Source organism: Triticum urartu, chromosome 1A (assembly GCF_056163025.1).
Source record: "Triticum urartu cultivar PI428250 chromosome 1A, HENAU_Tu73, whole genome shotgun sequence".
NCBI classification, from domain to species: domain Eukaryota; kingdom Viridiplantae; phylum Streptophyta; class Magnoliopsida; order Poales; family Poaceae; genus Triticum; species Triticum urartu.
In genome coordinates, this window is record NC_141873.1 from 333412929 (window position 1) to 333485017 (window position 72089).

Sequence of the window (72089 nt, forward strand, 5' to 3'; positions counted from 1 at the left end):
AGGGGGTCCCGAACTGTGCGTCTAGGATCGGTGGTAACAGGAGGCAGGGGACACGATGTTTTACCCAGGTTCGGGCCCTCTTGATGGAGGTAAAACCCTACGTCCTGCTTGATTAATATTGATGATATGAGTAATACAAGAGTAGATCTACCACGAGATCAGAGAGGCTAAACCCTAGAAGCTAGCCTATGGTATGATTGTTTGTATATATGATCTATCGACTAGCCGGGCCCTGGTTTATATAATGCACCAGAGGCCCTAGGTTAACAAGAGTCCTAGCCGAATACGCCGGTGGGGAGAAGTCCTTGTCTTGATCGCCAAGTCTTGTGGAATCTTCCTTGTATGCGGTAGCTGTCCGAACTGGCCCATGAGTATATGGCCACGGGGGTCCTCGGCCCAATCTATCAGATCGGGAGATGACGTGTTGAGTACCCCCTAGTCCAGGACACCGTCAGTAGGGTACGAAACCACCTCAAAGTTATTCTTTCCAATCAATCCGTTGGGCTATTACTATAAGTGTCACAAACAGCCCTAGAGTTCGTACTAGAATAACACCTTAAGACAATCAAGCAAAACCCTAATGTCACCTAGATACTCCAATGTCACCTCAAGTATCCGTGGGTATGATTATACGATATGCATCACACAATCTCAGATTCATCTATTCAACCTACACATAGAACCTCAAAGAGTGCCCCAAAGTTTCTACCGGAGAATCACGACGAAAACGTGCGCCAACCCCTATGCATAGGTTCATGGGCGGAACCCGCAAGTTGATCACCAAAACATACGTCAAGTGAATCACGTGATATCCCATTGTCACCACAGGTACGCATGGCAAGACATACATCAAGTGTTCTCAAATCTTTAAAGACTCAATCCGATAAGATAACTTCAAAGGGGAAAATCAATCCATTACAAGAGAGTAGAGGGGGAGAAGCAACATAAGATCCAACTATAATAGAAAAGCTCGCGATACATCAAGATCGTGCCAAATCAAGAACACGAGAGAGAGAGATCAAACACATAGCTACTGGTGCATACCCTTAGCCCCGAGGGAGAACTACTCCCTCCTCGTCATGGAGAGCAACGGGATGATGAAGATGGCCACCAGAGAGGGATTGCCCCCTCTGGCAGGGTGCCGGAACGGGTCTAGATTGGCTTTAGGTGGCTATGGAGGCTTCTGGCGGCGGAACTCCCGATCTATTGTGCTCCCTGATCGTTTTAGGGTATATGGGTATATATAGGAGGAAGAGGTACGTGAGGGGAGCCATGAGGGGCCCACGAGGGTGGAGGGCGCGCCGAGGGGGGTGGGCGTGCCCCCCTGCCTCGTGGCTTCCTCGTTGCTTCCCTTACGTGGAATCCAAGTCTCCCGGGTTGCTTTCCTTCCAAAAATAAGTTCCGTGAAGTTTCAGGTCAATTGGACTCTGTTTGATTTTCCTTTTCTGCGATACTCTAAAACAAGGAAAAAACAGAAACAGAAACTGGCACTGGGCTCTAGGTTAATAGGTTACTCCCAAAAATAATATAAAAGTGTATAATAAAGCCCATAAACATCCAAAACACATAATATAATAGCATGGAACAATCAAAAATTATAGATACGTTGGAGACGTATCAGCATCCCCATGCTTAAGTCCTGCTCGTCCTCGAGTAGGTAAATGATAAAAATAGAATTTTTGATGTGGAATACTACTTGGCATAATTTCAATGTAATTATTCTTAATTGTGGTATGAATATTCAGATCCAAAAGATTCAAGACAAAAGTTTAATATTGACATAAAAATAATAATACTTCAAGCATACTAACTAAGCAATCATGTCTTCTCAAAATAACATGGCCAAAGAAAGTTCATCCCTACAAAATCATATAGTTTAGTCATGCTCCATTTTCATCACACAAGAATGCCCTCATCATGCACAACCCCGATGACAAGCCAATCATGAAAGTGCGTTATATCGACTAGAGGGGGGTGAATAGGTGATTTTTATGAAAGTCTTCAAAACGTGGAAGTTTTGAAGACAAACAATAGAAATAAACCTATTACCATGCAGCGGACGGTAGACTACACTAGGCAAACCATAGTCAAGTATTCAATGAAGTGAAAGCACAATGACTAATAGCAGCTAGGTAGTAAGGATCAGGTAGGAAGATATTATGAAGCCAAACAGAACACGCGGTCACTCAGTGAAGACAAAAGATAATGCAATCATACAATGACTTCACAAGGACCAACAGTAAGTAAAGGGAAGGGAAGGATGAAACCAGTGACTCGTTGAAGACAATGATTTGTTGGACCAGTTCCAGTTGCTGTGACAACTGTACGTCTGGTTAGGGCGGCTAGGTATTTAAACCTGAGGACACACAGTCCCGGACACCTAGTCCTGAACACGCAGCTCAGGACACCCAGTCCTCACCGTATTCCCCTTGAGCTAAGGTCACACAGACCTTGCCCAATCACTCTGGTAAGTCTTCAAGGTAGACTCCCAAACCTTCACAGACTTCGTTCACCAGCGATCCACAATGTCTCTTGGATGCTCAGAACGCGACGCCTAACCGGCTGGAGGATTCACAGTCCTCAAGTGTAATAAGTCTTCAGATCACACAGACAAGAAGACTTAAGTGATGCCTAACACTCTTTGGCTCTGGGTGGTTAGGAATTTATCCTTGCAAGGAATTCTCTCTCAAAGGCTTCGAGGTGGGTTGCTCTCAAACGACAAAAGCCGTACTCTAACTCTGAGCAGCCAACTGTTTATGGTTGTAGGGGGTGGGCTATTTATAGCCACTAGGCAACCCGACCTGATTTGTCCGAAATCACCCTCGGTCACTAAGGAACTGACACGTGTTCCAACGGTCAGATTTCAAACTCACACGGCAACTTTACTTGGGCTACAAGCAAAGCTGACTTGTCCGACTCTGGACAAGATTCGCTCTCATAGTCTTCACTCGAAGACATAGGTTTTGGTTAAGCATCACTTCAGTCATTCTGACTGGTTCTCTTGGACCCCACTTAACAGTATGGTGGTTCCTGTGACTCAACAAAGAAGAAAAAGAACCACGAAAGATCTAAGTCTTCGAGCTCCATAGGCTTCATGCGATGTCTTCTCTTGTCATAGTCTTCAATGTGAATATCTTCTTATACCACCTTTGACATCAATGTCTTCATACATTTTTAGGGGTCATCTCTGGTAGGAAAACCGAATCAATGAAGGACTTCTACCTGTGTTATCCTGCAATTCTCACAAACACATTAGTCCCTCAACTAGGTTTGTCATCAATACTCCAAAACCAACTAGGGGTGGCACTAGATGCACTTACAATCTCCCCCTTTTTGGTGATTGATGACAAACTAGTTGAAGTTTTCAAAGGGGAATATAATATGTGAAATTGTAAAGGAATTGTCTTCATTAGTTGCAAGGGCTCCCCCTGAAAATGTGCATATAAGTAATTTGGTTTTGGAATGCAAATGCACATGGCAGGTTGTACTCGTGGAGATCCTCTTCAACTTATGATGACAATTCATTATGCATGAGAAGGTATGTGAAGATAATGACATGCATAATGGAAAATGGACGTCTGCAAAATGATCTAAGTGCGGAATTTATCGTCGCACATGCGGAATTTATCGTCGCATCACGAAGTAGCAAATAAGTAGCAGACGACCATCGAGTTTAGGTGTTACAACTCAAAGAACCAAATGTATCAAAACGAGAGTTGTAAACACGAGGCAAAATATAAAGCAACCGCCCATGTGGACCCGCTTGAAGACTATCAAACTCATACGCTTCTCCCCCTTTTGTCAATAAGGACCAAAAAGGTTTGAAGACATAGAGCATCTACTCGTTCCCATGAAGAGTAGGTGAAGCAGCAGGGTCGTCGGTGGTGTTCGGCGGTGTAGAAGAACTTGGAGCAATGTCGAAGCGTGCTGAAGGAGGTGGCGGTGAAGTAGCATCGTCTTCATCCTCGATCACTCTGGCATTCACAGTTGCAGCAGAGGAAGAGAACTCAGAGTCTTCAAGAGATGGAGTTCGTCGCAGCACTGCCCTTCGAGGAGGTGTGGAGTCAAACTTGAAGCGTTTAGAGAAGCAATCCTCTTGAAGATCATCTTCAGAGCACATAAGCGTCAGCCCTTTCCATGTGCGTCGAGAGGTTTCATGTGCAACAAAGGCATTCTTGGTGGCAAGATTGCGAATACGGTTGACATCCACCAAGAGGCTTTGCATTTGGCGCTTCAGCCAGTCATGATGCCTATCCTGTTTCTGATGAAGAGCCACCAGAAGCTCTCGTTCATTGAGAACACGAGTGTGCTTCTTAGGTCGTTGGGCAATGGTGCTATCAGTGGCTTCAGTAAGGGCAGGATGTGGTGCACATGTAGTTCCAGCCAAAGGATACACACGAGTGACTGCTTCAACTCCTTCAATGTTCTGAGAAAAACTTTGATGCTCCGCATTCTGAAGACTTAGAGGTTCCTTGGAAGGCTCAGGATAAATGGCTTCAACAGACATATCTACATCAGGCAGAAAGATCCGATGATTGCGAGCAGATGGCTGATATGAGATAGCAAAGTGGAGTTTAATCAGCCGCATTATCCATGGAGCGTAGAACTTCAAGCCAAAAAGATCAGAGCCTAATACAGCAAGTTGGCGGATGAAGAAGTCCTGTGCATTCAAGCATTTGCCATGAAGAATATAGAAGACCAAAGTCTTCATTGCACCTTCCAGCTTGGCATTTGGTGAATGTCCTTTGATGGGCCAGAGAGTTCGCCTTATGATGTGATAAATAGTCCTTGGCAGATACTCAAGGTCTTCAACGAAGAACTCCTTGGGATATGCAGCATCTTGGGGCAATGGCTTCATCATACTGAGCATCTGACTCATTTTAGGTTCAGGCTTCTGAAAGATGCTCTCCACAACTTCACTGTGAAGCTGACAGCCATGTTCGTAGAGATCGCCAGGAGTGGGCAGACCAGTGAGCTCAATGATATCAAAGGCTTTGGCTTCATGATGAACATTTCCTGTCATCCACTCTAGGACCCAAGTCTTCGAATCTCTGTTGTACCCACGGATGTGAAGTGTGGCATAGAATTGGAGCAGCAACTCTTCATTCCAGTGCTCTTGGTCGGTGACAAACGGCAGCAATCCAACCTCTTTGAAGCAATCCAGAGCTTCTTCCAGACAGGGCAGACCAGCTATTGCTTCAATGTCAAGACGCTTATGTGGGAAGATGCGACCTTGATTGTACAGAATGCAGGAGTAATAGCTTCGCTGCGGATAGCTCCAGAACCGATCAGATGATATTCTTTCCCTTGAGTAGGGGTTCCTGGAGCTATTGAACAAAGTGTTGTCTGCTTTGAAGCCATTGACATTGAAGGATCCAGGTGCTGATGCAGGACCTGGAAACCTGGGCAATCTTGGGATTGGCTTCTGTACCTGAGGCCTGTGCTCAACATGATAGTCAAACTGAGGACCAGCAGCAGGCGCAGGAATAGAAGCGGTAGCATCATTGGCTTCACTGATTTCTGGTGCTTTTGTTGGTGTAGGCTCCACATTGGCTTCAGCCATGACAGCGTCAGTGGCGTCGGTGGCAGCCTCAAGATTCTCAACCTCCACTTGATGAGCTAGAGGGTCGGTCACTGTCACGTTCTCCTCAAGAACAGCTTCTGGGTGAGACGGGGGTGTAGCAACTCTTGGGGTTTCTTCTTCATCGGCTGATGCAGCCGGAATGTCTTCAGCAGCTTTAGCTTCAGACTCGGAGACTGGAGGCCTTGGTCCTTTGCGAAGCCTGCGTAATGCTGGCGACGCCTGTGGAGTTGGAGTTGGCTGGGCCTCAAAGTCATCTTCCTCTTGTGCTTGTGGGTGATCAGCCCATGAGGCATCCTGAGCAATTGGCGTCAAAGGACGACCAATGCTGATGAGTTCGTTGTGCGTGAGCACAGGCGATGATGCCTATTGGTGCTCGAGCTGAGGAAGAACTGCATCATCTTCAACATGGTCATGGTGACCAATGTCTTCAGCAGCGGTAGGATCAGCTGCTGGAAAGTCTTCAGCTTCATGAGCCTCTGTGAAAGCAGGCTCATGGACAGTCAGTTGGCGCTCTTGAGGTTCAGTGGCTGGGCGAACCATGGAGATGGGTTCAACAATCAAGGGCTCTGTGGGAGCAGCCCGTTCCTTCTTGGTCTTCCACTTCTTCTTGGAGGGAGCAGTAGCAGAGGCTTCAGGATGTTTCCTCTTTCTGGCTTCAGCCTCAGCAGTCCTCGTCTTTTTCAGTTCTGAAGCGGTTGACCTAGCCTTTGGCTTCGAGCCAGTCATGCTAGTTGGGAAGACAATGGGATCTGCTTCCTTCCTTGGTGCGTTGGGTTCGGCCACAGTGGGCTTCTTCTTCTGCTTGGTAGCCATCCTGGGATCAATGCCCGGACGCCCAAGGGCCTTGCGCTTCTTAGCCTCATTGTAGCCTTGCACACACTTGTCAGCCAGGCTCTTCATGCGCTCACGAGAACCCTGAGCTTCGGCGCGTTTCTTGAGAAAGGCTTCTTTGAGCTTGTGCAGCATAATCTTGAAGTTTTTCACCTCTTGCACGCTGAGCTTGGCCATATTCTTCTTGAACTGAGCTTTCTCAAAGTCAATCTTTTGCTTCAGTTCAACAATGCGCTGGGCGATAGCTAATTCTGAAGCAATGGCGCCATGGAAGGTGACACTGAGGCTAATGGGAAGTTGCAGATCTTCGAAGCTGAGGTTGGGCGTGTCAAACCACTCATCAATGAAGTTGTGGATGATTGCCACGTCAAAGAGAGGCAGATCATTGAAGATTTCTGCTTCTTCTTTGCTCTTGATGAGTTGCTCAAGAGCGTCATCTGCAAGATCTTCATCACTGGACAGATCAATGGCATCGTTTCACAGAATGGCAGCAGCAGTTAGTTCTTGGCCGGTGTGTGGCAGAGGCACCTTGACCTTCTGGGGCTTGGAGATGCGTGACAAATCTTCAGACTGCACACTGTCTTTAGGAGGTGCAGTGGCCAGTGGCTTCACCCGTGAGATTTTTGGTGCAGAGACAGGCTTTGAAGCTTTAGGCTGCTTCAACTTCTTTGGCTTCGGCGCTGCAGGCGCTTCATCTGATTCAGCGTCATCTGCAGGCTCATTCACGACTGTCCCTTGAACCACGATATGAGTGATGAGACCTTCCAAGTTGTAGAAGGGCCCAAGAAGATTGGGTTCAGCTTCACAAGTTCCATCAGCACGGGGAGCAGAGGGACCAGGGTTGAATTCTAATCCCAAAGACTTCTTGTTCTGCTTCGCTGAGTTCTTGGCAAACTGGAAGTTGCGCTTGAACAGATTGTCGTCACGACACCATAGTAGTGACGATGGGTGTGCATCTACAGGCTGTGGCCCACAGACCATGCAGGGATAGAAGCCTTGTTCAATGGCTTCTTCTCTGGACCTGGGTTGAAGATTCTTGTATAGGATGTCTCCCCACGGTCGCTTGATGGCATTTTTCTAAGCATATTCCTGGGTCACAAACCGGTATTTGAACCATTGTTCCGTCCAATATCTTCGAATCCATTGGATTCGGGTCTTGCACTGATTGTAATCCTCTTCAGGATCTGTCTTGTAAAGCTCTGAGAGGTCATCAGGCAAATCTCTTGATGTTCCCCCACGACGCTGTCTGCCTCCCTTCCTTGCAGATTTCTCTGAAGCCATGAACTTTAAACTGAAAGGCTTCAATACGTTCAAAGGCTTCAAAGGCTTTCGCTTGCTGGACAAACAGGAACTGGCTTCGGGAGAATTTATATGATGCTGTAAGAATTCTGCAAATGAATGCAGACTATGAGAACCAAGGGATTCTCCCACGGACATGTACCTGTGACAGCATTAAGGTGCGAAGGAAGGGGAAGAGGTCATATGCATTCTCAGAAGATTTTGAAGATAAATCAGTTTAGAAGACATTGACCTCATCGTGCGAAGACATTCACTCATAAATAAGGAGTTGGTTCCAGATTTGTACGAATCCATGGATCAGTACAAGTGAGGAATCTAACTACTTTGTGAAGCATAAGTGAATATACTAGGCATATTATGAGATGTAGTATGAAAGGGATCCAACTGGTGTGAATAGAAACTGCTTGTGGTAGAAAATGACGAAGCTATAGGATCAAAGGGGCCGTAAAAAGGAAGTTTTATTTACCACACGAAGAACTGCTAGATGGAGTGGAAGAGGAGGCCGAGCAGTTCGATTGTCCGTGCCCTAACTTGGCGACGGAGGACACCTACGGCGACGGCGGAGAAGACGATGTCCGCGGTCGGCGTGAAGACGGCGTCGGAGAGGTTGCGGCAGCTAAGCGCTTCGTCACCGGCGTCGTCGAGGGCTAGCGGTGGTGCTAGGGTTCGTGCGAGAGTGGAAGAAGAGATAATGACTGCGGTGAGGCGTGTATTTATAGGGACAGGGGTGGCTCAGTGTTATTACACAGGTGCCCCTGGCGATTCACATATGAGGAACAGGTGGCCATCAAGCAGCATGTTGGAGGTTGTTCCACGTCCCACGCGCGCCTGGATTGTCGGGTGGTCATTCCCACTTCTCTGGGTTTCAGGTGAAGGAATGAGCATTGAAAACGGACTTAATATTTGTCTCTGTATCTTCTGCTGACAAGGATGCAGAGAAGACATTTGACAGTTTCAAAAGAATGCATATGATTTGGAGAGATAGAGTTTGAGATAGAAAGCATAGAGAGGTTAGGGTCCGATCACATTCACTTAGTTCAACAAATTCAACAAGAAGACATAGCTATAAGTGAATGCTCTAGAGGACATAACACTAGTATATATATAATCAACATAGCGAAGATAATCATGAAGACATGTTGAGATTGAAGCCAAACCAAATGTGAAGACATAGCAAATGTAACGCCATGAGTGAAACACTTCAAACAGAACCTTTGGTGGTGGCGTTACCCACCGTATAGGAAGTATTAGACCCAGACACGGCGCACAATTATCGTGGCGCTCCGAAGTCAAATTCCACATTAATGTATTCACACTTAAAATGTATGTCTTCATTGATTGAAGATATACTTTACTTCGTGTGTTGCACATCTAAGTCATCAATATGCATAAGTGTTAGGATGTGTGCCTGATCACAGGACATTTGAGGATTCCAAGATATTTAGCTCACACCGTAACTTGCAAAATCTCTTCTCATCCAAGGGCTTGGCGAAGATATCTGCCAATTGCTCTTCAGTGTTGACGTGTATGATATCAATATTTTCCTTCACAACATGATCTCTGAGAAAGTGATGACGAATTTCAATGTGCTTTGTCTTCGAGTGCTGAACTGGGTTGTTGGCAATCTTGATGGCGCTTTCGTTGTCGCAGTAGAGTGGCACTTGCTTCAGATGAATGACATAGTCCTTGAGTGTTTGCTTCATCCACAGAAGCTGAGCGTAGCAAGATCCAGCAGCAATGTATTCAGATTCAGCAGTGGGGAGGGATACACAGTTCTGCTTCTTTGAAGACCAACATACAAGTGATCATCCCAGAAAATGACATGTGCCTGATGTAGACTTGGGATCCACCTTGTCACCAGCATAATCAGCATCCGAGAATCCAACCAGATCAAACTCTGAGCCCTTTGGATACCATAATCCTAGAGTTGGGGTGTGAGCCAAATATCGAAGAATTCGCTTCACAGCTAAGTGATGCGACTCCTTTGGTGCCACTTGGAATCGAGCACACATGCAAACACTAAGCATAATATCTGGCCTAGATGCACATAGATAAAGTAAAGAACCAATCATGGAGTGGTATACCTTTTGATCGAACTCTTTACCATTGTCGTCGGGACCCAGATGATGTTTGGCTGGCATTGGCATCATGAAGCCTTTGCAGTCTTGCATACCGAACTTCTTCAGGCAATCTTTGAGATACTTCTCTTGAGATATGAAGATGCCGTTGCATTGCTGTCGTATTTGAAGACCGAGGAAGAACTTCATCTCTCCCATCATGGACATCTGATATTGTTCTTGCATCATATATCCAAACTCTTCACTGTACTTCTGATTGGTGCAGCCGAAGATAATGTCATCCACATATATTTGGCATACAAACAGTTCACCATCATATGTTTTCGTGAAGAGAGTGGGGTCGAGGGAACCAGGTATGAAGCCTTTGCTCTTCAGGAAGTATTTGAGTGTGTCATACCATGCCCGAGGGGCTTGTTTGAGGCCATACAGTGCCTTGTTGAGCTTGTATACCATGTCAGGATGTTTTGGATCTTCAAAGCCAGGCGGTTGTGCAACATACACTTCTTCAATCTTGCCATTGAGAAAAGCGCTCTTCACATCCATTTGATATAGAAGTATGTTATGATGATTTGCATAGGCCAGCAGTATGCGTATGGCTTCAAGTCGAGCCACGGGAGCAAATGTTTCATCGAAGTCAATCCCTTCCAATTGAGTATATCCTTGTGCAACGAGACGAGCTTTGTTTCTTACAACTTGACCATCCTCATCTTGCTTGTTGCGGTATATCCATTTGGTGCCTATTATATTGTGCTTCCGTGGATCAGGACGCTTAACCAGTTCCCATACATTGTTCAGCTCAAACTGTTGAAGCTCTTCTTGCATAGATTGAATCCATTCAGGTTCCATGAAGGCTTCTTCAACTTTCTTGGGTTCTGTTATTGAGAGGAATGCGAAGTGCCCATAGAAATTTGCTAGCTGAGTTGCCCTTGAACGAGTGAGCGGACCGGGTGCATTGATGCTATCAATTATTCTCTCAATCTGCACTTCATTGGCAACACGAGGATGTATAGGGCGAAGATTTTGCTCTTGCTGATCATTGTCATTGTTAGAAGGATTGTCTTCAGGCTGAGCATTGTTTTCAGGTTGATCAGGTGAGGATATGATAAGTTCCTCTTCAGGTTGAGCTTCAGAGGGTATGATTTCTCCAGTTCCCATTAGTTTGATTGATTCACTGGATGGAACTTCATCTAGCACATTTGGCAAGTGCTCTCTTTGTGAACCGTTAGTCTCATCGAACCACACATCCACTGTTTCAACCACTTTATAATGAAAGAGATTGAAGACTCTGTAGGAGTGCGAATCCTTTCCATATCCAAGCATAAAACCCTCATGTGCTTTTGGTGCAAATTTTGAAGTGTGATGTGGATCCTTGATCCAGCACCTTGCACCAAATACTCTGAAGTAACTGACATTTGGCTTCTTGCTAGTAAGGAGCTCATAAGATGTCTTGTTCAGAAGCTTGTGAAGATAAACACGATTGATTGTATGGCATGCAGTATCAATGGCTTCAGGCCAGAATTTTCTTGGAGTCTTGTATTCATCAAGCATCGTTCGGGCCATCTCAATGAGTGTTCTGTTCTTGCGTTCGACGACGCCATTCTGCTGTGGCGTGTACGGGGCTGAGAATTCATGTGTGATGCCCAAAGTATCAAGATATGTATCAAGGCCAGTGTTCTTGAATTCAGTGCCATTGTCACTTCTGATGTACTTTATCTTGGCACCATAGTTGTTCATTGCTCGATTGGCGAAGCGTCTGAAGACATCCTGCACTTCAGTCTTGTAGAGGATTATGTGCACCCAAGTATATCTAGAATAATCATCAAAAATGACAAAGCCATAGAGACAAGCAGTGGTAGTAAGAGTTGAGTAATGAGTGGGACCGAAAAGATCCATGTGGAGCAGTTCGAAGGGTCGAGTAGTTGTCATGATTGTCTTCGAGGGATGTTTGGCCCTCGTCATCTTTCCTGCTTCACAGGCACCGCATAAGTGATCTTTCTTGAACTTGACGCCCTCGATGCCTATGACATGCTTCTTCTTTGCAAGGGTGTGGAGGTTCCTCATGCCAGCATGCCCTAGCCTCCGATGCCAGAGCCAGCATTCTGAAGCTTTTGCTAGAAGACATACGGCAAGCTGTGGTCCTGCTGAGAAATCTACCACGTACAAATCATCTTTCCGATACCCTTCAAACACTAGAGACTTGTCAGATTCCATTAGAACAAGGAAACGATATTTTCCAAACATTACGATCATGTTCAAATCGCAAAGCATTGAGACAGACATTAAGTTGAAGCTAAGGGATTCAACAAGCATGACTTTATCCATGTGTTGATCTTTTGAGATTGCAACTCTACCTAGACCCAATACCTTACTTTTACCAGTGTCAGCAAATGTGATGTGACTCTTGTCGGATGGACGTAAGGTTGAGTCCATAAGAAGGCTTCTTTTGCCAGTCATGTGATTGGTACACCCACTATCAATAATCCATTCTGAAGACGCTGGTGTCATACCCTACAGTGTAGTTAGGGGGATAGGCTTCACGAAGAGAATTGTGAAGCAAAAACATTTGACGAACCAGTGGGTTATGAAAGCTTAGATCCAGATTAGGACTGATAGGGAGAGTAGCAAGCGATTCAGGAACGAAGTACATAGTAAGACCATTCGGGCATTTGATCTTGCGCCCTACAAGATGTTTAAGGTCCCCAGCAATAGCGTCAGACGATTTTGGTTTTCTGCTGGAGACCTTTTCCTGCAAAAAAGAGTTTAAGCTTTCTTAGCCACCCACATCTTCAAGGGTGGCTTAGAAGCAATAAGTCTAAGTGCAGCGTCTGAGAACTTTGGCTTTGGAGCCCTAGCAAAAAGTCTTGCAGGCGGATAATAGTACTCATAAGAACACGCAGAATAGTTCTTGGTCTTATGAACATGGCGGTTCGATGAACCGTGCTCATATTCATAGGCCTAAGTATGGTTTCCCTGCAAAACATTTGCGTTAGTGCGACTCGGGTGAGTCCTCTGTCTGTATGAAGCCTTTGGACCGTATGAAGCCTGTGGTCTGGGGTTTGTCTTCTTCACCTGTGGTGTCATGATGACATTCACAGGAAGATTTTCCAAACACTTTTTCGGCACCCAGATCTTCTTCATAGGCGGCCCATTCCTGCAGTTAGTATCAATATACCTGGCAAACACTTCACCATTCTGATTCTTAAACAGTTTATAGTTTCCATCAAAGGATTCATCAATGACAATGGGGTTAGCACAAGTGAAGCCAGGTAGATTGGATGGATCTGCTGAAGGTTCCTTTGCAGCAACCCATGTGGTTTTGGGGTACTGCTCAGGTTTCCAATAAGAGCCATCAGCATTCACTTTCCTTACGAACCCAACACCCTCTTTCCTCGGGTTTCGGTTCAGAATCTGCCTTTTGAGGACATCACATAGTGTCTGATGCCCTTTAAGACTTTTGTACATCCCTGTTTCAAGCAATGTCTTCAACCTAGCATTCTCATCAGCAATAGCAGAGGGGTTAGTTCCCACATCAACAGTTGAAGATATTGCAACAGTAGCAGCAGTAGAACATTCAGCAACAGAAGTAGCATTATCACGCTCAATGCATTTAAGACATGGTGGTTCAAATCCTTCCTGAGCGGAACTGATCTGTTTGGCGCGAAGTGACTCATTTTCCTTTTGAAGATCTTCATGAGCCGCTCTCAATTTCTCAAGATCTTGCTTCCTTTGAAGATAATCATAGGAAAGCTTTTCATGAGTTGTTGAGAGCGTTTCATGACGACTTTGAAGTTCCTCATACTTAACGTGAAGATTTTTTATGTCTTCAATTAAGGACTCGGATCGAGTCATTTCAGTGTATAACAGATCATCGCTTTTGTCTAACAGTTTTTGAATATGTTCCATAGCTTTCTGTTGTTCAGTTGCAATTTTAGCAAGTGTTTTGTAGCTTGGTTTTGAACCACAATCAGAGTCATCTTCACTAGATGTTTGATAGTGAGTAGTGCGTGTGTTTACCTTGGCACCGCGTGCCATGAAGCAGTAGGTAGGAGCGGAGTAGTCCTTGTCATTTGCATCGGTGTCGGTGATGAAGTCATTGTCTTCAGTGTTGAAGATGGACTTGGCAACGTATGCTGTAGCCAGACTTGCAACGCCAGAGTCGGACTCCTCCTCAGACTCCACCTCCGCCTCCTCAGAAGCGGACTCCTCCTTTGAATCCATTTCCTTGCCAACAAACGCACGTGCCTTGCCAGATGAGCTCTTCTTGTGTGATGAAGACTTTGAGGAAGACTTGGAAGAAGAATTTGAATATTTCTTCTTCTTCTTGTCGTCAGAGTCATATTCCTTGCTCTTCTTCTTCCTTTTGTTCTCATTGTCCCACTGCGGACACTCAGAGATGAAGTGGCCAAGTTTCTTGCACTTGTGGCATGTTTTCTTCTTGTAGTCATGAGCAGAAGCTTCATCATTCCTTGAGCTTGATCGTGAAGACTTTCTGAAGCCTTTCTTCTTGGTGAATTTTTGGAACTTCTTAACAAGCATAGCAAGTTCCTTTCCAATGTCTTCAGGGTCATCAGAACTGCTGTCAGATTCTTCTTCAGATGAGGAGACAGCTTTTGCCTTCAACGCACGAGTTCGCCCATAGTTGGGACCGTAGATATCTCTTTTCTCAGAAAGCTGAAACTCATGTGTGTTGAGACTCTCAAGTATGTCAGATGGATCGAGTGTCTTGAAATCAGGACGTTCTTGAATCATCAGGGCTAGGGTGTCAAACGAACTGTCAAGTGATCTCAGGAGTGTTTTGATGACTTCATGCTTGGTGATCTCAGTAGCGCCGAGGGCTTGAAGCTCATTTGTGATGTCAGTGAGTCGATCAAACGTGAGCTGGACATTCTCATTGTCATTTCTCTTGAAGCGGTTGAAGAGGTTGCGAAGGACACTGATTCTCTGATCTCTCTGGTTGAGACGCCTTCGTTGACCTTGGAGAGCCAGTCCCAGACTAGCTTAGATGTTTCCAAAGCACTCATGCGGCCATACTGTCCTTTGGTCAGATGACCACAGATGATATTCTTGGCAGTAGAGTCCAGTTGAATGAACTTCTTGACGTCAGCAGCAGTGACACCTTCTCCAGCCTTGGGAACGCCGTTCTTGACGACATACCATAGGTCGACGTCAATGGCTTCAAGATGCATGCGCATCTTATTCTTCCAGTAGGGATATTCAGTTCCATCGAAGACGGGGCATGCGGCGGAGACTTTAATTATCCCTGCAGTGGACATAGCTAAAACTCTAGGTGGTTAAACCGAATCACACAGAACAAGGGAGTACCAAGCTCTGATACCAACTAAAAGTGCGTTATATCGACTAGAGGGGGGGGTGAATAGGCGATTTTTATGAAAGTCTTCAAAACGTGGAAGTTTCGAAGACAAACAATAGAAATAAACCTATTACCATGCAGGGGAAGGTAGACTACACTAGGCAAACCATAGTCAAGTATTCAATGAAGTGAAAGCAAAATGACTAATAGCAGCTAGGTAGTAAGGATCAGGTAGGAAGATATTATGAAGCCAAACAGAACACGCAGTCACTCAGTGAAGACAAAAGATAGTGCAATCATACAATGACTTCACAAGGACCAACAGTAAGTAAAGGGAAGGGAAGGATGAAACCAGTGACTCGTTGAAGACAATGATTTGTTGGACCAGTTCCAGTTGCTGTGACAACTGTACGTCTGGTTAGGGCGGCTAGGTATTTAAACCTGAGGACACACAGTCCCGGACACCCAGTCCTGAACACGCAGCTCAGGACACCCAGTCCTCACCGTATTCCCCTTGAGCTAAGGTCACACAGACCTCGCCCAATCACTCTGGTAAGTCTTCAAGGTAGACTCCCAAACCTTCACAGACTTCGTTCACCGGCGATCCACAATGTCTCTTGCATGCTCAGAACGCGACGCCTAACCGGCTGGAGGATTCACAGTCCTCAAGTGTAATAAGTCTTCAGATCACACAGACAAGAAGACTTAAGTGATGCCTAACACTCTTTGGCTCTGGGTGGTTAGGGCTTTATCCTCGCAAGGAATTCTCTCTCAAAGGCTTCGAGGTGGGTTGCTCTCAAACGACAAAAGCCGTACTCTAACTCTGAGCAGCCAACCGTTTATGGTTGTAGGGGGTGGGCTATTTATAGCCACTAGGCAACCCGACCTGATTTGTCCGAAATGACCCTGGGTCACTAAGGAACTAACACGTGTTCCAACGGTCAGATTTCAAACTCACATGGCAACTTTACTTGGGCTACAAGCAAAGCTGACTTGTCCGACTCTGGACAAGATTCGCTCTCATAGTCTTCACTCGAAGACATAGGTTTTGGTTAAGCATCACTTCAGTCATTCTGACTGGTTCTCTTGGACCCCACTTAACAGTACGGTGGTTCCTATGACTCAACAAAGAAGAAAAAGAACTACGAAATATCTAAGTCTTCGAGCTCCATAGGCTTCATGCGATGTCTTCTCTTGTCATAGTCTTCAATGTGAATATCTTCTTATACCACCTTGACATCAATGTCTTCATACATTTCTAGGGGTCATCTCTGGTAGGAAAACTGAATCAATGAGGGACTTCTACCTGTGTTATCCTGCAATTCTCACAAACACATTAGTCCCTCAACTAGGTTTGTCGTCAATACTCCAAAACCAACTAGGGGTGGCACTAGATGCACTTACAAATCAATTGTTTCATACTTTAGTAATCTCAAACTTTATAAACCTTCACGCAATACATGAGTGCGAGCCACGGACATAGCACTATGGGTGGAATAGAATATGATGATGGGGTTTATATGGAGAAGACAAAAAGGGAGAAAGTCTCACATCAACGAGGCTAATCAATGAGCTATGGAGATGCCCATCGATTGATGTTAATGCAAGGAGTAGGGATTGCCATGCAACGGATGCACTAGAGCTATAAATGTATGAAAGCTCAACAAAAGAAACTAAGTGGGTGTGCATCAAATTTGCTTGCTCACGAAGACCTAGGGCACTTGAGGAGGCCCATTGTTGGAATATACAAGCCAAGTTCTGTAATGAAAAATTCCCACTAGTATATGAAAGTGACAAAACAAAAGACTCTCTATCATGAAGATTATGGTGCTACTTTGAAGCACAAGTGTGGTAAAAGGATAGTAGCATTGCCCCTTTTTTATTTTTTATTTGGCCTTTCTTTTTTTTAATTCTTTTTTGGGACAATGCTCTATTAATGATGATCATCACACTTCTGTTTATTTACAACTCAAAGATTACAACTCGATACTAGAACAAGGTATGACTCTATATAGGTTTTTGTAATCTGAAAATATAAAAATAGCAAGGTAACTAATGATAAAAGTGAGCATAAACAGTATTGCAATGCGTTGAAACAAGGCCTAGGGTTCATACTTTCACTAGTGCAAGTTCTCTCAACAATAATAACATAATTGGATCATATAACTATCCCTCAACATGCAACAAAGAGTCACTCCAAAGTCACTAATAGCGGAGAAAAAACGAAGAGATTATTGTAGGGTACGAAACCACCTCAAAGTTATCCTTTCTGATCGATCTATTCAAGAGTCCATAGTAAAATAACACGAAGCTATTCTTTCAGTTCAATCTATTCTAGAGTTCGTACTAGAATAACACCTTAAGACACAAATCAACCAAAACCCTAATGTCACCTAGATACTCCAATGTCACCTCGAGTATCCGTGGGTATGATTATACGATATGCATCACACAATCTCAGATTCATATATTCAACCAACACAAAGAACTTCAAAGAGTGCCCCAAAGTTTCTACCGGAGAGTCAAGACGAAAACATGTGCCAACCCCTATGCATAAGTTCACGAGGTCACTGAACTCGCAAGTTGATCACCAAAGCATACATCAAGTGGATCACAGGACATCCCATTGTCACCACAGATAAGCACATGCAAGACATACATCAAGTGTTCTCAAATCCTTAAAGACTCAATCCGATAAGATAAATTCAAAGGGAAAACTCAATTCATCACAAGGAGAAAGAGGGGGAGAAACATCATAAGATCCAACTATAATATCAAAGCTCGCGATACATCAAGATCATGCCAAATCAAGAACACGAGAGAGAGAGAGAGATCAAACACATAGCTACTGGTACATACCCTCAGCCCCAAGGGTGAACTACTCCCTCCTCGTCACGGAGAGCGCCGGGATGATGAAGATGTCCACCGGAGAGGGATTCCCCCCCTCCAGCAGGGTGCCGGAATGGGTGTAGATTGGTTTTTGGTGGCTACAGAGGCTTGCGACGGTGGAACTCCCGATCTAGGTTTCTTTCTGGAAGTTTGGGTATATATAGGAGGTGTTGGAGTCGGGAACAAGTCAGGGGGGGTCCTCGAGGCGGCCACGAGGTAGGGGGTAGGGCACGCCCCCCACCCTCATGGTGGCCTCAGGACTCTTCTGGCCCATCTCCGGTACTCCGTGGGCTTCTTCTAGTCCAAAAATGATCTCCGTGAAATTTCAGGTCAATTGGACTCCGTTTGGTTTTCCTTTTCTGCGATACTCAAAAACAAGGAAAAAACAAAAACTAGCACTGGGCTCTAGGTTAATAGGTTAGTCCCAAAAATCATATAAAATAACATATAAATGCATATAAAACATCCAAGGTTGATAATATAATAGCATGGAACAATAAAAAATTATAGATACGTTGGAGACGTATCAGTCTATCCCACCATGGCCATCGCCCACGAAGGACTTGCCTCACTCAGGTAGATCTTCACAAAGTAGGCGATCTCGTCTCCCTTACAAACTCCTTTGTTCAACTCTACAATCTTGTCAGAGGCTCCCAAGTGACACCTAACCAATCTAGGAGACACCACTCTCCAAAAGGTAATAGATGGTGTGATGATGATGAACTCCTTGCTCTTTTGCTTCAAATGATAGTCTCCCCAACACTCAACTCTCTCTCACAGATTTGGCTATGGTGGAAAGATGATTTGAGTGGAAAGCAACTTGGGGAAGGCTAGAGATCAGGATTTGTGTGGTTGGATTGAAATTTCTTGGGTCTCAACACATGAGTAGGTGGTTCTCTCTCAGAAAATGAGTAGTGGAAGTGTAGGCACGTTCTGATGGCTCTCTCTCAAATGGAGAAGGGGGTGGAGGGGTATATATAGCCTCCACACAAAATACAACCGTTACACACATTTGACCCAACTCGGTCAGACTGAATAGAAGAACTCGGTGAGACCGATTCAGTTCAAAATGTGAACGTTAGAAATCTCGGTGGGACCGACATGATCAACTCGGTGGGACCGATGTGCTAGTGTTGGGGCAAAACCTCATCTTGGTGAGACCGATTGCATAAACTCGGTGATACCGATTTCAACAATGACCAAACAGAGAGTTGGTCAAGCAAACTCGGTAGGACCGATTTTACATTTCGGTGAGACCAAAATAGTTACAATAGGCAACAGAGAGTTTGCAAGGCCATCTCGGTGAGACCGAGATCCCGATCGATGAGACCGAATTGTCTAGGGTTTCTGGCACTGGCTAGGTCAAATGAACTCGGTGGGGCCGGACAGATCAAATTGGTGGGGCTGAGTTTGACTTATAGGTTTTGGACATATATGGAAATGAGAAAGTGGCTGAGGGGTTTGGAGCAATATCACTAAGCACTTTGAGCAAGTAGACCATTAAGCAACACATCATCCCCTTTTAATAGTATTGGCTTTCCTATGGACTCAATGTGATCTTGGATCACTAAAATGGAAATGAAGAGTCTTGAGCCTTTGCCAATCTTTGCCCTTAGCATTTTAAGGGGTCCACATCTCTAGTCCATGCCATGCCAATCATTGAACTTTATGAAATATTGAACTTCAATGGATATTAGTTCAATGTGCTATATATTGTTATGAATTACCAAAACCACCCGGGGATTAGTTGCACTTTCAGTCTCCCCCTTTTTGGTAATTGATGACAACATATAGATCAAAGCTTCGACAAATGATAATATGAATGAAATACATCATTGCTTTGAGAAGTATGTGATAAGCAAGAGCTCCCCCTAAATTTGTGCATTATTTAAAATTTGCTTTTGAATGCAAATGCACAATTGATTAGAATCACGGGTCACTCTTCCATGTCACATACATCTTGGTGGAGCACTCAAAATGATAAGATATAATGAACATGCAGTCATCACCAAGGGAAAATATGATTGATCATGCACAAATATCATAGGTATCATCATGCAATCACACATTAAAGTATAGTATTATCAAACACATGATCACAAGAGTATCTCACAAACAAGCATAAATATTGTAGCATGAATCAGACGAGCAAACGATCAAAGTAGCAAGATAGGAAACAAAAAGCAAAACACGCTCTCTCTCTCTCTCTCGAAACCTAATGATCTATACACTTTCACCCCCTTTGGCAACAAGTTACCAAAAAGCTTGAAAATGCATAGTGCTATGCGACACTCTAGGCACGATCTCCGGGAGTTCCTAAAGTGGTCTTCTGGCCGGTTGCTCCGGTGTGCGTAGAAGGCGTGGAGAGGACAACATCTGCAAATGCTTCTGAAGATGTCTGAGGACCTGGAGGAGTTGAAACTGGAGGAATGACTGAGGCGGTTGCTGTAGGTCGGACTGGGCGTTCGGTTCCCCCAAACCGATCGGTTCGGTTCCTCAGTGTATTAACATTTCGGTTCTGTCAAAATACTGACTGACCGGTGAATTGAAAATTAGCTGACCAAAGATTCTTTGCACCGAAATGTCGGTTCGGTTGTTGGTTCTACCGAAACAGCACCGAGATATACGTATTTAATGACAACCGCAGCCTACGTCTATTCGAATGTACAGTGCTTGTACCTCTGCCTACTAGCTAGTTATAAAGGCTAGCCTCCTTGGTTGTTTCCTCCTATTGATTCTCCCGAGCAAAACTTTACCCTGTAAAACTTAGCGGTGGCGGCTCACTAGGTAAAGTACCTACTACCTACATGACAGAAGTAGTAGTATTCTATTTTACACAAAATTTAAAGTGACGCCAAGCCCCGTGAGTCAAGGTCACCTCTTCCCGATACAACCATGGAAGTACATTATATCGACTAGAGGGGGGGTGAATAGGCGATTTTTACAAATTCGTCACTCAGGAATTTCAGGGTGAGTAAATTCCTAAGCAACGAACTACTTAGCAACGGAATAAGTACTCAGATGCAAGCATAATAGAGTAGTTGCACAGTCATCATGATGAAATGAAAACAAGCATAGAGTATAAGTAGCGTAAACACATGATAAGCAGGCTGAAGACAAAGTGATTGAAGAATTAAGATTGAGGAAATTGAGAAAGTCTTCAGTCAAAGTCTTCAAACAGTAACAATCAAGTACTTCTACACAGAAATGAGGAAATGAAAGGGTCGAGGAAATAGAACCAGTAGCTTGGTGAAGACAGTGATTTGGTAGACCAGTTCCAACTGTTGTGACAGTCGTATGTCTGGTTGGAGCGGCTAGGTATTTAAACCCGAGGACACACAGTCCCAGACACACAGTCCTCACTATATTCTCCTTGAGCTAAGGTCACACAGACCTCGCCCAATCACTCATGGTAAGTCTTCAGGTGACTTCCAAACCTTCACAGACTCGGTCACTCGGCGATCCACAATTTCCTCTTGGCTGCTCTAGACCATGACGCCTAACCGTCTGGAGGATGTACAGTCCACAAAGGTAACAAGCATCGGTTCCACACAGGAACAATCTCTTAAGTGATGCTCAATCACTTTGGGTTTGTAGGTGTTTGGGTTTGGGTTTTCCTCAATTGATGATTTTCGCTCAAAGTCCTCGGAGGACGGGATGCTCTCAATGACAAGTGTCAGTTTCTCGCAGAGCAGCCAACCAGCTAGTGGTTGTAGGGGGGGGGCTATTTATAGCCCAGGGAGCAGCCCGACATGATAAGACATAAATGCCCTTCAATGATATGCCCGTTAGGTGGGTAGATATTTTGGGACAGCTGGCGCGTAGCACAACAACAGTCGGAAATTTGGCTATCAAATTCCTCAGGGCTATCATGTTCCTCACTTGTAGGCAATCCACACTGGCAAATTCCTAACTCCTTAGTCAGAACAAATTCTTCAGGGACCAGACGATCTTCGTCTCTGTCACTGAAGAAATTGACTGAACTGTATGAGATTTCCAATGGCTTCACTCGAAAGGATTGGTAGGTACTACTGTAGGATGCTGCTAATGCGACACTACGATCAGAGACCCTTCGACTAAACTGTGTGCAATGTCATAATCGCAAATGATGGTGTAAAAAACCATCAAAAAAGGTGCAAAACGTTTGCGATGGAGGATGCATCAAACACGGTTCAAATTTTAGTTGCGTGTGCGATTGAGGGCATACGGTTCAGTTCAGCTAACCATTTGCGATTAGGAGGAACAAAAGAAACGGGTAGCCATATGAAGGTGTGTGTGATGTACATCATATGGTTCACTCGGATGAACTGTTTGTGATTAGGCAACTCAAAAGAAACGGTCAGTCAGATCAAAGGTGTGTGTGATATACGGCATGCAGTTCACTCGAATGAACTATTTGCGTTGAGACATGAGAACGGGAACGGTACAAATGAACAAGATGTGTGTGATACGAGGTAAACAGGTCTGTAATCAGAAACATGTGCGAAGACCGATAACAACATAGACGATTACTGCTAACAAGCCGTGTGTGTTGTGAGCAAATGATTGCTGGTATACAATTGTGAGTGATTGATGAAAACATCACCGACGGGTTCCATTGTTTAGTCCGTGTGCGATGTGATTTTGTTTATCCACACAACATCTATGCTCTGTCTACAGAGCATCAATGTATATACTTAAAATGACAGCATTGCATAACCAAATCAAGCATACAATTACACAAGTCACTACACACATAACATTTCCACACACCAAAGAAAGCAATTACATGCATACTAAAGTAGGAGAAATGAGCATCTAATCATCTACTTATTGTTGCGACGACGCTTGCCATTACTCTGCTTCTGGCTGGATCCCTGGCCATTTTGGGGAAGGAGACACTTCCTCATGTCAACGATCCGCCTGTACATGTCGTAGCTCGTGTACGCCTCCTTGGCCGCGTACACGACGTGAGCTTTGTCGAGTTTCTCCATCCAGGCCGAGTGCCAGGCACGCTTGTCCTTGTTGCACGAATCCTTCATGTCTCTGTAGTAGGGGTTGATGATGGCCTCGGCGAGGTGAACCAGCGAGTCCTTCTCATGCTCCTTGCTACCCCAGATCTTGTATTGGCCCTGGATGTCGACAAGATTCTGGCAGGCGATGCCCGGATTCTTGAGCGCCTTTACATCGTTGGTGATGTGAACCGTAGCGAACATGTAGTGGTGGCTGTTGACAAACCTGGCGAAACGCTCACAAGGCCTTGTGGCCAAGCAGTAGTGGTAGACGAGGACGTGGTGGGCACGCACATCTGGGCGACAGTGACCTTGGGACAAGACCCAGCACGAGTGCGGGTGTACTCGAGGTCGAACCCGACCACCTTGTACTTCTCCGCGGCAAGCAACAACTCCATGATGTGGATGGAGTGCTCCACCCAGACCAGCTCCACCTAGACCGAGTCGTTGGTGTACACCACCGAGAGGACCATGAACCTTCTGTGGGTGTCCACCATGGCACGCATGGTGAACTGTTGCTCATCGTCGGCAGTCGCTCGGAGTGCCATTGGAGCTGCGCAAGATACCCTCTAAGAATATCTCGTGGTGGGTGTGCTTCTTGCAATGGTGGGGCGCGATCGAAAGGTTGAAAAGACACAAGGGTAGGTTAAATGGATGCTGTAATAAATGGGGGCCGGCCGGCCTGTAATCATCATGTCTTGTCACGACGTTCATAGCGGAGGATTCCAGTGCATGCTTGACAACACCGCCGCACGCGTGGGCTCAAAGAGGCGCCAAATGTATCGTCGGTGAGCCTATTCTCGTGCTACCGCACTGTTTACCGCGCAAGCTTCCCGCCCGGCTAGTTTGGCCACGCGTCGGCTAGAAGAGGGACAAATCATGGGCGTTTATTGGCAAAAAGCTTTGTAAAAACAAAGTGTGTGGAATGACTTCAGTCATAAGTTTACCCTTAGGTGATGAGGTCAAAGTTACACAGAAGGGTGATGATGGACACTTGAGTGCGATAATTAATTCTACGCTCTAAAGTGCACACGGTGGAAGAAACCAACTGTGTGCAATAATGTCGAAGATCGCAGTCCAGTTAGCTATACAGATCGTCTGCTGTGAGATCGACAAGGTAAAATGATTCGAGAATGGTTAATAAAATATAAGACCATTGCATATTAAGGTCAAAATAGTGCTAGCAATATACGAGTCTCATACGATGCCATTTCAACGATTGTACCACAAAAGCTCGAAATGATACAAGGTACAAATTCCAGAGTTATATGGCTCAAATTCGAATATTACAAGGTTCAAACTGATATTAGAAATGAAATTCAGTTCATCAGCTGCAAAAGCTCGCGCTGATCCACTGAACATGGATATTAGAGAGGTTCAAACTAATATCACTTCTTCTAAGTCTGGCTTTGAAACCTCACAATTTTTGCAAAGGGGCCAGCCACTGAGAAGTCATGTATGGGGTTGACATGATGACTTTCGATTACTCTGTCATCTGAAGTTCCAAAATGAAATTCAACATTTTTGGAGCCTACTCCATTCTGCCGCAGGCACCGGCGCTGATCAACAAATGATTCATTTTTGCGAAATAAATGTAGGGAAAACCTAATTTCCTTCAGCACCCTTGATATGAGAACAAAGAACCTAGCGAATATAATCTCAGGTAAGGTCCCTCGGTAGGAGTTCAAAGTAATTTCTAAGAGATGTAGATCTAGGCATTCGACATGCTTGTTATATTGTATCACATTATCCACCACTAGGCCTAATCTTATCTGCAAAAGAAGAAAACGTGTTAGTGCCTACATGCGGTTTTGAACATTACTACATGCCTAGCTAGTTGGTTTGCAGGATTTGTAAAGTGCACAAACATGCCATCTTCGATCTGACATGATTAACATGGGCATTTGATTACATTCTAGAAAAAATGTAGCCTTCTTCACAAGAGGTTGGAGTGGATGAAAAGTTCCCTAAGAAAACTAGTACAAATGAATCCAAAGGAGAAATGCTTATTGATTGTAACCATATGGATCAAGCAACCAATATGGGGGGACATGTATGTACAAAAATCATCCAAAAGAACTGTAACACCCTCGATGCGACTATAGCTCCCACGTGTCGAGGCACGACTTAGAGACATAATCGCATTGAAGGCATATGTCGCAAGTGAGGTAATCTTCACACAACCCATGTAATACATAAGGGAAAGAGGTACATAGTTGGCTTACAATCGCCACTTCACACAATTACATGAATAAACATTACATCAATCAAATACACTCATGGTCCGACTACGGAACCAAAATTAAAGAAGAACCCCAAATGCGACAAAGGTCCCCGATCGACCCCAACTGGGCTCCACTACTGATCAACTAGAACGGAAACAACACAAAGGACAAGATCTTCATCGAGCTCCTCCTGAGCTTGGTTGCGTCATCTGCACGGACTCAACGGCACCTGCAAGCTGGTTTTGGAAGTATCTGTGAGCCACGGGGACTCAGCAATCTCGCACCCTCGCGATCAAGACTATTTAAGCTTATGTGTAAGGTAAAGGTATGAGGTGGAGCTGCAGCAAGCGACTAGCATATATGGTGGCTAACATACGCAAAAGAGAGCGAGAAGAGAAGGCAAAGCACGGGCGATAAAGGTATGATCAAGAAGTGATCCTGGACTACCTACGTCAAGCATAACTCCAACAACCGTGTTCACTTCCCAGACTCCGCCGGAAAGAGACCATCACGGTTACACACGCGGTTGATTCATTTTAATTAAGGTCAAGTTCAAGTTTTCTACAACCGGACGTTAACAAATTCCCATCTGCCCATAACCGCGGGCACGGCTTTCGAAAGTTCAAATCCCTGCAGGGTGTCCCAACTTAGCCCATCACAAGCTCTCACGGTCAACGAAGGAATAGACCTCCACCCGAGACATTCCGATCAGACTCGGCATCCCAGTACAACAAGACATTTCGACAGGGTAAAACTAAACCAGCAACACCGCCCGAATGTGCCGACAAATCCCGATAGGAGCTGCACATATCTCTTTCTCAGGGCACACTCAGATTGTCCTAGGTACGGGTAGGCCAGCCCAGAGTTGCCCCTGGTGGTCACCGGTAGCTGACAGTTGGACCAACACTCAGAGGAGCACTGGCCCGGGGGGGGTTAAAATAATGATGACCCTTGAGTCCGCGAAACCCAAGGGAAAAAGAGGCTAGGTGGCGAATGGTAAAACCAATGTTGGGCATTGCTGTAAGAGCTTTACTTAAGGCGAACTGTCAAGGGGTTCCCATTATAGCCCAACCGCGTAAGGGACGCAAAATCCGGGAACATAACACCGATATGACGGAAACTAGGGCGGCAAGAGTGGAACAAAACACCAGGCATAAGGCCGAGCCTTCCACCCTTCACCAAGTATATAGATGCATTAATTAAATCAGATATATAGTGATATCCCAACAAGTAAACAAATATGTTCCAACAAGGAACGGCCTCCAATCTTCACCTACAACTAGCAACGCTATAAGAGGGGCTGAGCAAAGCGGTAACATAGCCAATCAATGGTTTGCTAGGACATGGTGGGTTAGAGGTTGAACATGGCAATTTGGGTGGCTGACAAGCAAGTGGTAGGCATCGTAGCAATGGCATAGCAAAAGAGCGAGCAAACTAGCATAGCAAAGATAGTAGTGATTTCGAGGGTATGATCATCTTGCCTGAAATCCCGCAAGGAAGAAGAACGAGTCCATAAAGAAGACAAACAGACGTAGACGAACGGGTCCTCACAACACGACGTTATCGGAACCAACCCGAAGAAGCAACACCGGAAAAGAGAAAACAATATAGTAAACAACCCACACATCAACATGGCATGATGCACAAACGAGTATGATGCATGTCCGGTTTAATTATGCATGGCATGGCAAAGTGCACAAACAATACTACAAATTAAGTGGAGCTCAATATGCAACGAGATGCATATTGACGGAACACCACAACAATTATTTAGTTCTCTCTCGTTTATGTACCCCAACAATATTAAATGTTGATTAACATGGCAAGAGGTGAAGCACAACAAAACTACCTCTCTAGGCAAGTTTAAATGAGGCCGGAAGCAACGAGCAACAACTCCGGAAAATCCTCATATGCATAATTTAAGGTTTGGTACTGTTCTGCCCTAAACATTATTTTAGAGTTGTTAAACATGCAAGATGAGTGCACCATGATAAACTAGGCAAAATTCTACCCCAAAAACATATAAAGTTTATTAAAATCGGAGTTACAGTTATTTAGTTATGAATTAAATCATTTTAACATGGCATAGGGGCAAATTAATGGAAACAATATTTTTAAACATTTTAAACATGGGTGAAAGTTGGATATTATTAATCTACACAAAATTCTGAGCAAGTTTCTTATATAAATCATTTTAATCCGATGCACGGTTAGTGAGTTATTAAATGCATGAAGTCTAGGGACTAAACTGTGAAACTAGCCGTTTCTGAAAAACAGGAAAAATCGCAGGCGCTGAAAAAAATACTTCACGGGCCGAATCTAAGGAAGCCCAACAGCGAAGGAAAAAAGATAGAGGAGGGGGCGTTGGGGTCGGCTCACCCTGGGCCTTGGAGGCGCGGCCCAAAATGAAGAGGACGGAGGCCGAGGCGAGGCCGGCTAGAGCTGGGCCTTGGGGCGCTCACGCTGGGGAAGCAGGCCGGTGGGAGATGGATCTGGCCCGGTTCGGAGGAGGTGGCCCACTCGGGCGCGGGAGGCTGGAGCGCGGGGAGCTGGGCCTTCGCGGGGGCGCGGGCGAGCTGGGCTGGTGCGGAGGCCCACGAGGAGGGGCTCGTCTCCCTCGATCCCGATCGGATCGGGGAGGCAGGGGCGGCGGCGCCCGATGGTGAAGCCGGCGAGGGACGGCGGGGCTTCCCCGGCTGCGGCACGAGAAGCAGCGGGGATGGGGAGAGGCGGATCCGACGAGGGAAGGCCCGGATCCGGCGACGACGCGGCAAGACGGGGCTGGCGGGGAGCTTGGTAGGTGGCGGCACGGGAGAAGTATGACGGGGTCGAAGCGTGGTGGAGACAGGCGGCGGGCGGCGGACGGCGTCGGGAAGGACGAAGGCGGCGCCTCCCGGGCGGCGGCGCGAGGAGATGGACCCGCGCGGGCCGGTTGCGGGTTTTCCGGGCCCGGCGGCGAAGTGGGGAGGCTGGGCGCTGACGTGGCGCGCGGTGAGTGGAGGGGAAGCGGCGGCGGGGTGACATGTCGCGCTCTCATTGGGCGGAGTGAGGTGGCGCGCGGGGACGGACATGTCCGGCGCGGGCGAAATTGTCCGGCGGCGCGAGGTGGACGAAGGTTAGGGTTTGGACTGCGCGAAAAATTCGGAGGGGATCACATATTTATAGGTAGAGGGAGCTAGGAGAGTCCAAATGAGGTGCGGTTTTCGGCCACGCGATCGTGATCGAACGACCGAGATGATGGAACAGAGTTAGGTGGGTTTTGGGCCAAAATGGAAGGGTGTTGGGCTGCAACACACACGAGGCCTTCTCGGTCCCTCGGTTAACCGTTGGAGTATCAAACGAAGTCCAAATGGTACGAAACTTGACATGCGGTCTACCGGTAGTAAACCAAGGCCGCATGACAAGTCTCGGTCCAATCCGGAAATGTTTAATCCCCACACAAGAAAGAAAGGTAGAAATGACCACCGGAGGAGAACGAAGCGCCAGATTGCAAAACGGACAACGGGGAAAATGCTCGGATGCATGAGACGAACACGTATGCAAATGCAATGCACATGATGACATGATATGAGATGCATGACACGCAAGCAATGACAACGCAACAACAGCGAATAACTGCACGACACCTGGCACATCGGTCTCGGGGCGTTACAACACTCCACCACTACGAGAGGATCTCGTCCCGAGATCTAGAATGACACCGAAGGGAAACAACGGAAGAGAAGAGAGGAGAGGTAAAACTAAGTTGCTCCTTTGACAAACGAGTGAAACCAAAGAACCTTGCGAGGTTGAACTAATTCGAGAAAAGAATAGAGCGCAGGAGAACAAAGTCAAAAACACTCCGTTAGAAACTAGGGACAAAGAGCATTGCGAAACCTTGAGGTTGAAGGGAAGATATATATTGAGAACACTCCGGTTACCGAAGGGGATCAAGAAAGACCAAATTCGGGCAGCACTCCGGTTGGAAATAAAAGAATTGAATAAGGTCTTGATAAGATGAGAAGATACTTGTAAAGAGGACACAACACGCAGATTAAAAGGATAGGCATGGAAAGATCATGATCTTTGACAAAACGAGATGATGGGTTGAAAAGATGAACATCACAATGCCTCCGGAACAAAAGTAAGAATGGAATGTAGTGAACGAAGGAAAACAATATCTTGAGAGAGCACGGTTACAACAGAAGCTAGAACGGAGTTGTTGGAAAACCCACAACGAAAATAATAAGCTTGATATGGTCTTATGGAATACCTCTCAAATTAAGAGATGAAAAACCTGCCACTCATGGGAAAAAAATTGGATTGATAAGAACAAAAATATGAGAAACTTATTTCACCGGGAGGATAAATGAAAACTTGGATCATATATTATCCCCATTAATAGCATTACTCCTTAGGGGAAAGCTTTAGGTGAAATATAACCCAAGATAATTCCAACAAAGAGATTGATGGATTTAAAATACAACATACTTAATAACATGTGAATCATGAAACATGAACTCAAATTATGAAGAATGGCATGATACCACCTCCAAAGATACGGAAGAAAGAATTGCACTCCGGATTGCAAGGAGAAGAATACTTGAGCTCCTTAGAAAAGAATCTCCGCGAACTCTTGGAGAAGGGATAAAATCGTTGATGGACCACCATGTATAGCCTCCATGAAGAAACTCCGGTAAACAAAAGAAAGATCCAAAATAATTGAATGATGTAAAGAATAAGATTTAAGCCTCGCAATGATTTAGATAGAGAACTCCGTGATAATATAATTGAAAGAGGTTGGAACTCCAGGAAAGAAAGATGAGCACTTGAACCCAAGAATTTAATCATCGAGAACAAACTCCGGTAAACAAAAGGATGAACAAACGGAAGGAAAAAAGAAGTTGAAAACACAAGGTGAATCCTTGCAATGATTTTTAGATGGACCTCCGTGGAGATGTAATTTTGAAATCTTGGAACTCTTGGGAAAGAAAAGATAAAGCGTCTCGAACCAAGAATATGATATGATGCACCTCCGGAATAAGGAATTAAATCACTTGGATGGAACAAGAGTAAGAATTACATTATGCTTATCCTTCACCAATTTAAATTGATGACAATCAACGGATTTGGCATATTACTTATTCTTATAGAAAAGATTAAGAGAGATATAACATCAGACTTGGGAATGTATTGAACGAACCACCGGAAGGGTTGAAACAACGAATAAAATTGATATGATAAGAAAGGAAGAGAAATCTTGAACGAACCACCGGAAGAATTAGCAAATGGACGAAGATGCTTGAGAGAATTTAGATACAAGTGAATGTAATAGATTATGGACCGATTAGAGATCACTTGAACGCTGCACCGGTAAGAACAATCAAAACAATTATGAGAGGATGGCAACCAGCTAGAACCCCGAATCTTGAAGAGAATGGAGCAAGATTAAAGAGAAACTCTTCTTCGGTCTTCAAATGATGAGAATGACGACGAGAAACACTACCAATAATTATTTAGGCACTCTGGAAGAATCAAAAGCGCAGAGGTTGAGGCAACGATGAAAAGAATTTGAAAGATCTTGGAGAAATACATTTGACAGATGATAATCATTCTTACGTCAAACTTCGAAAGAATTTGATTATAACTCCGGAAATAAGAAGAGTCAGGTAAGATCCTGGGAAAAGACCTGTGGGTTAGGGCCCACTCAAGAGAAAACACCGTTAGAATGATTAAAAGAGAGATTTCACCGGTTGAATTAAATGACTTGAATAAGATAGGACCTCGAAATAGCTTGAATGGATGCAAAGTGAAAACACAAATCTTCGAAATATCTTCAGCACTCCGGAACAATTAAATAGCGAGAAGTGAATGAATATGAGGTGCACCGGCATGAGAAGGTATTTGAAACGAGGAAAGGATATGATCAACACCGAAAGCTTGAATTGGCAACACCGGAGAAGAAAAAGAATGAAGAATGATGAACTAGAAACTCCGTTAGAATCTTTATGAGAATCACCGGATAAGAATATTGATAAAAAAGAATGGAGAAACTTCACATCAACAAGATGGATACTCGATTAAGAAATCTGAGTCCTTGAAGAAAAAAAAACAAGGGAGGGAGGGTGGGAAAAACAACGACAATTTGGAATGGATGAAACGAACACCGTTGAGAAGAAGTGATAATTGATCTTGCGGTAGTTGAAAATGGACGAATCCACTTGAAGAGAAAACACGCCGGTGAAAAGGATTGACAAAAAAAACAATCTCGATGATCAAGAGGATTGGTATTCACATAGGAATATGAGAACACCGCTTAGGAAAGGGCATGGAATCAACACTTGACATTGAAGCAACTCGAATACCACAACTCAAAACAAAAACAAAAGGATTGGCTTGCAGAATAAGCCAGAACAAACATATGATAGAGATTTCGTCCGAAGTTTTCATGGTGGGACTACACGGGCTCGATCGTACAGCACCATCATGTACAAGGCAGTGCACATGACATACGAAGCATCCCCGAGTCAGCATAGCCAAGGACTCTTTAAGACACAACGAGACCACTGTAAAATCGACCGTGAATAGGCGAACCACTAGACGTCGAACCCCAATTTCATATCATACATCTGTCGGAAGGATATCCTAAGAGCTACTTGAATTCCCACCTATGAAACTCCCGAAACTTTCCCGGTTATGCAATCAGGTGTTGGGGATACAGGGGAGCATAATATCTCACTCAAGCTAGCAAATCCTACATCCAGCTGTATCCATCCTTCAACACATAACCAAGAAACCTTCGGAAACCATCTATCTCAACCTTCGAAAAGCATCCGTTATACAAGTTATGGCGATACTCCCGAACTCCCGCCCCAGTACTGGGTGGCGTCGAGGTTATCTCACCAACGAACTGCATAAAAGAGATTTTCGATGTCGGCGTACTAAACTCAGGTATACCAGAATTGCAACGATAAAATTATGATGACAACACCTCAGAGCTCAACTCCCCAGGACACTTCCACTAAACCCCTGACAGGAGGCACCAAGACAATGCTCTCATCATAAAACCATCGGAACGATTCCAAGATACCCGCGTGATCCTAAATTTTTTTTTAGTGAAATTTGAGAAGAGAAGAGTCAAAACTCTACGTTAGGATGCCTCACCAGAGCGACGAAGGGACTGGGGAGTAAAAAGAATTCCTAAACTCTCCGATATATAATTCCTAAAGGACTCAAAACATTTTTCTAGACACAACTCGGCCGCTAAAAATGATCAATCAGTGGGGGCTCCTAAGGTCGGGGAAGGCTCTGATACCAACTTGTAACACCCTCGATGCGACTATAGCTCCCACGTGTCGAGGCACGACTTAGAGACATAATCGCATTGAAGGCATATGTCGCAAGTGAGGTAATCTTCACACAACCCATGTAATACATAAGGGAAAGAGGTACATAGTTGGCTTACAATCGCCACTTCACACAATTACATGAATAAACATTACATCAATCAAATACACTCATGGTCCGACTACGGAACCAAAATTAAAGAAGAACCCCAAATGCGACAAAGGTCCCCGATCGACCCCAACTGGGCTCCACTACTGATCAACTAGAACGGAAACAACACAAAGGACAAGATCTTCATCGAGCTCCTCCTGAGCTTGGTTGCGTCATCTGCACGGACTCAACGGCACCTGCAAGCTGGTTTTGGAAGTATCTGTGAGCCACGGGGACTCAGCAATCTCGCACCCTCGCGATCAAGACTATTTAAGCTTATGTGTAAGGTAAAGGTATGAGGTGGAGCTGCAGCAAGCGACTAGCATATATGGTGGCTAACATACGCAAAAGAGAGCGAGAAGAGAAGGCAAAGCACGGGTGATAAAGGTATGATCAAGAAGTGATCCTGGACTACCTACGTCAAGCATAACTCCAACAACCGTGTTCACTTCCCGGACTCCGCCGGAAAGAGACCATCACGGTTACACACGCGGTTGATTCATTTTAATTAAGGTCAAGTTCAGGTTTTCTACAACCGGACGTTAACAAATTCCCATCTGCCCATAACCGCGGGCACGGCTTTCGAAAGTTCAAATCCCTGCAGGGTGTCCCAACTTAGCCCATCACAAGCTCTCACGGTCAACGAAGGAATAGACCTCCACCCGAGACATTCCGATCAAACTCGGCATCCCAGTACAACAAGACATTTCGACAGGGTAAAACTAAACCAGCAACACCGCCCGAATGTGCCGACAAATCCCGATAGGAGCTGCACATATCTCTTTCTCAGGGCACACTCAGATTGTCCTAGGTACGGGTAGGCCAGCCCAGAGTTGCCCCTGGTGGTCACCGGTAGCTGACAGTTGGACCAACACTCAGAGGAGCACTGGCCCGGGGGGGGGGGGGGTTAAAATAATGATGACCCTTGAGTCCGCGAAACCCAAGGGAAAAAGAGGCTAGGTGGCGAATGGTAAAACCAATGTTGGGCATTGCTGGAAGAGCTTTACTTAAGGCGAACTGTCAAGGGGTTCCCATTATAGCCCAACCGCGTAAGGGACGCAAAATCCGGGAACATAACACCGATATGACGGAAACTAGGGCGGCAAGGGTGGAACAAAACACCAGGCATAAGGCCGAGCCTTCCACCCTTCACCAAGTATATAGATGCATTAATTAAATCAGATATATAGTGATATCCCAACAAGTAAACAAATATGTTCCAACAAGGAACGGCCTCCAATCTTCACCTACAACTAGCAACGCTATAAGAGGGGCTGAGCAAAGCGGTAACATAGCCAATCAACGGTTTGCTAGGACATGGTGGGTTAGAGGTTGAACATGGCAATTTGGGTGGCTGACAAGCAAGTGGTAGGCATCGTAGCAATGGCATAGCACAAGAGCGAGCAAACTAGCATAGCAAAGATAGTAGTGATTTCGAGGGTATGATCATCTTGCCTGAAATCCCGCAAGGAAGAAGAACGAGTCCATAAAGAAGACAAACGGACGTAGACGAACGGGTCCTCACAACACGAAGTTATCGGAACCAACCCGAAGAAGCAACACCGGAAAAGAGAAAACAACATAGTAAACAACCCACACATCAACATGGCATGATGCACAAACGAGTATGATGCATGTCCGGTTTAATTATGCATGGCATGGCAAAGTGCACAATCAATACTACAAATTAAGTGGAGCTCAATATGCAACGGGATGCATATTGACGGAACACCACAACAATTATTTAGTTCTCTCTCGTTTATGTACCCCAATAATATTAAATGTTGATTAACATGGCAAGAGGTGAAGCACAACAAAACTACCTCTCTAGGCAAGTTTAAATGAGGCCGGAAGCAACGAGCAACAACTCCGGAAAATCCTCATATGCATAATTTAAGGTTTGGTACTGTTCTGCCCTAAACATTATTTTAGAGTTGTTAAACATGCAAGATGAGTGCACCATGATAAACTAGGCAAAATTCTACCCCAAAAACATATAAAGTTTATTAAAATCGGAGTTACGGTTATTTAGTTATGAATTAAATCATTTTAACATGGCATAGGGACAAATTAATGGAAACAATATTTTTAAACATTTTAAACATGGATGAAAGTTAGATATTATTAATCTACACAAAATTCTGAGCAAGTTTCGTATATAAATCATTTTAATCCGATGCACGGTTAGTGAGTTATTAAATGCATGAAGTCTAGGGACTAAACTGTGAAACTGGCCGTTTCTGAAAAACAGGAAAAATCGCAGGCGCTGAAAAAAATACTTCACGGGCCGAATCTGAGGAAGCCCAACAGCGAAGGAAAAAAGATAGAGGAGGGGGCGTTGGGGTCGGCTCACCCTGGGCCTTGGAGGCGCGGCCCAAAATGAAGAGGACGGAGGCCGAGGCGAGGCCGGCTGGAGCTGGGCCTTGGGGCGCTCGCGCTGGGGAAGCAGGCCGGTGGGAGATGGATCTGGCCCGGTTCGGAGGAGGTGGCCCACTTGGGCGCGGGAGGCTGGACCGCGGGGAGCTGGGCCGTCGCGGGGGCGCGGGCGAGCTGGGCTGGTGCGGAGGCCCACGAGGAGGGGCTCGTCTCCCTCGATCCCGATCGGATCGGGGAGGCAGGGGCGGCGGCGCCCGATGGTGAAGCCGGCGAGGGACGGCGGGGCTTCCCCGGCTGCGGCACGGGAAGCAGCGGGGATGGGGAGAGGCGGATCCGACGAGGGAAGGCCCGGATCCGGCGACGACGCGGCAAGATGGGGCCGGCGGGGAGCTTGGTAGGTGGCGGCACGGGAGAAGTACGGCGGGGTCGAAGCATGGTGGAGACAGGCGGCGGGCGGCGGACGGCGTCGGGAAGGACGAAGGCGGCGCCTCCCGGGCGGCGGCGCGAGGAGATGGACCCGCGCGGGCCGGTTGCGGGCTTTCCGGGCCCGGCGGCGAAGTGGGGAGGCTGGGCGCTGACGTGGCGCGCGGTGAGTGGAGGGGAAGCGGCGGCGGGGTGACATGTCGCGCTCTCATTGGGCGGAGTGAGGTGGCGCGCGGGGACGGACATGTCCGGCGCGGGCGAAATTGTCCGGCGGCGCGAGGTGGACAAAGGTTAGGGTTTGGACTGCGCGAAAAATTCGGAGGGGATCACATATTTATAGGTAGAGGGAGCTAGGAGAGTCCAAATGAGGTGCGGTTTTCGGCCACGCGATCGTGATCGAACGACCGAGATGATGGAACAGAGTTAGGTGGGTTTTGGGCCAAAATGGAAGGGTGTTGGGCTGCAACACACACGAGGCCTTCTCGGTCCCTCGGTTAACCATTGGAGTATCAAACGAAGTCCAAATGGTACGAAACTTGACATGCGGTCTACCGGTAGTAAACCAAGGCCGCATGACAAGTCTTGGTCCAATCCGGAAATGTTTAGTCCCCACACAAGAAATAAAGGTAGAAATGACCACCGGAGGAGAACGAAGCGCCGGATTGCAAAACGGACAACGGGGAAAATGCTCGGATGCATGAGACGAACACGTATGCAAATGCAATGCACATGATGACATGATATGAGATGCATGACACGCAAGCAATGACAACGCAACAACAGCGAATAACTGCACGACACCTGGCACATCGGTCTCGGGGCGTTACAAGAACCTTCAGAAATCGTAGTACATTGTCATTGTAAACTTGGAAAAAGGTGTCACAAATTGAACTCCCTTATGGTTAACATTTAACAGGAAAGGAACATCACCTCGATATATAGCTTCTCCAGGCACGAAAAGCATCTCAGGAGACTGACAACTTGGTCCAGGTTGGGCCCGATAGATTCTAGTGCCAAGACTTTCACTGTGCGCAGTTTCAGGGTCAAGCTTGTCGGAATCATTTTCTGAATGACAGACGAACAAACATCTTCAAAATTAGAAATAACGTTAATTTGTGGAAGGAGAGTTAGAAGGCGGCTGTTGTACCTGAACGGGTGTGGATCCAATAACAAGTTCGGAGCATTTCTTAGACGAGTAGCCCACCACTGTCAATTTCGGTGCAGAAATGACATTGATTCTTGTTGGACCTTCTTGATCAACTACAAGTAATCTCTCAAGTGCAGGTGTGTCTTGGATGACCATACCGTGGTACACATCTTGTGATGTCTTCCCGCCACACTAGCAACACACATAAATAGTCCGGAGAGTCATGGAGGTGATGTGGAAGGTACTCAACCCATTAATTGTCTGAAGACGAAGGTACTTGAGTGCAGTACAGCCACAGAGCAGGCGCTCCATGTCACCCTTTGAGAGGTAGACAGCGACGAGCTCGAGGTGCTTCAGTCGTGGTAGAATAAGAGCGGGCACGTCATTAAGGGGCGGGAAATGGCAGTTCCTGAACTTGTCAACGCGCAGCGTGGGCACGAGCCGGAGTGCGGACGTTGACAGCGACCGCATATGCCCATCATCAAAAGTGAGCTCCTCGAGCTGATCTAGGGCGGGGGATCGGAACCAGTCGTCAAGCTTGGCTTGGTCCTTGCCGTTGGAACGGAACTTGCCCATTCTAAGGCCTTTGGTTGGGCCAAGATGACTGCCGAGGATCTTGGAGAATGCATCCAAGCTTTTGCGATAGCCATGGCGGAGCTCGTGGATGTCGATGAGGTCGAGAGGGCTGTAGTTCCATAGGGGGCGCCACCGCCGGGAAAGGAGGGTTGTCCGCGCCCCATATTTGATTGGGAGGAGGGAGATGATGACTCTCAACATATCATCGGGGAGGCTGCTGATTAAGTCTAGGCCTGCTGGAGTCACTTGTGGTTCTAGCTCGCCCCGCCTCCGCTTGTTGGCAGCCCCGTTCTCCACCTCCTGAGTCTCCTTGTCAGCGGCGCTTTGTGATAGAAATGGGAGTATAGGGAATATTTAGTTAAAATAGGGCAATAGAAAAGTGTACTGGTAACTAGAAGTTATTAGGTAGGAATATAGTAAGAAAAGGGAATAACAATTGGTTGCTTAAATACTACACAATTCATTTGACATTGCGGGGTAAGTCAACATATGCAGATAGTTGAAAAGAAAACTTACTTCGGACAAAGTCTGGACGGATGATTTTGTCGGCGAAGCTAGCATATATCTCATGACCAGGCCCTTTTATGTGCAGTGCAATTTTAGTGCCAGCTTTCAATACATAAAACTTTGAAATTTTATTCCAAAAGCCAGTGCCAAAATAGGAGTCACCACGTTCATCAAGTCTTACAGTAGCAACGATTGTAAATCCATGGTTTGTGTGCAGTATGACATCCATGGAGCCTTGATGTATGTAAAGGGAAAAATTGTGCACTACATAATATGTTGGATAGCGAGGGATGTTCTGCAGAAAATGGTAGGATTGTTAAAGAAAATATGGTAACATGCAAATATGGGTCCAAATTGAAAGAACTGTACAACAATTGAAATCGAAGGACAAAAATGTACAATTAAATAGATAGGGTAAACACGATGTCATGGAAAAATGAGAGTAATCGAAAGAACAATACATCATTAATTTGCCTAATATAGAAAGAAGAGGGGAAAAATCCCCTTTGACGTATATGGTGCATGTGGCACCTTTTATCCAAATGTAGCAATATTTAGAATATGTTCAAGAAAGTAGGCCATGCCAACCGATTTAGGGTGAGATTGAACATACCGCGCGCGTGCTCAAGTTATCTAGTACGAAGAGATGGAATCTCTGGCAGCGGTCGCAAAGTCCCGAAGTGTCGGCGCACTATACATTCTATGAATGAAAGAAAACCCTCAAATCAGCTTGAATAAAAATGAATTCACGGCGATTTCCGTTGGGTGATTAAAGGAGGCAGATGAACTGGGATAAGAGATGAGATAATATATCGTTAAACTAGTTACCTTGTCTTCGATGAGAAAGAACCCTTAGTACGGCAGATTCCCCAATCGAGCGGAGCCGGGTCGACCGCGAGCAGTGTCAAGAAAGTCGACGGCGATAGGCGGCGGTAAGCGGAAGTGGCGACATGCGGTGGGCTTTGCCGGCAGCCTAGCGGCGGCGGCAGGCATCGAGCTAAGTGTTTACCGCCACGATAGGCGGTGCCATGGCATAGACACGGAGGAGGTTGTGCAGGTGTGAATGGGGAACGTACCGGAGGGGCCGAGGGGGTGGCGGGTGGGGTGAGGTTTTTTGTGACGTGGGGATGGTGAGGGTTTTCTTTTTTGAATTGGGTGGTGAGGGTTTTCTGTCCCACAAAGAATTTTGGGGGCGATGGTTTGCTAGAGCGAACCGTGTGTGATTGACGCAACAGGAAAAATGAAAGTCATTGCACAAGGTTCCAATTTTGGGAACCGTGTGTGATTGACGTACTACCTCCGTCCTGGTTTATTAGTCCCCCGTTGTAATTTTTACCAAAATTTGGCAAAATATTTAACATACTCAGACATAGATAATAAGCGTACACGTAGATAAGCATAGTTCAACCATAAGTAGCACATAGTTCAACAATATTAAGCATACTCAAGCGTACATATATAGTTCCATCCATCCCAACTCTCATCTCATAGGTCGGCATGATCCTGAAGCTTCTTCAGGTACTCGGCGTACGCGCCGTGCGCCACCCTGCGAGAATACTTCTGCTTGAAGGAGCCAACGGCCCGTCCTCTTGCATGCGCCAGAACACTTAGATGCGCATCATGAAGCTTCTGGTTGCAAAATGGGCATCCATAGCCGCCGTTCCGAGTCCTAAAACGCCTTTTATGCATTCAAGGATAAAGCTCCCTCAGGATTTGCCTGTTGTACCTCCTATGGACATCTTCATCCTCGCTGTCCACATCGCTAGACATGACCTATACAAATAGTAAAACAAATTTGGCATCAAATCAATGATTACATGCCATGAAGTAGGATTAGGAATTTATGGCTATTTATTTATACATATCCAGAGATTATGGTTCAATTTTTAAGCACAGTCATCTATGTATAGACCAATCTTGAAGAAAATAATGGCACAAACATATGTAGGTCATTGAAAATCAATTGTCAAGACCTGGCTAGGAATTATTAGCACGAACACTAACCCTAGTCAGATTACTAGCAGAAATCACTTGCATAGATGAAACAACTAATCACTTATCACCTGTACCATTCAAACAATCAATACACTACACGGATATAACGAAACTTACTCAGATTTCATGGATTGGGAGAATAAAACCATAGGATTTCTATTCCAAAAAGGGGGAGGCAAGAGTAACCAGAGAAACCCTATGATCTATTTGACACATAAATGGGTATAGATGATTAACCAGCTGTCCGTCGTCGTCGGAGTCGTCGCCGGAGTGGTCGTCGGAGTCGTCGCCGGAGTGGTCGTCGGAGTCGGTGTGGAACTCCGCCTCCGGCTGTGGAAGCTCGACGCCGTCGACAACCTCAGGGTGCAGCGATAACTCGCCGGCAGTGACGGCAACCTCTGTCTCCATCTCCACACTGTGCTCTGGTGCTTTAACATCCCTGGTGTCACCACTCCCTCCGATGAGGCGCTTCGGCGGCATCCTCATACACTGACAGCTTTTGAGGACTGAGAGCGGCGTCGAGGATGCAAGCGGAGAGAGATGATTGTGTGTGTGTAGCGTGGATGGGGGGTGCGGTCGCTGATAACCCACAAGCATAGGGGATCGCAACAGTTTTTGAGGGTAGAGTATTCAACCCAAATTTATTGATTCGACACAAGGGGAGCCAAAGAATATTCTCAAGTATTAGCAGCTGAGTTGTCAATTCAACCACACCTAGAAACTTAATATCTGCAGCAAAGTGTTTTGTAGCAAAGTAATATGATAGTAGTGGTAACGGTAGCAAAAGTAATATTTTTGGTATTTTGTAGTGATGATAGCAATAGCAACGGAAAAGTAAATAAGAGAAGAACAATATATGGAAAGCTCGTAGGCAATGGATCGGTGATAGAGAATTATGCCGGATGCGGTTCATCATGTAACAGTCATAACCTAGGGTGACAAAGAACTAGCTCCAATTCATCAATGTAATGTAGGCATGTATTCCGAATCTAGTCATACGTGCTTATGGAAAAGAACTTCCATGACATCTTTTGTCCTACCCTCCCGTGGTAGCGGGGTCCTAATGGAAACTAAGGGATATTAAGGCCTCCTTTTAATAGAGTATCAGACCAAAGCATTAACACATAGTGAATACATGAACTCCTCAAACTACGGTCATCACCGCGAGTGGTCCCGATTATTGTCACTTCGGGGTTGCCGGATCATAACACATAGTAGGTGACTATAGACTTGCAATATAGGATCAAGAACTCTCATATATTGATGAAAACATGATAGGTTCAGATCTGAAATCATGGCACTCGGGCCCTAGTGACAAGCATTAAGCATAGCAAAGTCATAGCAACATCAATCTCAGAACATAGTTGATACTAGGGATCAAACCCTAACAAAACTAACTCGATTACATGATAAATCTCATCCAACCCATCACCGTACAACAAGCCTACGATGGAATTACTCACGCACGGCGGTGAGCATCATGAAATTGGTGATGGAGGAAGGTTGATGATGACGATGGCGACAGATTCCCCTCTCCGGAGCCCCGAACGGACTCTAGATCAGCCCTCCTGAGAGGTTTTAGGGCTTGGCGGCGGCTCCGTATCGTAAAACGCGATGAATCCTTCTCTTTGATTTTTTTCTCCCCGAAAGCAAATATATAGAGTTGGAGTTGAGGTCGGAGGAGCTCCAGGGGGCCCACGAGGTAGGGGAGCGCGCCGTGGGGGGGAGGCGTGCCCCCACCCTCGTGGCTAGGGTGTGGCCCCCCTGTTCTTCATCTTTTGCAAGGATTTTTTATTATTTCCAAATAGACGTTCCGTGAAGTTTCAGGTCATTCCGAGAACTTTTGTTTCTGCACATAAATAACACCATGGCAATTCTGCTGAAAACAGCATCAGTCCGGGTTAGTTTCATTCAAATCATGCAAGTTAGATCCAAAACAAGGGCAAAAGTGTTTGGAAAAGTAGATACAACGGAGATGTATCAACTCTCCCAAGCTTAAACCTTTGCTTGTCCTCAAGCAATTCAGTTGACAAACTGAAAGTGATAAAGAAAAACTTTTACAAACTCTGTTTGCTCTTGTTGTTGTAAATATGTAAAGCCAGCATTCAAGTTTTCAACAAAGATTATGAACTAACCATATTCACAATGACGCATAGGTCTCTTGTTTACTCATATCAATGGCATAATCAACTATCGAGCAATAATAATAACAAATCTCGGATGACAACACTTTCTCAAAACAATCATAATATGATATAACAAGATGGTATCTCGCTAGCCCTTTCTGAGACCGCAAAACATAAATGCAGAGCACCTTTAAAGATCAAGGACTGACTAGACATTGTAATTCATGGTAAAAGAGATCCAGTCAAGTTATACTCAATGTAAACTAACAGTAATGAATGCAAATGACAGCGGTGCTCTCCAACTAGTGCTTTTTAATAAGAGGATGATGACTCAACATGAAAGTAAATAGATAGGCCCTTCGCAGACGGAAGGAGGGATTTGTAGAGGTGCCAGTGCTCGGTTTTGAAATAGAGGTGAATAATATTTTGAGCGGTATACTTTCATTGTCAACATAACAACCAAGAGATGGCGATATCTTCCATGCTACACACATTATAGGCGGTTCCCAAACATAATGGTAAAGTTTATACTCCCCCTCCACCAACAAGCATCAATCCATGGCTTGCTCGAAAAAATGAGTGCCTCCAACTAACAAGAGTCCCAGGGGGAGTTTTGTTTGCAATTATTTTGATTTGATTTGCATAAAGCATGGGACTGGGCATCCCGGTGATCGGCCATTTTCTCGTGAGTAAGGAGCGGAGTCCACTCCTCTTGAGAATAACCCACCTAACATGGAAGATACGGACAACCCTAGTTGATACATGAGCTATTCGAGCATACAAAACAGGATATTTATTTGAAGGTTTAGAGTTTGGCACATACAAATTTACTTGGAATGGCAGGTAGATACCATATATAGGTAGGTATGGTGGACTCATATGGAATAACTTTGGGGTTTATGGAGTTGGATGCACAAGCAGTATTCCCGCTTAGTACAGGTGAAGGCTAGCAAAAGACTGGGAAGTGACCAACTAGAGAGCGACAACAGTCATGAACATGCATTAAAATTAATCAACACCGAATGAAAGCATGAGTAGGATATAATCCACCATGAACATAAATATCGTGAAGGCTATGTTGATTTTGTTTCAACTACATGCGAAAACATGTGCCAAGTCAAGTCACCTAAATCATTCAGAGGAGTATACCACCCTATCATACCACATCATAGCCATTTTAATAGCATGTTGGCACGCAAGGTAAACCATTATAAGCTCCTAGCTAATCAAGCAGGCACAAGAAACTATGATCTCTAGTTGTCATTGCAAACATGTTTATTCATAATAGGCTGAACTAGGAATGATGAACTAATCATATTTACAAAAACAAGAGAGGTCGAGTTCATACCAGCTTTTCTCATCTCAGTCAGTCCATCATATATCGTCATAATTGCCTTTCATTTGCATGACCGAACGATGTGGATAATAATAATAGTGCACGTGCATTGGACTAAGCTGGAATCTGCAAGCATTCAATAAACAGGAGAAGACAAGGCAATATGGGCTCTTTTGTCAGATCAACAATAATGCATATAAGAGCCACTTCAACAATTTAATTATGGTCTTCTCCTATAGGCCCCCAAAGAAAAGGAAAGAAATAAAACTATTTACATGGGAAAGCTCCCAACAAGCAAAAAGAAGAACAGGAAATCTTTTTGGGTTTTCTTTTTAATTACTACTAGAAGAATGGAAATTATACCTAGCTAAAAGCTACAACTAATTTTTTTTGTTTTTCTTAAAGTTTATTAAACACACAAGAAGAAAGCATAAAAAGGAAATAAACTAGCATGGATAATACAATGAAAAAGTATGAGCACCGACATTTAGCAAGGAGTGTGTGAACATGAATATAATGTCGGTGGGAAATACGTACTCCCCCAAGATTTGGCTTTTGGCCTAAGTTGGTCTATGGCCACGGTTGGCCTGGCGGATATCCATAGTAATAGTTGGGGTCGTACTGTGAAGAAGAAGACTCTGATTGCCACTGGTTGGCAATCATCTCCGGATCCCACTGGTAATTAAACTGTCGTGGAGGATCAACTTGTGGTTCCGACTCTGGCTCTGTGGCTGATGTAGGGTTCCGGTAGGCGTGAATAGCCTTTAACGGAACAAGGTACTGGCCTGTAGATAAATGAAACAAGGAAGGAGCAGGCAGGGTAATAGTCTCAGGATGATGTTTATGAAAGCTCCCCTTCCCTATTCTTAACAATAAAGTCGTGTGCCACCATACTCTTATAATCTAAATAAACAGGAGGCAGCAATTTTTGTTCCTTCTCATGATGCCTAATAGGTATGTTAAAATATGCAGCTAGGCGTGAAGCATAGATTCCTCCAAAGGTGGGGCCCTTTGTATGGTTCATACTTAACCGTTTAGCAATAATATCGGCCATACTAACAGAGTTATCACAGAATAAACCGTGGAACAAAATAATAATATCAGGAACACTGAGGTTTCCACAGTTTCCGCGACCAATTAAGCAACGACTAGCAAATATTGCAAAGTAGCGTAAAACAGGAAAATGTATGCTAGTGATTCGTGCATCGGAAACCTTCCTCGTTTCCCCTACAGTGATGGTATCAATAAACCCATCCACATCACTGCGGTGTGGTTCCTCTATTGTGCCCTTGAAAGGTATCAAACAAACCCAACAAAAATCATAAAATGACATCTCCTTATGCTCATCATATAAATAAAACTCCACCGTAGGTGGTGAGCTCCTAGCATGGAAATGAAAGTTTTTCACAAAGATATTGGTGAGTAAGAGATACTATTCGCGTTGGTCGTGGAGGAAGGCGGTGAGGCCTGCATTCTTAGCTAATTCATAAAAATCATCATAAATCTCGGCTGCTCTCAAGAAATCATTGGAAGGCCATTCACACGGCTGAACCTCCATGGTGCAAGGCAGATTATACTTGGGCTTCTCTGCTTTTTCATTTTGCTTTTCCTTCGAGCTTCGGCTCAATGAGCCCCTCAAAAATCTCTTCATTATTTTCTGAAAAATTCTGAAATTTTTAGTAACTTCAAATAAAAGTGAGCCAAGCTCAACAAAATTGATAGCAACAACTGCTACAAGTGCCTAGAGCCTATATCATGCATTAGAACAAATTGGGACCATATAAATTTGACATGTAAGCTCAAGAACAGGGTCACCTAAGCAGCAAAAATTTGCAATGAATAAAGCACTAGAACAAAACCTATTTGGACCAATGGAGGAGTCACATACCAAGGAACACCCCCCCAAGCAGTTTTGTGAGAGGTGCTTTGAGGAAGGAGATCGAAAATCGTAGCAAAATGAGCTAGAACTCGTGCTTGAGCTGGATATTGGTGTTTGTGGGAGGAAGAAGAAGTGTGTGGGTGCAGGAATAAGTGGAGGAGGGCCACCGTGGGCTCACGAGGCAGGGGGCGCGCCCAGGGGGGTAGGGCACACCCTCCACCCTCGTAGCCAGGTGGATGCCCCACCTGCTGTGTTCTTCGTGCCAGATATTCTCAAATATTCCAGAAAAAATCATATTTAAATTTCAGGGCATTTGGAGAACTTTTATTTCGGGGTATTTTTATATTGCACGGATAAACCAGATAATAGACGGAGAATACTTATTTTTATTTTATTTAATATAAATAACAGAAAGTAAAAGGAGGGTACAGAGAGTTGTGTTTTCTAAATTCATCCATCTCACAATCATCAAAAGGAACCCACTAACAAGGTTGATCAAGTCTTGTTAACGAACTCATTCCGAATAACATGGAACCGGAGAAATTTCGAATAACACTATGTTACCTCAACGGGGATATGCACATCCCCAACAATAATAATATCATATTTCTTCTTGACAGTAGGAAGAGGAAATTCAAAACCTCCAAAAATAATCGATGTAATTTTTCCAATAGAATTGATACTGTGAACTTGAGGTTGTTTCCTCGGAAAGTGTACCGTATGCTCATTACCATTAACACGAAAAGTGACATTGCCTTTGTTGCAATCAATAACATCCCCTGCAGTATTCAAAAAGGGTCTTCCAAGAATAATGGACATACTATCGTCCTCGGGAATATCAAGAATAACAAAGTCCATTAAAATAGTAACGTTTGCAACTACAATAGGCACATCCTCACAAATACCGACATGTATAGCAGTTGATTTATTAGCCATTTGCAAAGATATTTCAGTAGGTGTCAACTTATTCAAATCAAGTCTACGATATAAAGAGAGAGGCATAACACTAACACCGGCTCCAAGATCACATAAAGCAGTTTTAACATAATTTCTTTTAATGGAGCATGTTATAGTTGGTACTCCGGGATCTCCTAGTTTCTTAGGTATTCCACCTTTAAAAGTATAATTAGCAAGCATGGTGGAAATTTTAGCTGCTGGTATCTTTCTTTTATTAGTAACAATATCTTTCATGTACTTAGCATAAGGATTCATTTTAAGCATATCAGTTAATCGCATACGCAAAAAGATAGGTCTAATCATTTTAGCAAAGCGCTCAAAATCCTCATCATCCTTTTTCTTGGACGGTTTGGGAGGAAAAGGCATGGGTTTCTGAACCCAAGGCTCTCTTTCCTTTCCGTGTTTCCTTGCAACAAAGTCTTTCTTATCATAACGTTGATTCTTTGATTGTGGGTTATCAAGATCAACGGCAGGTTCATTTTCCATATCATTATCATTACTAGGTTGAGCATCATCATGAACATTATCACTAGTTTCAGGTTCATTACCAGATTGTGTTTCAGCAATAGAAATAGAAATATCATTTGGATTCTCAGGTGTTTCAGCAATAGGTTCACTAGAAGCATGCAAAGTCCTATGATTTTTCTTTTTCTTCTTTTTAGAAGGACTAGGTGCATCTATATTATTTCTCTGAGAATCTTGCTCAATTCTCTTAGGGTGGCCTTCAGGATATAGAGGTTCCTGAGTCATTCTACTAGTTCTAGTAGCCACTATAACAACATAATAATTATTCTTACTATTCAATTCATTGAGCAAATCATTTTGAGCCTTAAGTACTTGTTCTACTTGAGTGGTAACCATAGAAGCATGTTTACTAATAAGTTTAAGTTCACCTTTGACATTAGCCATATAATCACCCAAGTGTTCAAGCATATTTGAATTGTATTTCAATTGTCTACCAAAATAAGCATTAAAGTTTTCTTGCTTAACCATAAATTTATCAAACTCATCTAAGCATGGGCTAGCAAACTTAGTAAATGGGATTTCAGCTTTATCATATCTATAGAGAGAATTTACCTTTACTACCTGTGTCGGTTTATGAAGACCATGGATTTCTTCAGGATTAAGATCATATGTTTCTTCAACAGGCAGTAAATTAAGACCATATATGTCGGATTTCGGGCTCCGGCAGACCCTTGTGGTTCGAACACTGGGGTGCGCGCGGAGCTTTCGTCTCCTACCTACCTGCACCCCTCCGCCTTGCTAGGATCTAAACTAAGGAAAGAACAACACAAGAGACACAGGGTTTATACTGGTTCGGGCCACCGTTGTGGTGTAATACCCTACTCCAGTGTGTGGTGTGGTGGATTGCCTCTTAGGCTGATGATGATGAACAATACAAGGAAGAACAGCCTCGCGAGGGTCTGTTCTTGGCTGGGGCAATGAACTGCTGGGAGGAGCTCAGTCACCCTTCTCTCTCTCTCTCTCTGATCTAAACCCCTCTCTCCAGAGCCTCCTTCTCCGAACCCCTCATCTCTCTGTCCGTGTATCCCCCTCTTGCGGGTGGCTGATCCTATTTATAGAGGCCCTGGTCCTCTTCCCAAATATCGAGCGGGAAGGGGGCCAACAATAGCGGGCTAATTTGAAGGGGGACAGCTAGTACTTGCTACCCTGACAAAAGTAGTCTTTGCCAGCGCAAAGCTCTGGTGATGATGCCGTCTTGGGCTCCACGGTGACCTCCGTCTCGTAGTCCTCCTGGTCCTGGTCTCGTTGCACCGAAATGGCAACCTTTGCCTGATACCTCGGTACTCCACGACTGCGCTTGCCCCCTTTGCACCAAAGAGGAAAGGAGGACACAGCGCGGGCTGGCAGCCGCCTGGCGCCCTCGGTCGTCATGGCTTGCATCACGGGCACCTCGTGAGGTACCCCGCCTTGATCTCTCCGCCTCCTCGTGAGCCAGCCTGACGAGGCCGTGCCTGAGGAAGCTCCGCGTCGTCCGCCCCGCGAGGCTTGGCCCCTCGCGAGGGTCTTGGGTTTGTGTTGGTGAAGATGGGCCGCGCTGGGCCCCCCTTTGAGCCACGCCACAGGCCGCAGGAGGCAAGTCTGGGGACCCCCGTGCCCAGAACGCCGACAGTAGCCCCCGGGCCCAAGGCGCGCCCGGGCTTGGCCGTGCAGGGAAGCGGAAGGGCAAGAGCGAAGCACCGCGGGCCCTAACATCCTGCGGCCTTGGGCGCCGCGTGGCGGTTGATGGGACGTGGGCGTCTCCACTTCCCCATGGCGCCTCGGCAACTGCACGGATTGGACAAGTCCCTGCATGCAAAGCGGGTCATAATTACCTGCGATCGTGGGGGCCGTTGGTTGGCCATCGCCAGCTATAAATATGGACCGGCGCGCGCCCTTCCAGTCCATCCCCCCTTGCTTCTTCTTTTTCTTCATGGCCCTGTCGAGGAGGTTCTCGGCCACAGAGAAAGGGAAGGCTCGCCAGGTTGAGCCCGCCTCTCCCCCGCCCAAGCGCGGCCAAGGGCGCCCTCGCAAACATCCTGTGGCCACCACGGTGGCTCCCCGCTGCCGTGGAGGCGATCTTCAGCATAGCGATGGTCGGATTATTGTGGCCGGGGGGCGTGCTCCGGCTGCGCGTCCCCCTAGGCCGCGCTTTCACGCTGCTGAAGTGCTGCCGGAGTTCGTTGTGTGGTCGGCGGAGCCGACTAGCACCCGGCTTCCACTTCCTCGCTTCCTCCTTGGCGAGCTCCCGGCCGGCGCCTCGGGCGGCCTCTGGCTCCAGGCCGACGGCTACTGCAGCCGGGCCTCATGGGTCTCACTGGAGGTCTCCGCGGCCGGGAGCCTGTCTCTGGCCCGCGGTTGGCAAACGTTTGCCCGCGCGCGTGGCCTGAGCCGTCGATGCACCATACACTTCAAGTTCGACGGCGATGCCACCCTCTACATGAGGGTGTTTGGGGAAGATGGTTGCCGCACAGGGTGTTGCCCCGAGGGTGACGACCGCGGCTGGGAACCCAGCTCCGGCGATGATGTAGAGGGCAGCGCTCGCGCGGCTGGCGGCGCTCAGGGTTCCTCAAGCTTCTCTGGCTCTTCTTCAGGCGGCGACTCTTCTAGCGGTGACCGCGGTCAGCCCCCACGCCATCGTATCTGCTTGGGAGGTGGTAACGTGTCCGCCCGCCATCGCGCCCTGGTGAAGCGCGAGAGGGAGTCCGCCCGAGCTCCGGAGGCAGCTCGGGCCTTCCCTACGGGCCGGTGTGAGGCGAGCTGCACCAGATTTGTCCTTTCTTTTCCTTTTTCCTGCATAACAAAGACAGTAGCGTGGAGCCCCGCGGGGGCATGTTTGGGTCATTACTGTTAATCATCGTTTTTCTTTCGTTATTGTACCTTCCGCCTATGTGCCCGCGCGTGGATAGTTCCAGGCCCCGGCCCTGGGGGCGACCGACCCAGGCCCTTTGTTTGTGTCGCGGTGCCCGTGGGGCACGGACTGGAGGGGTGCTCCTGTGATGGGCCTAGGTCGTGAACCCTTTGAATGACTAGGATAGGAACACTCGCGAGGGCGCTCGGCTGCCCCCCTCGCAAGGCCTTGCACAAGAGAAATCGAGGCAGGAGAGCGAAAAGTCGAAGAACCACAAGCCAAAGACGGGAACAACTTCAATAAAACTTCGAATGAGAAGGAACAAGCCAACTGCGGAAAGCAAATGAAAAGCCGCGTCTGGCACCTAATCTAGTCTTCGACATCTTCTCACCAGCGCGGAGCTAAGTGCTGCCACTGGGCATGGGAGGGAGCCCCAGGGCCTGAGGCCGGCGCTCCTAAGACTCCGGGGCGTGTACAGCCCCAACTCATTATTACGTGAGAGTGTCACGGGCGGCGAGCTTCACAGGCGTTGGCCTTCTTCACAGGCTCCGGGCCTTTTCCAAAACGCGATAGCTTCACATGCATTCGCCTTCTTCACAGGCTCCGGGCCTTTTCCAAAACGCGATAGCTTCACAGGCATTCGCCTTCTTCACAGGCTCCGGGCCTTTTCCAAAACGCGATAGCTTCACAGGCATTCGCCTTCTTCACAGGCTCCGGGCCTTCTTAGGGGTAGAACCTCCGGAGGTGCTGGATGTTCCATGCGTTCTGGACTGGCGCCCCCTCCTGAGTCTCCAAGCGCGCGGAGCCGGGCCTGGAAACATGAACAACTTTGAATGGGCCCTCCGACATGGGAGAGAGCTTGTGCAGCCCCTCCCTGGAGAGAACCCGCCTGAGCACAAGGTCTCCTACCTCGAGAGTTCTGGGGCGGACGTTGCGGCAGTGTTATCGCCGCAGTGCTTGTTGGTACCTCGCCGCTCGTAGCGCGGCTTCTCGGCGACGTTCCTCCCCCAGCACGAGGTACATCCCCCGCATGGCGTCCTGCTGCGCCTCTTCGAATGCCAGGACCCGCGCGGAGCGACGTCTGACCTCGTGAGGGAGGACCGCTTCGGCTCCGTAGACCAGGAAGAACGGGGTCTCTCTAGTCGGCTTGGTCGCGGTTATGCGGATGGACCACAACACGGATTGAAGCTCGTCGTACCAACCTCTGCCACAGGCCTCCAGCTTCTTCTTGAACGTCCTGGTCTTGAGGCCCCTCAGGACCTCCGCGTTGGCTCGCTCGGCCTGGCCGTTGCTTCGGGGGTGCGCCACCGAAGCGTAGCATATCTGCGTTCCAAGGTTAGCGCAGTATGTTTTGAAGAGGTTACTGGTGAACTGTGAACCGTTGTCCGTGATGATGCGATTCGGCACCCCGAACCGGCTCACGATGCCCTTGATGAACTTGACCGCGGAACCCGTGGGAATGGTGCGGACAGCCTCTACTTCAGCCCACTTGGTGAACTTGTCCACGGCGACGTAGAGGTAGCGGTAGCCCCCGGGCGCCCCAGGAAACGGGCCCAAGATGTCCAGCCCCCAGACTGCGAATGGCCACGAAAGGGGTATAGTCTGCAAGCCTCCTGCTGGCTGATGGATCTGCTTGGCGTGGAACTGGCAGGCCTCACAAGCTTTCACTAGTTCGACGTCGTCATTGAGCGCGGTGGGCCAATAAAAACCACTGCGGAACGCCTTGCCGACGAGGGTCCGTGATGATGAATGATGTCCACAGTCTCCGCCGTGTATATCTTCCAGCAGTTCCTTCCCTTGCTCCCTGGAGATGCAGCGCAGGGATACATCGTTTGGCCGCTTCCGGTAGAGCTCTCCATCCTTGATGCAGTATGCCGTGGACTGGCGTGCCACTCGCTCCGCTTCCTCCTCCTTCTCCGTCAGGGTCCCTTGCGTTAGGTAAATCCGGAGCTCCGTGATCCAACATCCCTCCTGAGGTTCCATCGTCAGGAGCAGGCGTGCTCCTGAGGCCGGGCCACAGGCCGGAGCCCCTGAGGCAGGTGGCTGGGGGAGCTCCTCCCCGGGCTGAGCCATGTTCGATAATGACGGCAGGGCTGAGGGCTTGAAGAGCCGCTCCTCGAAAATGCCAGGCTCCTGAGGTAACCGCCTGGACGCCCGTTTGGCGATGTCGTCGGCCTCCTGGTTGGTGCCACGGGGCACATGCTGCAACTCCAACCCCCAGAACTGCTTCTCCATCCTGCGGACCTCCGCTAGGTAGGCTTCCATGTGCTCATCCTTCGGCTCGTACACCTTGTTGGAGAAATTGACAAGGAGCTGCGAATCGCCCTTGATGGTGAGGCATTTCACCCCCAGGGCAGCCGCGGCCTTCAATCCCGCTATTAAACCTTCATACTCCGCCATGTTATTGGAGACCTTTTCACCTTGCTGGAAGCAGAGCTGCACGGCGTAGTAGAGCTTGTCCTGAGTGGGCGATATAAGCACCGCCCCAGCCCCAGCGCCATGCCTGGAGAATGCCCCATCGAAGTACATGACCCAGCCTTCTGGCGCCTCACTTCCCGAGGACAGCGACCGATCCTCGTCGGCCTTGAGGCCTAGCGCCTCCGTCCATGCTGCCACAAAATCCGCCAACGCTGCTCCCTTGATGACTCTGGTCGTGCTGAATTTGAGCTGAAACGCTTGCAGTTCTATGTTCCACTCAGCGACCCTTCCTGCTGAATTAGGGCCCCTGAGCACTCTCTCCAGGGGGTATGACGAGACGACCTTGATGGGGTGACCTTGAAAATAGTGCGGCAGCTTGCGCGAGGCCACCAGTAGCGCGAGGAGGAGTTTCTGAGGCATGGGGTACCGCGCCCTTGCATCCCGCAATACCGTGCTGACGAAGTACACTAGGTGCTCAACGAGGTGGAGTGCGTCAGTGCTGGTGGCTCCCTTCGGAGACCATGGCGCCTCTTGAGGCAATGAGGCCTCCTGAGACTGGCCATCTGGGAGAGGGGCCCCTTCTGCCTCCGGTGCGCCCCTCTGCGGCGGCTGATCCTCCTCAGCCGCGGTGGCAGTTTCTGTGGGCCTTCCTTGTCCCTGTTCTGCCTTGTCCCGGGCCGCTGCCGCGGTTTTGATTCGGCGCTCCTCTCTGACTGCCACCAAGGCTGCGCTGGCGGAGTAGGGAGTGGCGGCGGGGTAAAGCACCAGGGGCTCTTGAGGGCGCGGAGCCACCATGACCGGTGGGTTGGTCAGGTATCTCTTAAGATCCTGGAACGCCTTGTCGGCCTCTTCAGTCCACTCGAAGGGCCCCTTTTTCTTCATTAGCTGGAAGAAAGGCAGTGCTCGTTCCCCAAACTTGGAGATGAAGCGCCCTAGCGCGGTCACGCGCCTCGTGAGCTTCTGCATTTCTCTGAGGGTCTTTGGCGGGCTCATGTCTTCCACCGCCTTGACCTTCTCTGAGTTAGCCTCGATGCCTCGATGGGACACGAGGAAACCCAAGAGCTTGCCCGAGGGAACTCCGAACACACACTTCTCTGGGTTGAGCCGTAGGTTCACTGCGTTGAGGCTCACGAAGGTTTCCTCCAAGTCTTGTATCAAGGTCGTGGCCTCCCGAGACTTTACCACAATGTCATCGACGTAAGCCTCAACATTCTTCCTGAGTTGCGGGCCCAAGGTGATGTGCATCAGCCGCTGGAAGGTCGCCCCTGCGTTACGCAGCCCAAATGGCATGCATGTGTAGCAGTACACTCCACACGGGGTTAGGAAGGCGGTCTTCTCGACGTCTTCTACCGCCATCTTGATCTGGTGATACCCAGAGAAGGCATCCAAGAAGCATAACAGGTCGCATTCCGCAGTGGAATCGACGATCTGGTCGATGCGGGGAAGCGGGAACGGATCTTGCGGGCATGCTTTGTTGAGGTTGGTGAAGTCGACACACATGCGCTCCTTCCCTCCCTTCTTTGGCACAACGACAGGGTTGGCCAACCAATCCGGGTATCGGACCTCGCGAATGACCCCAGCGGCTTCTAATTTGCGGGTCTCTTGGACAATGAAGGCCTGCTTTTCTGTGGACTGCCGCCTGGCCTTCTGCTTCACAGGGCGCACGTTGGGGCACACGTTGAGGTGATGCTCAATTACACTCCTAGGGATCCCTGCCAACTGGTCAGGCTCCCAAGCGAATACCTTCTTGTTTGCGCGCAGGAACCCGACCAGGGCCTTCTCCTGCTCGGGTTTGAGGTGGGAGCCTATGGTGAAAGTGGCGTTGGTGGACCCGTCCTCATCGACGGGTATCTGCTTGGTTTCTGTCTTGTCTTGGGTGAACAACTGTTTCTTCTTGGCGGGTGCAGCCCCCTTGGGCCCGGGGGTCTTCAAGTCGGCGGGCTGTGCTGACGCCTCCGTCTTGAAGGCGAGCTTGAGCACCCGCAGTGCGTCCCCAGTGTCCCCGTGCACAGTGAGGACACCGCTGCTCCCGAGCATCTTCATGAGGTTGTACGCCGGGTGCGTCGCAGCCACGAACTGGGCCAGCGCTGGGTAGCCGAGGATGGCGTTGTAGGGGAGGCCGATGGGGGCGATGTCGAAGTCGACCAGCTCCGTGCGGAAGTTGTCGTAGGTGCCGAAGGTTACTGGGAGCCGGATCTGTCCCAAGGAGCTGGACGACTCGCCCCCAACATCTGAGAAGGGCCGGCTGGGTTGCAGCCGTTCCAGGGGTATGCAGAGGAGGTTGAAGGCCTCGACCGAGAGCATGCTGAGGCCCGCGCCGCCATTAATGAGGGTCTTGGTGATGGCCACCTGGCAGATGGTGGGGGTGCACAGCATGGGGAGCGCACCCGAGCAGGCCGAGTTGGAGGGGTGGTCCTCCGAGCTGAAGGTCAGGCCGGTCTCGGGCGCCGCCCGGTCCAGGGGAGCCCCCTGCCGCGTGGAAGCGGCGCTGACCCAGCGGATGAACGGCTTGACGTGGTGACTTGTAGGCGGCGCCTGCGAGCCACCCAAGAGGGCCGCGACGATGTTGCGGGGCTCCATGGGCGCGCGGAGCGCGCGGGACGAATAACCAGCTGGGGTGAGCGAGGGAGTTGCGGTGTGGCCGTCTTGCCGCACGGACAGATGCCGGGACGATGCTTGCTGCTCGTCCCCCGTCGGGCCGGTGGCGGCGTTGACGGCAGGTGACGGGGAACAGCAAGGAAGCCCGCCGACAGGGGCCGTCTGGGCGGAGCGGGAAGCGAGTGCGGCCCGGCGCTCGACGCGGGCCCGACGAGCGTCAGACATGGGCATGATGGTCGGAGGAGAACGGGGTGGTGGAAGACGAATCCCGGCGCACCCCTACCTGGCGCGCCAAATGTCGGATTTCGGGCTCCGGCAGACCCTTGAGGTTCGAACACTGGGGTGCGCGCGGAGCTTTCGTCTCCTACCTACCTGCACCCCTCCGCCTTGCTAGGATCTAAACTGAGGAAAGAACAACACAAGAGACACAGGGTTTATACTGGTTCGGGCCACCGTTGTGATGTAATACCCTACTCCAGTGTGTGGTGTGGTGGATTGCCTCTTAGGCTGATGATGATGAACAATACAAGGAAGAACAGCCTCGCGAGGGTCTGTTCTTGGCTGGGGCGATGAACTGTTGGGAGGAGCTCAGTCACCCTTCTCTCTCTCTATCTTATCTAAACCCCTCTCTCCAGAGCCTCCTTCTCCGAACCCCTCAGCTCTCTGTCCGTGTATCCCCCTCTTGCGGGTGGCTGATCCTATTTATAGAGGCCCTGGTCCTCTTCCCAAATATCGAGCGGGAAGGGGGCCAACAATGGCGGGCTAATTTGAAGGGGGACAACTAGTACTAGCTACCCTGACAAAAGTAGTCTTCACCTGCGCAAAGCTCTGGTGATGACGCCGTCTTGGGCTCCACGGTGACCTCCGTCTCGTAGTCGTCTTGGTCCTAGTCTCGTTGCACCGAAATGGCAACCTTTGCCTGATGCCTCGGTACTCCTCGGCTGCGCTTGCCCCCTTTGCACCAAAGAGGAAAGGAGGACACTGCGCGGGCTGGCACCCGCCTGGCGCCCTCGGTCGTCATGGCTTGCATCGGGCACCTCGTGAGGTACCCTGCCTTGATCTCTCCGCCTCCTCGTGAGCCAGCCTGACGAGGCCGTGCCTGAGGAAGCTCCGAATCATCCGCCCCGCGAGGCTTGGCCCCTCGCGAGGGTCTTGGGTTTGTGTTGGTGAAGATGGGCCGCGCTGGGCCCCCCTTTGAGCCACGCCGCAGGCCGCAGGCAGGCAAGTCTGGGGACCCCCGTTCCCAGAATGCCGACAATATATTTCTTCAATAGGAGGTAAATTCTTAACATCTTTAGCTTTAATACCTTTTTCTTTCATAGATTTCTTTGCCTCTTGCATATCTTCAGGACTGAGAAATAGAACACCTCTTTTCTTCGGAGTTGGTTTGGGAATAGGCTCAGGAAGTGTCCAATTATTTTCATTTGTCAACATATTATTCAATAGAATTTCAGCTTCATCCTGTGTTCTTTCCCTGAAAACAGAACCATCACAACTATCCAGGTAATCTCTGGAAGCATCGGTTAGTCCATTATAAAAGATATCAAGTATTTCATTTTTCTTGAGAGGATGATCAGGCAAAGCATTAAGTAACTTGAGAAGCCTCCCCCAAGCTTGTGGGGGACTCTCTTCTTCAATTTGCACAAAATTATATATATCCCTCAAAGCAGCTTGTTTCTTATGAGCATGGAAATATTTAGCAGAGAAGTAATAAATCATATCTCGGGGACTACGCACACAACCAGGATCAAGAGAATTAAACCATATCTTAGCATCACCCTTTAACGAGAACGGAAATATTTTAAGGATATAAAAGTTACGAGTTCTCTCATCATTAGTGAACAGGGTAGCTATATCATTTAATTTAGTAAGATGTGCCACAACAGTTTCAGATTCATAGCCATGAAATGGATCAGATTGAACCAACATAATTATATCAGGATCAACAGAGAATTCATAATCCTTATCAGTAACACAGATAGGTGAAGTAGCAAAAGCAGGGTCAGGTTTCATTCTAGCATTAAGGGATTGCTGCTACCATTTGTTAATAACCTCTTGAGCTCGTATCTATCTTTGCAAGCTAAAATAGCTAAAGCAGCTTCCTTTTCAAAAACATAACCCTCAGGAATAACAGGTGATTCATATTTATTAGGGGGAGAGTCTTCATCATCACTTTCATCAATATTATCAGTTTCAATATTTTCATTCTCTCTAACCCTAGCAAGTTGTTCATCAAGAAATTCACCAAGTGGCACAGTAGTATCAAGCATAGAAGTAGTTTCATCATAAGTATCATGCATAGCAGAAGTGGCATCATCAATAACATGCGACATATCAGAACGAATAGCAGAAGTAGGTTTAGGTGTCGCAAGCTTACTCAAAATAGAAGGTGAATCAAGTGCAGAGCTAGATGGCAGTTCCTTACCTCCCCTCGTAGTTGAGGGATAAACCTTGGTTTTTGGATCTCTCAAGTTCTTCATAATGATAAGCAGATATAAATCCCAAGTGACTCAAAGAATAGAGCTATGCTCCCCGAAAATGACGCCAGAAAATAGTCTTGATAACCCACAAGCATAGGGAATCGCAAAAGTTTTCGAGGGTAGAATATTCAACCCAAATTTATTGATTCGACACAAGGGGAGCCAAAGAATATTCTCAAGTATTAGCAGCTGAGTTGTCCATTCAAACACACCTGGAAATTTAATATCTGCAGCAAAGTGTTTAGTAGCAAAGTAATATGATAGTAGTGGTAACGGTAGCAAAAGTAATGTTTTTGGTATTTTGTAGTGATGATAGCATTTGCAACGGAAAAGTAAATAAGCGAAGAACAATATATGGAAAGCGTGTAGGCAATGGATCGGTGATAGAGAATTATGCCGGATGTGGTTCATCATGTAACAGTCATAACCTAGGGTGACAAAAACTAGCTCCAATTTATCAATGTAATGTAGGCATGTATTCCGAATATAGTCATACGTGCTTATGGAAAAGAACTTGCATGACATCTTTTGTCCTACCCTCCCGTGGCAGCGGGGTCCTAATGGAAACTAAGGGATATTAAGGCCTCCTTTTAATAGAGTACCAGACCAAAGCATTAACATATAGTGAATACATGAACTCCTCAAACTACGGTCATCACCAGGAGTGGTCCCGATTATTGGCACTTCGGGGTTGCCGGATCATAACACATAGTAGGTGACTATACACTTGCAAGATGGGATCAAGAACTCTCATATATTGATGAAAACATAATAGGTTCAGATCTGAAATCATGGCACTCGGGCCCTAGTGACAAGCATTAAGCATAGCAAAGTCATAGCAACATCAATCTCAGAACATAGTGGATACTAGGGATCAAATCCTAACAAAACTAACTTGATTACATGATAAATCTCATCCAACCCATCACCGTCCAGCAAGCCTACGATGGAATTACTCACGCTTGGCGGTGATCATCATGAAATTGGTGATGGAGGAAGGTTGATGATGACGATGGCGACGGATTCCCCTCTCCGGAGCCCCGAACGGACTCTAGATCAGCCCTCCCGAGAGGTTTTAGGGCCTGGCGGCGGCTCCATATCATAAAACGCAATGAATCCTTCTCTCTGATTTTTTTCTCCCCGAAAGCAAATATATAGAGTTGGAGTTGAGGTCGGAGGAGCTCCAGGGGGCCCACGAGGTAGGGGGTGTGCCCTGGGGGGCAGGCGCCCCCCACCGTCGTGGCTAGGGTGTGGGCCCCCTGATCTTCATCTTTTGCAAGGATTTTTTATTATTTCCAAATAGACGTTCCGTGAAGTTTCAGGTCATTCCGAGAACTTTTGTTTCCGCACATAAATAACACCATGGTAATTCTGCTGAAAACAGTGTCAGTCTGGGTTAGTTTCATTCAAATCATGCAAGTTAGAGTCCAGAACAAGGGCAAAAGTGTTTGGAAAAGTAGATACGACGGAGACGTATCAGCCGCTCGGGTGCACCATTAATATGGAGTAGTGGGAGTTGTGGGAGAGAGGCGGGCGGCAGTCAAACCGATGGCTCGCCTCCTAATGAGCCTGTGCACCACACTGCTGGCATGCCTACCAAAGTTTCACACAGCTACTCCCATGCCTCCCGATGACACTGCGCAGCGAGCACGCCTCCGTCAATTCACACACCCGCACGCATGCTCCTTGTCTGCCTGCGCGGCGGATGCGTCCCGTCAACTCACGCCTGCTCGCATGCCACACGGGTCGTGCGGCAACATGTATATTGTTTTTTATATTTGGATGATTAATGCTGCCGCTTTATTGCTTAACTGAAGCATGGCACGTATCCATTGTTGGTCTAACGCTCACGGTTCGAATAAATAATCCGTTTGGGATATTGGTTCCCAATTATTAATAATCTCCCGTCTGTAATTAGATAAAGATTACATCAAACCTGGTCTCAAATTTGACCAAAAAAGTACAATGCCACTTTGTATTGGTGTCCATATGACAACACGATAAGTTTCATGAACTTCAAATAAGTTTTGGATGTACTAGAATTTAAAAATCAAGATTCTCAATGTTTGAAATTTGTTGCATGGGGAGTAAACATGCACCCAGTGAGACACATGTGTTTAGCAATCCATTTAGGTGCACTGTCACATGTGCATGTAGCTCAAATTTGATTTTTGCACATTATAGCCATAGAAAATCAATCAATCAATGTACTAAAACATCTTAATGATCTCTGTGATTTTTTTGAAATTAAAACATCCCTCATTTGGTAAAATGTATGTTCATCGTGGGATAATTAATTTAACATGCATCATAGTTGCGGTACATTCCCTGTGTGTGTGGGTGTGTGCGTCTGGGGGTGGCGGGTGGCTCGCAGTACACTACGAGTTGTGAGCCACCGTGTGGTTGGCCATTTTGTTAGGCAGGCCGGTGCCACATCAGAGTCATGAACTCGTTATTTAAAATATTACACAAACCTGCCATACATAAATGTTTTGGCCACATGCAGTCGATGGTTGTTCTACACGACACTCAATACTCGCGTGTGACGCTTTCTGTGGGCCTGCGAGGTCGTCGTCCATCACTTTGACGAACAGCCGACAGTGAGGTTAATTTGACCAGCAAGGTAGAATCTTTTTTGTTTGTGTTATGTTGGTATATAGTACGCGTCGAAGAGGTGGGAGGGGACTAGCATAGATACTATACGTACGCGTCCGTGAACAAGTACACCTCACTCAGTGTCGGGACTTTTTGGATTCCGAGGCACGTGCCACATCAAAATTGTGAAATTGGTTATTCAAACATCAGATAACACCTTTTTGGGCCACATACATATCCTAGCTAGGACACTCACGTGTGACGCTTCCATCTGTGGGCCCACGAGGCCATCGTCGATGCATGCATGCATCACTTTGACCTACATTGGTAGAGGTTAATTAATTTCACCATCCATGAGGATTCTTTTGGGTTACATATATTACGGCAGGAGCATATAGTATGCGATGAAGAGGGGGGAAGGGGACCATCATACATAGTACTGTGTGGGTGCATGGTTTACGGTTTTTGAGGCATGTGGCACATCAAAGTTGTGCATTTTGGGTATTCAACATATATATGTTTGTCCCACATGCAAAGCGGTGGTGGTTGTCCTCTTACACCCACTTAAGCGGTAATCAGCGACATCGATGCTTTCCATTTGTGGGCCCGCTTGGTCCATCACTACTTTTTTCCTCACAACAAGAGAGGTTAATTTGACTTAGGAGGGGATTATTATTGTTTCTCTAGGATGACATGCATGATACATATTGAGCACACACACATGCACGTGTACGCATGAATCCCTCCCATCGAGTCGAAGAGGCTAGTACAACGACACATCATGAACCGATCTCGCTCTGTGTGGGGAGATAGTGTACGATTTTTGACACACGTGCCACATCAATGTTGTGTATTCAAACATGCGTGCACGCATCACCTTCATACATATGCATGTAGTGGTTGCCTTCGAATGGTACACTCCCTCGCGTGGTTATCAGTGACAAGCCTATATATTCGTGGGCCCACGTGGGCATCCCCGATCACCTGACCAACAACAAGATTAGTTACCATGGTGGATTCTTAATTTGGTTCGTGTTATCGTAGTATAGGTCATGGTGAGATTCAAACCTAATTAAGTTTGAGCGCATATACTATGCACGCATGCATGCATGAATCCCCGCCGTTGGCTTGAAGTGTGGTGTAACATACATATGCATCGTCAACCTAACCCTCACTTAGTCTGGGGATTTCTAGTTTTAAATCACGGTGCCACATCAAAGTTGTTCCATTATTACTCAAAAACACACCTCTCCATACATATGTTTGGGCCACACACATGAAGTGGTTGTCTTCGGGGACTAGCTACTTGCGTGATTATTGGCGAGCTAGCCCATCTCCGGGGTCGCATGGACGGCCATCACTTTGATCAACAACAAGAGAGAGGTTGTACGACCAAGGTGGATTATTCTTGATCCGTTTTACGATCCATCTTGGTGAGATATATGCCTCTCTGGCCCACCGACTGAAAGTGTGTGTGTGTGGGGGGGTGGGGGGTTGCTACTTCGCACTTTGCTAGGTGAACCTTAGATGGGGGGGCATGCATTCATAGCATAGGATTCCCTTCGTGGCGACACGAGGGGGTGGGGGGCTGGTAGCTACTTCTCAATTTGCTTGATGAACCTCGGTTGGGGGGAGGGGCATGCATTCATAGCTTAGGATTCCCTTCGTGCCGACACGAGAGAGGGGGCTGCTAGCTACTTCACACTTTGCTAGGTGAACCTCGATCGAGGGGGGGCATGCATTCATAGCTTAGGATTCCTTTCATGCCAACACGAGGGAGGGGTGGCTGCTAGCTACTTTGCACTTTGCTAGGGTGAACCTCGGTTGGGGGGCATGCATTCATAGCTTAGGATTCCCTTCGCGCCGGCACAAGGGAGGGGGCTGCTAGCTACTTCACACTTTGCTAGGTGAACCTCGGTTGTGGGGGGGAATGCATTCATAGCTTAGGAATCCCTTCGTGCTGACACGAGGGGGGGGGGGAGCTGCTAGCTACTTCGCACTTTGCTAGGGGAACCTCGGTTGGAGGGGGGGATGCATTCATAACTTAGGATTCCCTTTGTGCCGACATGAGGGAGGGGGGCTGCTAGCTACTTCGCACTTTGCTAGGGTGAACCTCAGTTGGGGGGGGATGCATTCATAGCTTAGGATTCCCTTCATGCCGAGACGAGGGAGGGGGGGCTGCTAGCTACTTCGCACTTTGCTAGGCGAATGAACCTCGGTTGGGGGTGGGATGCATTCATAGCTTAGGATTCCCTTCGTGCTGACATGAGGGAGGAGGAGGGCTGCTAGCTACTTCGCACTTTGCTAGGGTGAACCTCGGTTGGGGGGGGAGGGGGCATGCATTCATAGCTTAGGATTCCTTTCATGCCGACACGAGGGGGGTGGGGGCAAGCAATACAGTGCACTTTGCGAGAGAGGTGCCACATCGAAGTTGCATTTGGTATTTGAAAATCAAACCACCCTTTTGATACATAAATTTGGTCCACATGCAAGTGTGTTCGTGTTCTGACCCTCTCCCGCGTCATTTTTCATCAAATTTATGAACATTAGATAAGTCGGATGATGCAACAGACACGGTTCACTCAAACTAACCGTGTGCCACGCCGGTGCACCTGACACACACACATCCGCACAGTACATTGGGCTCCACGAGGCTCCCCCTCTCAAAAATATCTGCCCGCCTCAAGGGTTTTTCTGTTTCATAACACATGGTTGTTATCTCCGGACCGTGTGCGATGTTTATTGTTCCCAATCCCGTCTGCGTCCCTAGAAAATATCTGCCCGCCTCGAGGGTTTTTCTGTTTCATAACACACAGTTGTTATCTCCGGACCGTGTGTGATGCACTATCATCAAAATTTTCAATAGTCCCGCATTTCAATCCCGCGTTTGACTCCCGCGTAGTAAATTTTTCAGTACCCGCGTCATTTCCTCAAACACCCCGCGCCTCCCCCTCCACACACACACACACACAAACACACACCAAAACCTTCTCGGGCGTGCGCGCGCGCACCCACACCCTCCATCGCTCGAAACCCTAGCAAGGTCCCCGTCGGCGTCGCCGTCCCCGCAAGGCCTCCATTGTCAACATCTGTCGGTTTGCCCATGCAGCTTACCCACCGATCTCCATACCCAGGCGACCCTGAGTTTCTTAGATGACGCCTGCCAAACACCCCCTTTCCCACAGATCCCCATCCCCCCACTCCATAGCGTCGTAGCCTAAGCCCACTACGCTTCCCGTGGAGCTCGAGGAGCGACTGGCCCAAAAGAGGTGTATAGCGGTCTCTTCGCCCGACGTCGCCGAGGAAGCTGACGACCATTACTGGCGGCAGCACTCAAGCGGCGGGCTAGAGTATGCAGGCATGTCTCGTCCGCCGGCTACGACATCGAGGTCATTGACAGTGACGGCCTGAGGCGGGCTATGTCACAGGTTAAGTGGCCCACACCCAACCCCTTGGGTTCAACCGCCGTCGATCTCATCCATGGCCCCACCGCTGATCTCCTCTCGCTCGCCGTCAACAATTTGCCATTCTACATTGCCATCGAGCCCCTTTTGTCATTTCTGAAGGACACATTCTGTGACGCTGGCTTGGGATCCACAACTTCCGAGTCAGACCTCATCGACGGCGACCACGAGGAGGGCACCCTTTCCGGCTCTTCCAAGGGGAAAGAGCCCATCTGCTCTTCCAAGGGGAAAGCGCCCGTCTGCGACATCAGGGAGGGCACCTTACAGCCGTGCTCTTCCAAGGGGAAGGAGCCCATCTGCGACAACATGGATCGCATCCAGGGTCCGTGCTCTTCCCACGGGAATGAGCCCATCTGTGACAAGTGAGGAAACCCGTGATTTGTTTTTCTGTGCCTCTTCACAGAGGAAACCCATGATTTGTTTTGTCGAGTCCCTTTTGTAGTGTAGTGAGAATATGTCCAGTTTTAATTGCTATGTCTGGTTGTTTGCAGTATGCCTTGTTTATTTTAGTTGTTTACAATGTGATGCTCTATATGTGCAATAATTTACTGTACAGTACATTTCATCAATCCAGTTTTAAACATACCGATAGGAATGCATATATTTGCTTGTTGTTAAGCCTGTTATAGCTAGCATATGCCTCTTCTAAAGTTTTTTGATTGTTTGGTTGTTTGTAGTTAGCATATGTCCAGTTTCAAATGCTATGTTTGGTTGTTCGTAGTATGCCTTGTTTATTCCAGTTATTCACAATGTGATGTTCTATATGTGAAAGTATGAACTATTGTGCTTAACATGCTTCTCGATGTACCTACACAGGACAACTTTGGAAACAACTGCTGTTTTCCATCGAGGTTAGTTTCATCCCATGGCTTATATCTGCTCACTGTTCAGGATATCGGTAGCTGGTACCATATAGGCCGGCGGCTGATAAGGGACTAATCGGTGAATCAGACTTCTAACTGAATATATCTACAACCCATTTATGGTTAGGTTAACTAGGGCCATATGTAATATATCTGAGGCTACATAGCAACATGCATTGTACTTAATGTCTAAATATGCAACCCTAGGCTACATAGCAACAAGGAAGAGTGTTACATTAATGTTCTAATGATGTCTAGATATACGTAGAAGAGCAGTAGCAGCAAAAACAACACAACCCTGTTTGGATACTCAACTTAGCTAGAGGTTAGAGTTAGTTTCTAGCTCATTACTAAGCCTGAACTAACTCCATCCAAAGAGTTGTTTGGATGGAAGGGTTAGATTGATAATAAATGCACTAGGAGAACTAGCTCCAATTAGCACCTCTTGGTTTGGATAGTTTTTTGGGTGGGTTATAGATGCAACTAGCTCAAACTAGCCCTCATGTTTAGATATATTTTAGGGCTATTTGAGCCCGAACTAGCTCAAACTAACTGTAACCCCTGGATACAGTAGTAGTTAATCAGCCAATAATTTGTAAGAATGCACTAAACTCCTTCCGGCCCATAATATAAGATGTTAATTCATCTAGTATGTGAGTATATTGGATGTTATAAGATACTCCCTCCGTTCCTAAATATTTGCCTTTTTAGAGATTTCAAATGGACTACCACATATAGATGTATATAGACATATTATAAAAGAGTGTTGTGCTACATCATTGTGCAATTGCCGTTTAGCTTCTAATATTAACTTGGTGCTTTTAGGTACATATGTCATTGGTAAAGATCCACGCTTCGACCCTTTCTACGCATGGGGCAATGAGATATCGATGAACGAGCATCAAGTGAGGAAGCTGATAAAGATTGTTAGTAAAATGGGTCCAAAGATGGCAATTAAACTATTTGTTTACACGTTATCCAAGACAACAGTGAACTACATGATGGTAAGTAAGAACTATACAACCTTCTTTTTACTGCCCATAATGAGTTGTGTTAGATGACAATGTCTGAATCTTTTTCCTTTGCAGTGGTTGCCAAAGAAGTTTACTCAAGATTACCTCTCAAACTACATGATTGGTGGGCAGGCAAAGGTTAAAGTATTTCTACCAGAACATGATGATTATCTAGATGTTTTCATGAATACCGTGAAGGATGGGCGGTCGGCCATCACAAGGGGTTGGACTAGAGTCGTTGGTGCCTTTTGCATGGAGGAAGGCACAATATGGGCATTCCGCTTCACCTTGTTCAGCAACCAGAATATATTTTGCCTCTTTCTTTACCATCTTTAATAGTACAAGTATACAACTGTGGTTCATCATTCTTTATTTGGTTCTTATGTAATTCTTGAACATATGTACCTATGAATCGAATAATGCATTTGCTGTTTGAACCTGATGGATATGAATAAAGCTGTAGCATACATTTGAATTCAAATCCAAATCCAGTACAATTTGGAAAAGCAGCAATTACTTAGGGTGAAATTACGCACTCCAGGTTGTTATGACACACACGGTTGGTAAAACACAAACGTTCGCGATATGCACCATAATGTGAGACGGTTCACAGAGAGGAAACGTGTGCAAGCATACACACAGTTGCTGTTTGCAAACCGTGTGCGATGTCAGACAATATCACAAACGGTGCAGGCAAACTAAACATTTGTGTTAGCTGCCTTATTGTACACGATTCACAATCATGAATTGTTTCTGATGAAGTATGCATCGTAAACGTTGCACCACAGGATACCGTGTGCGATAGTTGTCGTGTACGATGATGTTACGACGGTCCGACGTTTCGTAATCCTGTCCGACACTCGTATGACGATTAACTAATCTTCTTAACGGTGAACTGTTTGTGATGGGCCGCGCATCATACACGTTCTATAATAGTGAACCGTTTGTGATGGGCCGCACATCATACATGTTATATAATAGTGAACCGTTTGTGATGGGCCGCGCATCATAAATGTAGCACCACAAAATACTGACTGAAGTGGCAATGCGAGCAGAAACAAGTAGGAGTACTGTAGGGGCCCTATCCCCGACGGTTTCTGGGTCATGTGGGAAGGACCCCCCTATCGCCCACACTCACTTGGCGACGGTTCCAAATGCCGTCGCGGAAAGGGGTTAAAAACCGTTTGTTTAGGACCGACGCGCACTAGTGAGGTGTAGGATTTTGAGATGAGCATCACTTGGAAACCTTTCCTTAGTTTTACCTCGCCCTCCTTTAACAATACGGTGTTTCCTATGACTCAAGAAAGAGAAAATGAAACTACGAAAACAAAAGTCTTCACGCTTCATAATCCTTGCATGAATATCAAGTCTTCAGGATCACACCAATTTCTTCACTTTCAAAGTCTTCAGAAAGCCAAAGTCTTTAGTTGAACACATTCATTTTAGGGGTCGACTTTCTTTGTAAATATCAAACTCCTCATAGACGTATAGACTTGTATACACTCACAAATGCATTAGTCCCTTAACCTATAAGTCTTCAATACACCAAAATCACTAAGGGGCACTAGATGCACTTACAATCTCCCCCTTTTGTGATTGATGACAATATAGGTTAAGTTTTCAATGGGGATAAACATATGAAGTGTAAATATTGATATTGAGGAATTTGATTGGAAGATATAGAAGAACTCCCCCTGAAGATGTGCATATGTGAGGAATTTTCCTTGAAGAGCAAGTGCACATTGTAGAATAGAATCATGGAGATCTCCCCCCTATATCTTGTAATTCATACACACATTTGACATATGATTTGAAGAATTTGAAATGCATGATGAAATATGGTGTCTGATGAAATTCAACATGCGTGCATTAACATATATGAGGAAATAGCATGCAGAAAAACATAGCAAAAGTATCAGACCACCATCGGACTTAAGTTTACAACTCGATCCAACAAATACTTCAGAAGAACGAGAGTTGTAACTTATCAAAAAAAAACACCCATATATAGAGACCCACTTGAAGACTAACTCAAATTTCTCCCCCTTTGTCATCGAATGACCAAAAGGGATGAAAAATGAGGACTAATGCCCCTGAAGAATATCATCATGAAGTCGATGGAGGAGCGCCAGCGTTGTTGGGGTCGTCCGTTGGATTAGGGCCTGCCGTAGTGTCATTCAAATCTTTTTGTTCATCAATCTCGCGCGATGAAGAATATGAACTGGCCACCAAGTGAGGAACTTTGACCTTCTTGAATTTCTTCGAAGGCGGCTGAGACCAGTCAAAGTCCTATTTGAAGCCCATCTGCTTGAGATCTTCATCACCGTAGAGGTGAGACAATACAGCCCAAGTGCGGTCGAAGACTTCATCCAAGTAGTAGTGGTTCTTCTTCACAGTGTTTTGCGTGATTGTCATGTTCTGAAGAATTGAACCAAATTGTCGCTTGACCCACTTGTGATTGCGATCCACCTTCTGATTAAGAATGAGAAGAAGCTCACGGTCAGTCATCACCCTTGGAGCAGTGGCTTGAGGATATTGGTTTGAAGCATTTGCGGCAGTTGTCGGCGTCCTGGGAACGGGGGTTCCCAGACTTGCTGCATGCGGCCCACGGCGTGGCTCCACCAGCGGCCCTGTACGGCCCATCTTCACCAGCAAACACTCAAGACCCTCGCGAGGGGCCAAGCCTCACGAGGCGGACAACGCAAGACCTCCTCGGGGCAGCCTCACCAGGCTGGCTCGCGAGGGGCGGAGAGATCAAGGCAAGGGGCACCTCGCGAGGTTCCAATGACGTAAGCCATGACGACCAAGGCCAGGCGGGCGCCAGCGCGTGTAGTGTCCTTGTTTCCCCTTTGGTGCTAAAGAACCAAGTGCAGACGCGGAGTCCCTAGGCATCAAGCAAAGGTTTCCATATCGGTGCACCGAGACCAAGACCAGCAGGACGGCAGGATGGAGGTCACCGTGGAGCCCAAGACGGCGTCATCACCAGAGCCTTTGGTAGGCGAAGACCATCTTTTGTTAGGATAGCTTGTACTAGCTGCCCCCCTTCGAATTAGCCGTTGTGAGACCCCTTCCCGCCTAATATTTGGGAAGAGGACCCGGGCCTCTATAAATAGGGCTAGCCACCACCGTAGCCAGGGATGGGCTAAGCGAGGGACGAGGAGCCTCGACCGCATCAACTCACCAAGCACAAGAGCACCTCTCCTCAGGAGGCTGTTCTTCCCTTGTAACTGTTCATTCCCAGCTCAACAGGCAATCCACCACACCACACTGGAGTAGGGTATCACAGCACATCGGTGGCCCGAACCAGTATAAATCTTGTGTCCCTTTGTTCTACGAGTTCGACGCGCTAAGCCTTGAGATTGCGGTGAGGGTGTGAGCTAGAGGGAGGAGAGATCTTTGTGTGCACCCGAGTGTTCGAACCTCAAGGGTTTTGCCGGAACCCGAAATCCGACATTTGGCACTCCAGGTTGGGGTGCACTGAAGCTTTCCTTCCGTTGATCCACGTTCCGCCGCTCCACCGCATCCATGTCGGACATGCGCCGAGCCTGCACCGAGCGCCAGGCCGCCCTCGCCGCCCGTGTCGCTCAGACAGCCCCTGTCGGCGGGCCTCCCCGTCGTTCTCCATCTCCTGTTGCCAACGCCGCTACCGGCTCGGTGGCAAATGAGCAGCAAGCGTCCTCACTGCTCCCCTCCATGCGGCGGGACGGCCACATCGCCACCCCATCGCTGACTCCGGCCGGCTCATCGTCTTACGCTCGCTGCGCACCCACAGATGTGCAGGCTGCGCTACTCATGGCACATGAGCTCCTGCGTTACCGCCCGATCGCCGACCTTTACGAGGACTGGTTGGACCGCATCACCGAGCTCGTCAGCACCGCTGGAGGCTCTCCTGCACCATCCCTCTCGCTGCCTCGCCCACCTCCAGCCGCGGGTGATGTAGCTCATGGAGCGCCTCAGCCGTCTCCACATCAAGATGGCGCCCTTGCACCGAGACGTGCGACTCACGGAGCGCCACCACCCCCTCTCCGTCAAGATGGTGTCCTCGCCCCAAGACGTGTGGCCCCGTGGCGTGATCCACCGCGCCTCGTGCCCGCGCACGAAGAAGGAAGCTGCCAAAAGGTTCCCCGGCCACAAGAAAATGCTCCAGCGCTCCCGGCACCACGACAAGACCGCGTGCCACCTATGGCGACGATGCGCGGACATCAAGGGTAGGTTTTGTCTCTGTAGAGGGCCCTAGTGGCCACCGCAGGCTGCCGCACCTTCATTCCCAAGATGCGTAGCATCGTCTGGCCAGGCAAGTTCAAGCCGGACCTGCCTCCTCGCTACGACGGCACCCCCAATCCCATGGAGTTCCTACAGCTCTACGAGCTGAGCATCGAGGCGGCCAACGGCGATGAAAAAGTGACGGTGAACTGGTTTCCCATGGCTCTCAAGGATGGCACTCGCTCGTGGCTCCTGAACCTACCTCCAGGCTCGATCTCCTCCTGGGGTGAGATGCATGACCGTTTCGTCGCCAACTTCCAGGGCACTCGCGGCTGCCCTCCGGCCGCGGGGGACTTGCGCCGCATCAAGCAACAGCTAGGAGAGACCCTGCAGAAGTACATCCAACGCTTCAACAGCGTGCGTCTCAAGATTCCCAAGGTGACGGATGAGGCCATCATCTCAGCGTTTTCCGATGGCGTTCGCGACATCAAGATGAAGGAGGAGCTCGCCATCCATGAGGAGCTATGCACGACCCTGGAGCTATTCAACATAGCGACCAAATGCGCAAGAGCTGAGGAAGGGCATCTTTCCCTCCTCGAGCTCCCTGTTGCCGACCCAGAGGAGAAAAAGGCCATGGTCAAGGACGTGAAGCGCAAGGGAGTGGCCGTACTCGCGGCAGAGCCAGACACAAAGCGCGGCTGGGACCTCCCCGAGTCGTCCAAGGGCGGCCGTCCGTTCTGCGCCTTCCACAATGTGCGCAGCCACAACACCAACGACTGTCAAGAGCTCAGGGCCATTCGAGATGGACGCTTCAGTCGACGCCCCGAGCGCAACGACCGGGGCTACGACCGAGGAGGAGGACGAGGCAGAAGACGTTGGGACGACCACGGCCCCCGCCAGGAATGGCGCGACCAGCCTCACGAGGACCGCTGGCAGGACCGGCCTCGTGAGGGCGCCTGGAGGGACCAGCCTCGCGAGGACAATCCTCAGGGCAATCCTGGTCTCCCTCCGCTGCCGCCACCACCAAGGAGGAATGACGAACACCATCAGGACGAAGGGGCTGGGGGCTTCCAGGAGCCGCGCGCCATCGCTTGCATCTTGGGTGGTGCCCAGGCCCCATCTTCCAAGCGCATCTTCAAGCAGTTCTCTCGCAAGGTGAATGCAGCCCTCCCCAAGCTCGAGGCCACGCGCCCGCTCAGATGGTCCAAGTACGCTATCACCTTCAGCTCAACGGACCAGCTCAAATGCGCGGCAACCGCCGGCGTCCTCCCGATGCTCTGTTCACCTGTCATCAGCAATGTCCAAGTCACCAAGACCCTCATCGACGGTGGCGCAAGGCTCAGTGTCCTGTCCTTCGAGACATTTGACAGCCTCCAAGTGCCATACAATCAGCTTCAGCCCACCAAGCCTTTCTCAGGAGTGATCGACGGCTCCACCACCCCAATAGGGCAAGTTCGTCTCCCTGTTACGTTCGGCTAGAACGACAACTACCACACCGAGCTCGTCGAATTCGACGTCGCCCACATCCGTCTGTCGTACAACGCCATCCTCGGCTACAACGTCCTCAAGATGCCGGGAAGTGGTGGAATCATCACGGTCCCCTGAGAAGAAAGAGATGCGGTGTGCTCCCTCGAGCGCGCCTTCCAAGCCGCAGCATATGAAGACCCTGACAACGCGCTGCGCCTCAGGGGAGCAGTGCCTCTAGCGGTACCACCTCAGGATCAGCGCCCGCACCTGGGGTGCCTCCCTCCCTCGCATAGGAAGGCGCGCCTGGCGCCCTCCTCTGGCAGGGCTCGGGGGCTCTCTTCTAGAGGGCCTCAGACCTGGCCAACATCACAAGGGAGGCGCTCGGGCACCACATGGAGGCGTGCTTCATGGCACGTTTCCCTCAAGAGGGCACCGGGCGAGGAGTGCCCGGTGCTTAGGAGTTCATCATCAAGGCCACTCATGAGCTTCAGGAAGCAAGAGCGATACACGGCGACCGCCGCCCACCTATTGTAGCTCCCCACCCAGGCGAGGGTAGCGAGCTGCGCGCCTGCATCGACATCCCAGGACTCAACAGGGCCGCACCTGAGGAGTGCTTCTGGCCTTCACGTGCTGGCCGGTGTGAGGGTCCGCCTCACAGCTATGTTCGCATGCCATTTGGCCTGCCTAGTGTGGCGGCCGCTTTCCAGTGCAATCTGCGGAGCATCATGGCGACCCAGTAGGCCAGGCATCACGTGGTCTTGAAGGAGATGGAGATGGTCCTCAAGAGGTCACCCGAGGGTCTCAACGGCTTGTGAGGAGCGGCTTCTTCAGCGCGCACCTTTAACTACCCCAACGCTCCTTCGACAACAAAACCAGGTGACATTTTCCAAGTTCATTCAGCTGGGAGCGCCCCTCGGGCTGCCCTATTCCCAGGTCGCTTGGGCCCATCCCTGCGGCATGTATCCTCTTGCATCTTTAGCTTACCCTGCTGGGGGCGCCCCTTGGGCTGCATCATCCCCAGGCCGCTCGGGTCCCACCTAGTGGCATGTATCGTTCTTGCATTTACCTAAGCTAGTTTGCTTTCCATGCATGCATTATTTATGGTCATTACCTCCTTGATTATCACACACCACGGGAGCCATGCGCCGATCGTCTTTCTTCAGGATCCTTCGCATACGAAGGCTAGGCACGGCGTCTGTGCTCGGGTCCGTCCCTGCACCGTCGATAAATCCAACGACTGAGCTCTGTCTCGCGGGCCGGTCCTGTTCACATCACCTTCTGGGGTCATTGGTGCTTGGCCTTCTCGTGCGATAACCTTAGGAGATTCGTTCGGCGCAGGTTGCCTAATCATCTCGCCGGAACACAGCAGTCAACAAGAACCAAGACTAGGCGCAACCCGCCTTGAGGTAGGGCCTCGTGAGTCCCGCGCTGGCTAACGAGTGCCCAGACACACCTCGTCTAGCCCTGCCATGCAAGCCATGTGTCAGGGCGGGGTTGTACACGCCCCGGGGGCTCCACTCAGAGGGAGCCCTCACCCATGCACCAGTGGAAGCACCATGCTCCGCTGGTAGTCGACACTGCCAAGGAGCGGCTATGCCCATGCAACTGCGGAAGTGCTATGCTCCACGCT